This window comes from Artibeus jamaicensis, unplaced genomic scaffold (genome assembly GCF_021234435.1).
Source record: "Artibeus jamaicensis isolate MK-2021 breed Jamaican fruit bat unplaced genomic scaffold, CSHL_Jam_final contig_354, whole genome shotgun sequence".
NCBI lineage: Eukaryota > Metazoa > Chordata > Mammalia > Chiroptera > Phyllostomidae > Artibeus > Artibeus jamaicensis.
Genome location: NW_026521803.1, coordinates 15,797,440 through 15,858,387, shown reverse-complemented (window position 1 = coordinate 15,858,387; position 60,948 = coordinate 15,797,440). Strand labels below are relative to the sequence as shown.

Genomic DNA, 60,948 nt, shown 5'->3' with positions numbered 1-60,948 from the left:
TCTCCTCAGAAAAGTTAATGATAATAATTCTGCTATTTTTTCTGGTATGTTCCATGGTTTTATGTAAGTTATGGATCTTAATGTCAATAGTTATTAAAGGAGGTCACTCTGGCAATGGATTGACAACCTAAAAAGCATATCTGGAAGATATCAGGAGTCTCAAGAACTCTTTTGATGCAGTATCATACAAACATGATAAGTAAGATACTTGTGGTCAGATATTACTCCCTTTAACTAATTAAATAGTATTTAATTAATAATGATGTTATTTCGTTGAACTCCTGGACATAATAATACTAAAATATATCTCAATAAATACTCTGACTTTATTCCTGGAAAAAGTACCCATCACTAATGAAGGCCCCAAATGAAGAAAGAAGTAAAAGAAAGACTTCCTGTGAATGACTTTATTTACACCTCTGCATTTCAGCATGCTACAGAACATTATAATTTTATGAGTTAAAATAAGATGAGTTATTTAAAGATGTTATTTTAGAGTTAGAATAAGATATATATTATGGCTTTGAAAATATTGACATCTTCTGCTATAACAGAGCAAAATAGCTCTGGGTAAAATAATTTGTTCCCCAGTCCCCTTTGACAAGTGTTGGAAGTTGAATATTCTTTGATCTGGTAGGACTCTGGGAAATTTAAGTAATTGGGAGTAATATTTCTTAGAAGATTTGATCATATACAGTTTTACTTTAGTGAAACTCATAATAACATAGTTTAGAAAGAGAAAGATATTCCTCTACCATGCAACAGTAAATGTACCTCTGGCTAAGAATGCTTTGCTTCTATTTACAGACCTTTAATCAGGCAATACTATATAGCAAACCCACAGAAATGACATCTTATAAAAAGTACATTACTTAATTTGAAGCTAGAAAAATATACCATAGGATATAAATTTGGAATCTATAAATGGAGCAGGTATAAGACAACAGTGCATTGACAAATCAAATCAGGAATGTGGAATTTATGCAAGTGAGAAAATTCAGTTGGGAAGGGAGAGGATAAGGAAATAGGGTTGTCTAGTATAATTTCATAATACAATTTCATCAATTCTGTTAAAAGTTCTTAGTTAATCCCTTTGAAATAGCAGCAGAGGGTTGTTTTTAAAAAGTACTAAACTCAATTCAAACTAATGCTATATTACTTACTGAACAATTTTAAGTTTCCCCATTGAACATTTTACATGTGGTAAAAACTTGTATTTCAATCCATTTAAAATTTCCCTAAAGCCTAACCGTACAGTTCAGCTTAAGTAAATCATTTTAACTTAGGTGATGTGAAATAATGAAGCTGAATATAAATGAGTAATGCTAAAAACACAGTCTGAAAGTCCAATGCTGTTCCCATCTGCTTCCTTCGAAGGTCCTCTACCGCTGGTGAGGACGACCATGTCAGTTGTCACTTGCTTCACTGTGAGAAGTACACTTGGCAGGTTTTCCCTTTATCAAGTCAGAGCCACAGTGAAAGGGGAAGATGACTGTGATATCCTGCAACCTCACCAGTAGGCAATGCAATTACTATTGCATCTCCATTGAACACAAACTAGAAGCAGACAAGTCTTGACTTGAGAAAATTGTAGCTGCAGCCCTATCTCAAGTTTCAGACTCAGACATTGCCAGTGTACCCTGAATGGCTCTCACACTGCTGCCACTCTTACAGAATCTCCTCCCTGACACTAGAAAGCATTTCCCATTTTGAGGTTTATTTTATCTAGTGCAATTACCAAGGTAGGAGGGCTTGGTGGCTGGTGAACTTTGATATGTAACCAGATATTTTTTTCCTTAATGGTTAATCCTGGTCTGAATATGTGTGGTTGGACTTTTCTGTATGCTATTTTTAAGTTTGACAGGGCATTGAGCACATTTTTCAAATTTGTCCCACACACATGAATACCTATGGCATGTTTAGTTCTTTTTAAATGTTGCCTGAACTACATGGCATATGAAAAAGGAGCAAGAAAATTATTTATGTAAATTGCCATTATAAGGCCTGTGCTTTTATATGACTGGGTTTTGTTTCCTCCACATGCTAGAGATGCACTGCAGGCCACACAGAAGTGAAGAAAACCCTGAATCAAGTTTTAGTTCCCTGTCATGACTCCATTAGTATTAATGTAACAAAAACGTTTACAAATGCCATGGAGAGCTCTTGCCCAGCAGCACTGTTTTCACCTATTTTTCTCACCTTGCTCCACAACTACCGAAGCACCAAGTTGTGCATCATAAATGACATCGTTAGCTTTTCAGTGGTGGGAATTAAACCTAAATCACAACTGCTGAGAAAAACGGTGCTGGGATCCTGGCTACTTAGCATATTGTACTGTACTGTACTTCGTGATTCGACTTCGGGCTGTGCTAGGGGAGGCAGATCCAAGGGTCTGGCCAAAGTGAAGGTCAGACGAGCTCCTCATGTGGCCAATGGTGGCTGTCCTCCCCATGCTGCTACTCAGGCCCCCGCCTCCTTCCAGACTACTCAGCATGATGCCACCACCACTTATTCCAGCTTCACTGCCAATGAAGCCACTGCTGACTGTGCCACTGCCTCCCATTATCCCAGCTGGGCCACTAATTCCAGTTACACCAGAGCCAGAGACAACCCTCTCTGTCACAATTACGTTGTGGGCGTTTGATAAGTCTGGGTGCATAGCCAAAGGGCCCATCATGCCAGAAGTGGGTCGAATTACTCTTTCTGTCACTACCACATTTGAAGACTCTCTAGGATCAGAGATGGTCAAAGTGGTGGGTAGACTTGAACTTGGTGCTATTACCCTTTCTGTCACTATAACATTGGAGCCATCTCTCAAGTCAGGCATCTCTAACATTCCATGCAAATCAGCACCAGAGATAGGGCCTACCACCCTCTCTGTCACCAGCACATTTGAGGCATGTCGGTTATCATGAATGTGAACAGAGGGCTTCAGAGTGCCAGAGGTGGCATAAGACTCGGTCACAGTGACATTGCCATAGCCTAGAGGATCAGGAATAGGCATAGGATGCTGTACACCAGGTCCCGAGGGGTAGGTGCTCTCAGAAATGACTGTGGTAGTGCCATAGCGTGGGGAGAGGGGAGGGGGCCCACTAGCAAGGGGCTCTGTTTCCTGTGGAGAGAAAATTGGTCCTGTGCTCTCAGGTGGCCACAAGGGATCAAGGTCTGGATATGGTTCAACACTTTTTCCCAGGGTGATATCTGCCAACTTCTTAAATTTAGGCCCCAGATTATCCAAGAAATTATCATCCAAGTCTTCTCCAATGAAGCTACAGCAGCCCACAGAGCCAGCGGGGGAACCTACACCTTCAATATCATATATGAGCAAACAGTCATTGGATGGGCGTCCTTCTTCTTCATCTGCATAAGCGTACGCTTTCTAAGTTGGTAGAAGAAAGAGAAGAGGAAATCATGAATACATATTTAATGGTAATGGAAGCCCTTATCATTATTTTTTTACATGACATTACCAAAGAAAAATAAAAACCAAAATTCTAACATCTACTAGAGATGTTCTAAAACTCATGTAACTGTGTGAAATCATTGCTTAGAAATTATTTTAACTGTTATTCTAACAATATGTTTTGAATTAGAAAAAATTTTAGATAGACTTTATAATAGTGTACTTTGGACACAAAAGTGTACAAAAAATCACATGAAATATTTTGTAACCAAGTTAGGAGGAGGTGATTAAAAATGCTAAATTTGAAGTTCAGCAAATTATATATTTTTCTGGTTTATTTATAAAAAGTAGGTGATTTAATTTCATTCAGGATTGTGCTTTCCCTTCCTCAGTGAGTGACTATGGTGAATCTGTGAAATTTATTTCAATGTGACTCTTTCAGCCAAACAGCAGAAAAATTGAACTGCGGGTCTATGCAACTTTTGGATTCAGAACTGAAGGTGATCAATGACAACTTTTAAAACTAGAATTTCCTTCAATTCAAAGTGCAAGGCTATAGACATGTATATTTTTAGTTCATCTTTGGTGTTTGTGATAATGGGCTGCAAACTTTCAGGTTAAGTATCGGAAACACATTTATTAGAAAACCAACTAATTGAACCATTTCATTCACAAATAGTTTTTGAGTCCTTAATATTTGCAATACATTCTATTAGGAACTTAGCAATGAGGTAATGAAAAAACTAGATAAAGTCCTTTTCTGGCAGGGCTTGCATCTGAGTAGGATGAGACAGACAATACAGAACCACCTTTGTCAGGAGGTGGTGCGTGGGGGGTACAGGGACAGAAAGTGATGGGGGTTGCTCTTTCAGGTAGAATGGTCAGGGACGGCATCTCCAAAAGTGATGTTTGGTTGGAGATTTGAATCACGTGATGGTGAGTAAGGCATATAGAAAGATCTGGGCAGAAGGAGCTGTAAGTGCAGAAGTTGGGAGGCAGAATTGTACTTTTCATGAAAATATATTAATTTGTTGGGACCTGGATAGGTAGCATTCCTATGGATTTCAGCAACAGACCTCTGGTTAATCTCTACTGAGATTTTAAAAGCTTTTACTGTATATTATTTCAAAATATCAGCCAGCATCTAGGCATTTTAGGCCAGGATGTAGAAGGACATACGTGTATCAGAGGGTAAATTCCTTAAAGCTTAAGCATCCCATGGCATATAACCATGGAGTATTCTGTCTCTACCTGAGGATGGCAAAATTGATTCTTACTGGCTCTTAGAATATTCTAGAATTTTACTATAGCTCTTGAACCTACCTTTATTGTATGTCGTGTGCCTTGAACTGAACTAGGTTATGGCAACATAATATGGAGAACATGTATTTGAAGGTTCAAAAAGTGTGGAAATGTATAAACCAATAGATTTCTAGCAATGGTGTAATAGTTTTATAGGATGTATAAATAAAGAATAGAGGGTCCCTAATGTACAATTGGATCAACCTAACAATTATTTGATTTATGATGGTGTAAAAGTGATGTGCATTCAGTAGATATGGGTTAGGCTAAGCTAGGCTGTTGGGTAGGTTAGGTGTATTAAATGCATTTTTGACTCATATCTTTTCATCTTATGATGGGCTTAATGGGACATGACCCAATTTTAAGTTGAGGAGAATATGTACTAGAGAAATACAGATAAGAAAACACCAATCCTATTTTGGATGATATGGTTAATAATAAAACTTCACTGGCAATGATATTTGAAACAATGTCTTGAAAAACTGGCAGGAGTTTATGAGAGTGATGACCAGATAAACCCATTCCAGTATAGGCACAACACAAGCAAAGACAAGGAGGGCAATAGCATTGTGTGACTAAGGCAAGTAAAATTAATAGTAAGGGGTAATTGGGGTTAACAGGGCAGGGGTCAGTTTGTGAATAAGCTTATTTGCCATGTTGGACTTCATGCCATAGAGAAAACATAGCTAGGGGTCATTGACTGTTTTTAAGTGGGGGGTGGTAACAGGCCTCAGAGTTTAGCTGTATTATTTAGCAGCACTATGCAGCTCCAGGCATAAAGACCCAAGGCTGGAAGCCCAGCTAGGAGATGCCTGCCAAAGACCTGTATGGAAATAGTGGGAGCCTGGGGCACAGCAGTGGATCTGGGATGGACAGGAAGGCATGGGGGTGGAGCCCTTACCTGACAGAAGTAACTTTCCATGAAGTTCATATTCAGACCTCCTTCTCTACACTCCCTCATAGAATTTCTTCTTAATGTTCCAGAGTATTCTTGACATGTCTCAGGTGCTCCTGATGTTTTAATTCCATCAGCTAGTTCAAATCCTGTCGTTCTTTCTTCTCCTCCCATATCTTGCATTTCTTTGCCACAGTATTCATTTGTGTAAACCCCTGAAAGTATAAATCAAATTAAATTTACTACATGTAGGTTATTATAGACTGAAAATCAGTAACTTACTTTAACGGATGGTTCCTTCATTTAAGTATGCATTTGTTAGAAAGGAAAAAATGAAGGTGAAATTTAAATATAGGAATAATAAATATAATATTAAGTTCAAAATAATATTATTAACTAATCATTTAATTATCTTGTTAATTATTTTTGGTAGTTATAAGTTGTACTAGAAGAGAGGACTTACAAAAAACACAGAGGTAAAAAAACCTATGCTTTAGAGATTATTTTATTTATTTATTCATTTATTTATTTTATTTATTTTGAAGTAAACAGTATGAGAATATCCCAATGTACTAGAAACACAGAGCCTCCAGCAAAGGCCCTGAATGATGGCTTTCAGAGAAGCAGCCATGGCCATGGTCAGGGTAAAGGTTTGCATGGGATCTTGAATCTGCACTTGAATGGGAGGGGCAAGTAGAAGTCTGTTGCAGTATTATAGGTACATGAGATAAAACAATGGTGTGGACTGTGGGAGAGGCACGAAGAGGGAAGTGTTGACATGGGAAAGATGTCTCATGCTCTAATATTTTAAAGATCTTGATTTTAGGGTCAGCGTGTTTTCCATACTTCTATTACTTTAGTGCCTCTCACTGTGCTTTCTTCAAGTTTGGGTAAAAGTTTGAGATTTAACGAGAGAATAAAGGCATGAATACATGCTGGTGGATTTGACATCTTGAGAACTGACTGGATCTCAATAAATAGGGAGATATAAGTGGATGAATTTCTGCTTCTGAGGAGGGGAGATGTTGGTCTCATCAACAAAAATTGGTACATCAGGAGGAAAAACAGATGTAAAGACAGGCATGTCCAGCTTTTGAGTAATATCCAGTTCTACAAGTTACAAACATGCTGTGCCTCTTGCATTTTAGAGTTCAAAGAAGAAAAGCCATGATTACAAGCTGCTTGAAAACTGAGAGAAGAATAATATTTACCTTGAAACAAGGAAAGATGGTGCAACTCTTTTCAAAAGTATAGGAAGTTTTTAAAAGTTAATTGTTCTTTTTATGAGAGTGGTAGTTATTCACTTACAATTCACTAATTGTCCCCTGGCGTCGGCCTGTGAGTTGGTCTAGACCCCTGTTGTGAAGGGGGCTCCACTGGTAGTTTTACCCACGTGCAGGGAGACACTCGACCACATGCCCACAACCTCAGATGAGATTTTTGAAAGATTTTGATGGTGTTTCATCCACTTACTTTCATTTTGATAAGGGGGATGAAGCTCTTTAGGTTAACATTTATGGTGACGCTGAGAATGGATGCAGTATTTAATTCTGTCCTGATAGCAGCTGAAGTCAGAGTGATTTTGAACCATTCATGAATTGTGGAGGTAGATTCCGGTCTCAATAAATGAGAGCAGATCTATTAAATAGTGTTGTGCTTTAACTCTAATCAGTATTTTGGGGGAGTAGATTTAATATCAATAAATAAGCACAGATTTATGTTAAATGGGTTGTACTTCAATTCTAATTAATATTTTTTGGGTAAATAAGATTTGCTCTTTTGGATAAAAAGAAACAATACTCACCTGTGGTTATAATTTAGTTATTCTATCCTATTTATAGACATCTTAATCAGGTCATTAAGTACTCTTTAATGATTAAGGATGATTTACAAAATTCAGCATGTAAGAATAATACTTACTGCAGATTTTCCATTATCATTTAATTTGCGAGTCATTCATTTAAAAAGAAATAATAAAATAATTGAAAAATAGTGAGTATGCTGAGACAAATAAAATAATTGAAAGACAAATAAAATAACTGAAAAATAGTGAAATATGTTAAGAGAAAACATAATTACTTCTGAATCATTTGAGTTATTGGAATTAAAAAAATAAATTATTACCTGATGTGTCCATACATTCACCCATATTTGCATTATCCAGTGCTATTTGTGGTACAGGGATAGTGGTCAAATTCTAAAAGACAAGAATCAACATTTTCTCGTTGTAATGACTTTTCTATCTATAGTTATACCTTGGGTTAGTTGTCAAATTAACTAAGATTTCCTGAACGAATACTACTTAGGAACCTGTTGAATTCCATTTAAAACAGGAACCTCATTCAGAAAGCCTCCCCTGAAGACTTCCACCTAATTTTGATGCACCTCTGACCCCTCTCCATTTTCCCCATTGGCTTGCCCAGAACAGAGAATGGCATAGACTGGGGGTGACCACCCACATCTGTGCACATCTGGTTTCATGTGAGCAAGGCAGAGTTTAGGTGTGGACTATAGTCCATTTCTTACAGATCTGCACTCACCATCAGCTGGGGCTGTGGTCCTTCTACTGCCCACGAATGAATTGCTCCCTCTGAACATTCAGGAACAGGCTCAAAGCCGGCTCCCCCACCGGGGGCACCTCCACAATCACAGCAGATCAGCAAAAATGGGACCACTGTTGGTGAGAGGATGGGAATATTGAAATTAGCAGCAGGGCCATATTAAAACCAAACCACTTGCCTTTTGTGATTAAATTAAATCCCTAATTATAACCCCATTTGGTCCTAAAATTATTATGAAGGTGAGAAAATAAACTGAGTAATGGTGAGATATCAAAATCAATGTGAGATTCAGTATACTAGATTACAATCAATTTTCATTTGTTACATGGGATTCAGACTGCAATAGTGTGATACTTTTGAAACAGACGGGTCTTCCCCCATCATTACTCAGGAAAATAGTAAAGGAGAGAAAAAGAAAGGTGGGAAGGCCAGTCCAGAGGTTTGATTTGTTCTTGTCTTTATTTTTCTCCTTTCACACATGCCTGACCTTTTATTTCAACAGTAACCCCCTTCTTCATGCTTTAAGCCATTATCCTCTCTGAGGCTATTATCTGCCCCTAGACAGATACCTTTTCTTGAACTCACTCACGCACAGATAAAGAACATTACACTGCTTAACAATGTCTTTTTCTATTGACCAGCTGGATTTTTCTTAACTACATAAGTTTCTATCCCAGGGTGTTTTCCATAATATGATCTTAAATAATGATTTGGAATGAATAGGTATATGAAGGGAAGGATGTATAAATTTTTTAAAAAGGAAGGAAGGAAGGAAGGAAAGAAGAAAGCAAGGTAGGCAGGGAGGAACGCAGTGAGGAGAGTAATAAGACAGAGGGAAATGCTGGGCCAGCCTGGGTTCCTGAGAAGAAGAGAAAGTGTCTGCACCCTTCTTGTTACCTGCCTGTCACTACCTGCCCCCCCACCCCAACCCCGCCTGGAGGACAATGTGTTGTGCCCCAAACGTATTCATAGGCAAAGCCTTCAGTGAGATTCTAATGCAGAGAAAGAGGGCAACTCTGATCAATTTGATGGTGGAAAGGTGACCACAGTCAACTCTGGGCTGCCTGACCACTGACAGCTGAGCTCCTGGCTGCTGGGCCCCCTCCAGGCTCCCTGCTCACAGGGCCACTGATGGTGGGGGCAGAGGTTGTCCTGAGACTCCCAGCAGGGCCTGCAGATTCATCTGCTGGGATACAGACATTTGTGCTTTAAAATGGAAGAGCATCTCACAAATCATCATTCACTGCAGACAGTAAGATGAAAGCACCACTCACACCATCACATGATTGCCCTTCTGAAACAGAAGTGGCCTCAGCAGCTCTTTCTAGACAGGAACCTGGGCTGGGCCTGGTGAAGGGAGTGAAGAACCCACACAGCTCCCTGCCACTCTGAGTTTCCTGCCTCTGAATTCTGACTCCTCTAGGGGCTTCTAATTCTGGTTTAATGTTCAAACTGTTGACTCTCTCAAGCCAAAGGGAAAGCTGTTATTCTCTCCACTCACCTCTCCAAAATATTCTTATATACCAAACAGTTTTTAATGTTTTCGAACCTGAGGTTTGATGTTGTGTCTCTGGATAAAAAGACGGGGTACTTTGTCAGCATTGTTTTCACTTGTAACTGTTTTGTATATGTTTGCTGTTTTAAACGTTAAGGTTACTTCTGAGTCCTAAACACATAATATGTTTAAAATGTGCAAGTGAAATGGTATATCTATGGTGTTTAGAAAAATATATTTGTTGTATGTCAATTATTGTTAATGTATTTAACTCAGTGGAGTTAAGCCTCAAGGCATGACTATTAGTGGTCATTTTTTCAGTGTAATATAATATACACATTTTATTGACAGAGAGAGAAAGAGAAAGGGAAAAATGGGGGAGAAATAATTCCTAATGTTTTGCTTTCATGAAAATATGCCAGGCTTAGAGATAGCTTGAATCTAGAGGTATTTGACTCTAAAGCACATATATAATTTATAAGTCTTTTATTATCTACATTACCTAAATGTTGTCACCAGTATAAAAAGTAAACTCAAAGTTAACATTATATATTTTTGCAGTAGAAGGAATCAGCACCTGGTAAAAATTTAATTTGAAAATTATTGCCCTGGCTGGTGTAGCTCAGTGGATTGAGCACCAGCCTGTGAAGCAAAGGGTCGCCGGTTCCATTCCCAGTCAGGGCACATGCCTGGGTTGCAGGCCAGGTCCCCAGTAGGGGACACATGAGAGGCAAACACACATTGATGTTTCTCTCCCACTCTTTCTCCTTCCCACCCCCTCTCTCTAAAAATAAATAAATAAAATATATTTTAAAAAAGAAAATTATTTAATTTCCAAGTTTTAAAGTTTTTATTGATAATTTGTTCGCACATGGGAACAAGTTAGAGAATTATGTTTTTTTAATATATATGTATATATACATATACATTCTATGATTTTATTTATGTATTTTCAGAGAGAGGGGAAGGGAAGGAGAAAGAGAAGGAGAGAAATGTGTGAGAGAAACATGGGTTGGTTGCCTCTCGCACACCCCCAACTGGGAAACTGACAAGCAACCCAGGCATGTGCCCTGACCGGAAATTGAACCTGCAACCTTACAATTCACAGACTGGCACTCAATCCACTGAGCCACACCAGTGAGAGCTTTTCACATATACTTTATATTACATTCTGCAACTTGGCTAGCATTTTCTTGCTTCGTTTTATTTTGATAAGAATGTTTTCCTTTTTTAACCTTTTTCTCCTTTAGTAGAGCTTTCCATGGTCGTTTTGGTTTCTTGTGCAGGAATAAGAATGAAATCTCATTACCTCACACATATATATATCTTGTTTCTTAAAATTTATTTTCACTTGTGGAAAAATACTCTCAACTTTAACTTGTGCTATCAAGTCCATAGTATTTTTTGTTTAGATAAATTTAATTTCCATCAAAATTTAAAAAGATGAATGTTATTTAAAATAGGAGAAAATCCAGTTTACTATTATGTAAATTTAGTCTGATCTATTGTATAGCTGTTTATTTATTAACAGAAATGAATATAGAAAATATATGTCATCTATGGACTTGTTAGATATCATATTTTGTTTGTATGTTTTAAGTAAATAATGCCTGAGGTGTCCTCTGACACCAATGTTATATGATTCTATAGTAGAAAAATGGCAAAGTTTATATTACTTTAATAGTAGTGTGCAAATATCAACCTACTTACTTTAGAGCTTCCCTTCTCATTCCTCAGAGACTGTAAGGCCAGCTCATCTCCACTCTAATGTCTATCATCATCCGAGGCAATCTTGAAGACCATTTAGAGAATCCATTGGATATTACACTCATGGCTAGATATTTGCCTAGGTCTCTCTGGTGCCCGTAAATATTTCTATATGTGGTATTTCTATTTCATCATCAAAGTAATGTTGTGTGGTAACAGATGACAAAAGAGAGGTTCACCAAGCTAGGTAATCTGTGAAAGACTCAGACGATCACGTTTAGAAGCTGAAGTTAAACCCTACGTCTATCCGGCCTCCCTCCTTTCATTAAGTCTTAGTGTAGCATGAAATCTTTTCAGGGTTGGGCGCCTGTCTATCTTTCTAGTCTCAGCTGACACCATGCAGCCCTGCACTTCCCCTGGTTCTTCTTCACTGGAGTCCCTCATGTCAGTGACCAGCACTTCATTCTGTGGGGGATTTTCCCTTAGATTTTTTCTCCTTGTATTGCGTTTCCTTTTTCATGTTCATCAGGCTCATTCTGTTCAAACCCAACTGAGAATTTACTTTCTCTATGTAGGCTTTTCTGACTGTTTCAATTGTTTCGCATTGTCTTCTTCACTCAAATAGCAATTTGACCCACCTATTGTGGGTCTTCCCATTAACAATGAGATTGAATGCTAATAAGTTTTTATCTTCCACTGCCAAGCAGTTCAATATTTTAATCTTATTAATCCAGCACCCAATGTAGAAATATCTTGATAATTAACAAAATAAGAATTTGTAAACTACATTTTGTCAAAAAATCAAAAACTCATAATTATTTTGGGGGGATACATAAAAAATTGGGCTATTTCAGTACTTACAGCCTAGGACCAAGAATCCCATGATGAGTAGCCCAATGCCAGCCGGACCAAAATGCACATTATCTGGGAAAAGGGGCACAACATCGACAGGTTCTCTTGGATATGTTCTACCATTATCCAACGTGTCAGTCTGTCTTGAAATGGTACTTTCTTCTTTATACTTGGGGGTAACTGTTGTAGTAGATTCATTAACTTCCCAGCCATCACCTTCTAGGTTCATTATAATGGTACCAGTACAAGTTCTTTGAAGAGCATCTGAAACAAGGTTCGAAAATGGAAGATATATTTTATAGACTTAATGTAATAATTATTGGACAATACAAAACTATTTTCTTTTTGAATCAATACTTATTTCAATATCTTTGTTCCTACCTATCAGCAACTTCCCAAATTGTCCACTCTTCATGATTCTGTTTTAAATCAAACCATTATAACTATTAGTGCTCTTGAAAAAACTGTCTCATGTATTGAGAAGCATAAACAGCAAATGCCACAGAAAGTAAATACTGGCCAGTGGTGTGTTATAAGCCACAGTGAAAGCATTTCTAGGCTATATTTTTGCACATTTTTTATATTAGAGCTAGGTATTTTTTGTTGTTTTACTGTCTTTCTTCTTCAATTATGTTTGTTCTTTTCCTTTTGTAAGCTGACAAAATGAACAGATTTTGAGCAAGTTGGTAAATCAATTCTACCAAAATTTCTTAGCGATAAAGCAGCATATTCCCAAACTCACAACCAATAACTTATACAAGAGGAAAGTGACACTATTGGAAGTGGGGGCAAATTTTCATTTCAATTAGCAGGTGAAACACCTTTGTTTTACAAACAGATATTCCTAACTTGCTTCTTGTCCTTCAAAGTTTCAGTAAAACATAATAGTTGTACCAGTACAAGTTTATTGAAGAGCATCTGAAATAAGGTTTAAAAGTGGAAGAAATATTTTATACATTTAGTTCCTTGACTAAATGTAGGGGTAGGGACATTTGTTATTTGTTTCAACTTAATTGCTCCACACTTTCTGTTTAGTTAATCAAACCAACCAATGAACTAATCAACTAGGCAATCAGTTTTTCAAAACAGTGTACTGATTTTGAGTGCATGTGATACAAAGGGCAGCACATCAAAAGGCATCTACATTTGAATGAGCAAGTGCATGGGGCTGAAGCAGAGAGGTAGTAATGACTGCAAAAAAGTACAAGGAAACTCTTCATGGTGATGAATATGTTCTAGGTCATGTTTATGGAAATATACTATATATATACATGCATACATCTGCCGACACTCATCAAGCTCTACACTTAAAAAGAATGTATTCATTAAATGTAAATTATACCTCAATAAAGTTGAATAAGAAATACATTTGAATCCATATTTGTGTCCTTTTCTTGTAGCAAAATTGGATCATTAAATGTTATTGAACCATATAGCCATTCTACAGTGCTTAACCAAAAAGTAGTACATGTGAGAGATGATGAAAAGATCATTTTAAATGAGAAAAGTGCTCAGACTAAAATTAAAAACACATTACTGTAATCCTTGATTTACAAAGTCAGTCATATTTTACACCTATTTAAATGAATGGAAGCTACTTGTATTTGTATTTTTTGTGTAGTTGCTCTAACTATTTTTTCCTAAGTTACCTGAAAAGAGATTTATTCATCACATCTGCACTATTTATTTTCTGTGGGACCTGAAGCTAAAAATTTGTGATTAGTAGTTGCTCACTATAGAAAAACCACATTAATGAAAGTTCCAGGTATGACTGTTTTCTCCCTTAGAGGTAAGATTTCCAAAGGAAGCATCTACCATGTCAGAAAGTTTCCTCATCAACAGGTGCTAGCAGGCCAGACCTCTGTGGTCCTAGTAATTCTTGCTGCAGTGTAGGGATGATGTTGATGAAACATTAGCTTTTTCTCCAACCCACTTGCAATTTACATGTGGTTGTCGTGGAAGCATTTTTATAAATTCCATAATATCCTTTTTTTGCTAACTATTCCCCCTATATTATTGAGGTGTCATAACTGACATGTAACGCCATGTAAATTTAAGGTGTGCAATGTGAATTTGACACACTTATGTATTACAGTATGATTATTACCACAACAGTGTAAGCTAATATATCCATCATATCACAAGGTTATCATTTCTTTTTTTGTGGTGAGAAAATTTGAGATATCTCTTTCAAGTGTATGGTAGAGTTTTGCTATTTATAATCCCAATGTTGTGCATTAGATCTGCAAAACATATTTATTTAGTAACTGGAAGTTGTATTTTTTGACCAACATCTCCCCTTTTCCCACCTTTATGCTTTTGAACCACATAGATTGTTTTTAATATTTTGAACCCCTGAGTCTTTTAAATATTAGGCAATGCATGTTTATGAAGCTAAGCTTGCTGTAAAAATCATTGCAATATATCTTTTATGAAAGAAAATGTGATATGTTATTCAAATTATACACATATTGCACTACTCGTGTCTACATACATACAACTCAGGTCAGATAAAGCTAAGTATTGTTCATCCAAGTACAAGAAAAAAGAAGCAGTAATTTATGTGCTGACATGACAATTTACAGGTGCATAGTATATATTCTCAATGACTTTGAAATATTACCATCACCCTCATTACTGATCATTGTTAGTAACACTATTGGAATATTTCTTTACTTTATAAGTAGTTGAATATAGTTGGATATTGTCTATAAATTGAAAAGCATGAAATTATATAAAGAAGCAAACAGAAACAAAGACAAAAACAGACCCAAAGTAGCACTACCCAAGAAAAACCTGTGTTGATATTCTGCTGTATTATCTTTTAGCCTTAATTATAATGCCAAAATTCACAAATTATTTAAGTTTTATTAATAGATCATGTGGCTCATTCTATTTTATATTTTTCACTTTTCATTACAAGAATTCTTCTATGTTTAAAAAAGCATTTGAGCCCTGACTGGTGTGGCTAAGTGATTTGAGTGCCAGTCTGTGAACCAAAGGGTTGCTGGTTCAATTCCCAGTCAGGGCACCGGCCTGGGTTGCAGGCCAGGTCCCCAGCGGGGGAGTGCAAGAGGTGAACACACATTTTTGTTTCTCTCCCTATCTTTCTCCCTCCTTTCCTCCTTTTCTAAGAATAAATAAAATCTTTTAAACAATAAAAAAGCATTTCATTAACATAGTTTCTGATGTCTATATAATTTCCTATAAAATGGATGGTTTATCTACCTAGTTACCTATTACTGATATTGTTCTCAAGATTTAATTATTGAAGATAATGCTATAGTAATATTTATATGTATTTAGTCTTTTATATTTAGAGATTTTCATAAGATTATTGAAATTTGGTAAAATAAAGGATTGATTTTGTCTGACATAATCATTTTTATCTCTGTCATATTAATATACATGTGAGTTCAGTGGTCAGCCTTTGTCCATTGGTGTAACCCTAGCACCTGGCACAATGGCTGACGTTTGGCTGGGATTCAATATATAGTTTCAGAGTTATTGAATAAAGATATCCCTGGAAGCACATCACAGAGACAAGCATAAATCCAGTCCATAATAGCAAATCCCATGCCTTTCATCTCAGCTCTGCTGATTCTAATGTTATTGTTTGTTGTTATTTTTATCTCCAGAAGGTTATAATTTTTGATGAGAAACGGCATACCTTCTGCTTCTCATGAGCCTAAGTTCCAGTTTATCTCTCATGTTCCAATTAAGCTTGATGTTGGATGTAAGAAAAGGAGTATCGAGTAATTACTGAAGCCTATCTCATCACTGAATCAAAATAAGGTTTATTGATAGATGGAGTCACGTTCCCATTTGTAATGTGTAGTTTTAAAATTACATTATTTTGACTGATTATGGAAAAGTCATTACAATATGCTACAAACTTTGAACTTTTGAATGACTTAAAAGGAATGCTACTTTATGTTTGTTAATCCATATGGCAAGTGGAAATTGTCAACCCCTTTTTAGGAAGAGGGCAAGAGGAAAAAGAGAGGGAGGAAGAAGGGAGGAACAACTGAAGTAGCAAGTACTGCTTAGTATTCCTGAGAATTACCCTCAGGAAGTCCCCTCCTTCAGGGACCAGCCTCACTTCATTTTATTGATTTTGAAGAATAATATAAGCATGCTTCCTCCAAAATTTTTACACAAAGTTTTACATCAACTTTCTAAAGATAATATAAAGCTAAGTTAGTTTGACTTCTGGCCTACTTGAAAATAATTTTACAATACACACAATTTAAGAACTTCAACTATTCACATTAATGAGAACTAACATTTGTGAAAGTCTAAATGCTTTATATATATAGTAACTCTTTAAATCCATATTGAAGACTGAGGAATAAAAGAGTTAAATAAGTTCTCTAAAACCCCATATCTAGAAAGTGATGGTACGAGATACCAAACCAGTCTCACCCCAGAGCTCATGTTCTTATCCACTAAATTGTACTGCCTTTCATATCAATAAATATTTGATTTTATAATACCCAGTATAATAAGCTTTGTCAGAAAAAGCATTACTTCAAAATATAGTGATCAAAATGTTAATTTCTCAGTACATACATATATATAAAAACTTCTTAGAAAGAAAAAAATAAATTTATCTCTTACCATCTATAGACAGAATTGTTCCTTCGTATTTCTTGTTAAGCATCTCATATTGTTCCCGGGTAATTTTATTTCTCAAAGTAATGACTCCCGTCTTTGAATCAACAGCAAGCAGATTGGCTGGATTATTTCCCATTACATATCTGTATTTGAAATTTAACAGTATAAATTAATGTCAGCTCTCTAACAGGAGAGAGAGAAATTTTATTTATAAAACATATGTTTCTGGACAGTGGGTCAGCAGTTACGATCCCTGCACGTAGTTTTCACTTATTAAACTTGGATGTCGGAATTTCCCTTTGATACTTGCAGTCTCATTTCATTTGACTTTGGTACCATCAGTGCTATCCTGGAAGACCCTGATCCTAGGACTTCCTGAGCTCATTAATAATTCTAAAGTATTCTCTTACCACAGAAGTTACTTCATCATTAGCTCGGCCTCCCTATTTCCACTCCCCATCTCCATATACACAATGACTTCACAGAACTTCTTTTGAATTCCGAACTACGCATGTCCTTTCCTTGTGCTGCTGTCCTATTCTCTGTTTTCTTTTCTCCCCTCCTCATCTTCCGCTTCCATGTCTTTTCCCCTCATTTACATTTGTTAAGGAAATACTGGTTAGTAACTTTTTGTCTCGGGGGTTGGGCCAAACTCAGGGACAAGAACTTTAAGAGGACCCAGGGGTGGGGGTTGGGGGTGACCTGCCCTCAGTGAACTCAGGTCTGCAGGTGGTGAGGACTTTATCAGCAGTGGGGGGACAGTGTGATGAGAGCACTAACAGCAGTGCTCACGTGGTGTGAGAAGAGCACAGACAGAGACCTTTCAGAACTCAGTAGTGAGGCCTTTCCCCACTGTGATGCTGGATCACAAGCACTTGTGTAAAACAGACGTGCACGCAGTCACACAGATTTTTATGATCAAGGAGAAATGTTTGGATATGCAAAGTTAAGAAAGTTACATCACCTGACTTTCCTTTAATCAACCTCATTTTTCAGACCAAAGTTATCAAAGGCCAATACCAACTAAGTGTTGATTAAAGCAAAGAGAGTAACTCAATCTGGGCAAACAGGCAATGGGGAAATCAGTCCATGCAACCTTCCAGGGAAAATAACCTTGATATGTGGTGATCAGCTAATTGGTCAACGAAATGTATAAACGCAGGTGTGTCAAACTCTAAAGATATAATATTTCCACAATGAATAGCTTCACACTTTTACATCTTACATGTTGCACCATTTTTATATGTTCTTAAATACTCTAAATTAAGTAATAATTCAGTAGTTAGTACTTTTTATTATTAAATGATGGCTTTTAAATAATGAAAAATATTTTAATTTATACTTAACATTTCTAAAAAGAACATATGTACTTAATTCAATATGTGATGAAAATGAGTTGAAAATGTCAGTCTTACCTAACAGTTGTCGAAGGGCCACCAGTATCCAGATCAGTAGCTACAAATTCTCCCACTCTATGATTTTGTCCCATCTTACTAGTTACTTCGTATGTTTTTGAACCTGGACGGAACACTGGGCCTTCAATTACATTTGACACAGTCACTGAGATTGCAGTTGCTGTGAGCTTGTATTGGGACATAATGGACTGATGAAATTCAGCTTTATTTCTAACACCAATGCTAAGTTGTAGATTCTTCACAGCTTCATAATCTAGGGGCTAGAAAATACAGAGTGAAAGAGTTTTACTATCAGAAGAAAAAAAATTCTAGAAGGGAAAGAAATCCTTTCATAATAGGCAAAGAAAACTTTAGTCTTCTTTTTAAATTAAATATAGATACATATAAACATGCAATGTATTCTTTCTTTATCTCTAATTCAGTACAAACACATAAAATATACATAGCAAGAAAAAAAATCCAATTGTCTTAGATCCTTCATTGCAAAAATTGACAATGTATGACAGGAGTCCTAATTTTCCACCAAATTAAAAACTTAATAAAGACGGTCAATCTCTGCATTTTGTAATGCAAAGACAGTTTATGTCAGCTCATATCACTTCATGTTATTCAGAAAGTAGTTCTATATACACAAATTATAGGAGGATACATTATAGGTTCCACCATTTGACTGGTTTTATTGATAAAGAACAAGTTAGAAGAAATTTACTTTTAATATATATGTGACTTATGTCAGTAAGTCAAGTACTAGAATATAGTATATAAATAATAAAATAAATTTTTACTTTTCAACATATTCTGGAAAAATTATTTCATCTTATGAAATAATCAAGTAGTAATTTTCATTATAAAAGATGGTATCTGTGTGCACTACTCAAAATCCTCTAACTATGCATTATGCCAAATATGTTTTTCTAAATTTTCAGAAGAGAGTAACTTAGATGACCATTTATTCACAAACTGAACTCTTCACTTAGCAAAAAATGTTCAGTTTTTGCTCTAATGTTGGCTGTATTTGCAATTCCAAGAATGGCTATAAAATCACATATACATATATATTACATAGAAACCCAAATACATATTATACATAGTATATATTCACAAAAAAGGAAATAATATATGATGCCATATATGGGAGAAAAATCAAAGTCATTCCTGTTTCACAGGTAGAGACAGTGAGGAAAGATTAATTTTCTAAAGTAACATGGATGTTTTCTCTGGAACAGTTTAGGACTCAGTTTCCCCAGCATGGAATCCCAGGTAGTGTAGTGGAAAGAATATGGACTCAATAGCCAGAGGGATGTGGGTTTGAGTGTCAGCGCTACCACTCACTAGTGATGAGACCTCCAGCAGGTTAGTGCTCTCGCTGAACCCCAATGCGTTTATCTGTTATGTGGGCATATCACCTATGGCAGGGATGCTGTGAGGAGCAGCCCAAAGCCTCTGCTCATGGCCTCACTAAAGGGAAGCTGTAGACGTGCTGACGCTTTATGAAGACATGAAACAAGTGATCACACACTGCTAGGAGGACAGAATTCCTTAGGAGTCTGTTTCTGAGGACTATTCTGAAGGAAGGAAAGAGTGGGAAAGGAATTCCATTTTACTATAAAGGTCCACAGTGCGCACACCACGTACAGTCCATGTACAGCTTTCACGAATATCCACACAGACTGGGTAGGTCCTGCAGCACAGGGTGGAACTTTCCCTCCCAGCTCCCTAGGGGCCCGACCTTGCCCCTCATCTCTCAGAGGAAATGCTGCTGCAGGGGAATGTGGTGCATCACTAGTGTGAGGGGGCACAGGAGAGCTCTAGGGACTTGGACCGAATCTCTGGTGCATTTATGTCATAAGAAAGTTGGGTCAGCAGCCACAAGGAGATGGGAATGTGATTCTACAGTTACAGCTACTAAATTTTATAAAAAGACACTGGAGGGATAAAGAACTTTCATTTATGTGATGAATATTCTTAGTGCATAACAGTTGTCACATAATGTTGACACAGACACATTTTTTAAAGACTAATCTTAAATCTGATTAAAAATGTTTTTCTTAATATTCTAAAACAAAACCTTAATGATTGATTATACTTTGTTGTTAGCATTAAATACCTCTCATGTTTAAAAATTCTTAAAATTCATATGACCAGTGGTAGATCATATATAGATACAAGTGTTATGAGTTAGAATTCAGTGCCTGTTTTCAGAAAATTATATAAGCAAAAATACTCTGTATGTAAAAGCTCTATTTCATATGCCATTTTAAAACAGGATTTTTTTTCACACACTCAAGTTTGTAAAATCTTACCATTTTATTTTAAAATTAACATTTGCAAAAAGATAAGGAGAAAAATATATTTAGGTTAATGATACCATACCTTAACAACCTTTAAAGTTCCCACGTTTGTTCTTTCATTCATATCTATTGCAAACCAATTTCCCTCATTTCCAGAGATGAAGAAAATTACTGCCATCCAGTTAGCTGAGAATTCCTCATCCAAATCAATGACTGTAATTTGGAGCAAATCTGAATACAGAGCATTTTCATCGATTACTAAGGAACGCTGAAACAAGAAGAAAGAAAAAAAAATTAATACAAACTATGTGAATCAGAGAACCATGCTAGGCTTATATCGAAAGTTTATGGTTAATCATTATTCAGAAAAAAGATCTGCATTTATAGTCAGACTTTTCATTGTTCAAATATTTTCTCCCTTTGCCTTACATAAACATCCCGGACAAAGTATGAGTCTACATTTGGGTTGTATGTGACTAAGGATAACAGATACATCTATGAGTAGGAATATTCAAACAGATGTTAGAATGTGGTGAGTGAAAAATTATTAATTTCAAAGACAAATACTTACTGAAGGCAGTTCCATGTAGGGGATGTTGTCATTGACATCGAGGATTTTAATGCTGCACTCACACTCTGCTGACATGCCATCTGCCCCGCCATCTCGGTCTGAGCCTCTCACGGCAAGAGAATATTGGCCGTATTGCTGAAACACAGATCACAAAGCACAGCACAGTTGACTCAGACAGTCCTGATTCGGTCTCATGCAAAGTTCTTTTAAAATGTTGGCTCCACAATTACTTAAATCTATGGTAGTGATAAGGGTAATACAGATTGTTGACAATTCATAAACTTCTCATGAATCGACTTGAAAGTTGTCACTTCTAGTCCCTAAAATATTTATCCAGCCTCATTTTATAACAGCAAAATTTCTTAAATTCCTCATTTTTATTCTATGCTCATATTTGAAAATGTTTATGAAGAGTAAAGTGGGTCAAGATGATCAGTAGGAGAGAGATCATAGTTTATCAAGATTCTTGGAGTAAGAATTCCATACCTTTGACAACCAGGCCTTTATTGTAGAAAAAATAAAGAGATAAAAATGGTTTGCACTTTTGGGGTGGTGGTGGCAGGTTGTGGCAGTGGAATAATTGATGATGTGTCTTCTTGATTCTGCTAAATGATGCTTAAATTTTTAGAAGCTAGTAAAGCTAGTGAATTTTTAGGAGGGCTATGACTGTTCTTCAAGAAGCATGCTCAGCTGCATTCTCATTTGAAACTGTGATGTAATCTTAGAGGATTCATACTTAGAGACATCTAGAGGTCTCTGCTGGGACCCCGGGGTAAGAATATGCGCTCTGGTGGCATTCCAGCAAATGCAGAGTTCCTTTTCTCTTCTAGCTCTTCACCAATAAAACTCTTTTGATATTAAAGAATTTTCACTGGGTTTTTTAATTAAGAAAGTTTAAGGAACAGCTAATTAGTCAATTTCCTCTAATTGTAGTGTTTAAATAAGTACAAAAGGAAATATAGGTAACCTAGAAACTGATGTCATTTGGATCATTAAGAACTGTAAATATAATCTGATTTATCCTAAACTTTTAGATCATTAACAGGAGACTGTCATTTTTAAATAACTGTATTGAGTCCTGGCTGCTGTGGCTCAGTGGATTGAGTGAAAGCTTGTGAGCTGAAGACTCGCATGTTCGATTCCCAGTCGAGGCACAAGCCTGAACTGCGGGCCGGGTCCTGGGTAGGGGGCACGTGAGAGACAAGTGATCAGTGTATCTCTGACACATTGCTGTTTCTCTCTCTCTCTTTCTTCCTCCCTTCCCTCTCTCTAAGAGTAAATAAATAAAATCCTAAAAAAAACAAATAACTGTATTGATTAAAATTAATTTAATAAGAGTATTAATTAGAAAATAAAACTTCCTCATTCATACCCCTACAAAACATACAGGTCAGCTATATTCTATTAATATTAATAATAATGGAAAGTTGATATTTTTACATTAAGTTATGAGACCAGCATTCTATGATAGAAAACATGGAATGCTGATTATAATCTGACAACAAACACTAATTGTTTTCTTATTTGTCAATGAAAACACTGATCTGGATGTTACTTAATTTTTAACCATCATTCTGTTTTTGTGATTCATTTCCCAAAGGAGTCAGTGGGCCATCAGTGGGTGCAACACAAGAAGTAAAAGATTTTCTCATTATCAAAGAAAGTTATGAAAATAATGGGGGAATAATAGGGAAAAAAAAAAGAGAAATAAATTAAAAAAGGATGAGGACCATTGGAGAAAGGGAAGGAACTTAAAATACACTGTGTTAGAGAAAGACGAAGTTGCTTAGCCTATAAAAATTCTTGGAGCATCAGCCATGTTCATGCATTGTGACTCTCCAAGGTGGGAGATAAAATAGCAAAACACTGAAAACATATTTTGTGTACTCTCAGAATATAGTTTTCTTAATTTGAGGCAAATCCTAAGTAAAATTAAAATAAAAATGATGTTATAAAATGTATGTGAGGAATCCCCGTATCTTCATTTGAAAGAGATTTTTATGTCAATGCCATTATGTGAAAAGATTATGCATATAAAAATTAAAAGTATAGTTTCCTTTTTTCTTTCTTACATACTCTTTAGAATCAATTCACATGAACTAACAACTCATTTTAAAAAAGTAATTACCTCTCTGTCTAGAAAATTATTCATTGTTCGAATTTCTCCAGTGTATCTGTTGATAATAAACATGGGTGAATCAGAAGGTTCCTGGCTTATGATCTTGAAGGCTATTTTCGAGTTCAGATTATTGGGTTCATCCGCATCAGTAGCATTGAGTCTCATCACCAGCGTATCTAGAATATGAGGAAAATTGATTGCGGTTGGACAGTTTGCATTTTTGTTATAATACAGTATATGACTTTTTCAACAAGGTGTTAGGGTTAGTTGGTTCATATGATGTGCACTCTACCATTTTTCTTTCTCCTTCTCTAACATAGTCATATATCAGCTCCTCTCCATACCTTTGCATTGACAAAACATCACCTTTTACCAAGAACCTAGATATTGCTGATAGTTAGAAAACAGAGAAATGTTTTATTTTGCCTTTCCATTTCTTATTCTAATATAATGCTTTTCTTTTTAGGTAGCTATGGTGAAACAAAATAATAGTAAGGCCAGACCAACAGTGTCTCAATTTTATAGCCCTTTCTTGATATATGACCTTGGCCTCAGTCCACATCTGTAAAGGGGGATGACAGTAGTACTATCCTCTTTGAGTTCATGAGAGAATTAAACAGCTTAACAAAATAAAATCATATACACTTTCTACTGAATAATGTGTACTCAGTAAATATATATTATTGTTCTGTTTTGTATAGTCCCTAGTTTAGTGCCAGGTAACTGGAAGGTTTAAAGAGAAGCATGTTTAACTACATACTCTGTCCTATTTTCATCTTTACCATTAATTCTATAGGCTGTTTTGATGAAGACATAGCTAGAAGCCAATATGTGCTTATTCACTTAATAAAGTTGGTTACTTACTTGCATTAGAGTTTTCTTCTATTTGTCCTAGAAATGTAGACATAGAAAACACGGGAGGATTGTCATTTATATCCAAGACCCTAACTCTGAGCTCAAGAATTCTTTCTAAATCTTGGCCTTGAGCATTTACAGCCCGGCAGTAGATCTGGAAAATAAAAGAAGAATAATTACATAATTCAAAAATATTACATCTTTAATTTGTTTAGGAACTATACGGAGAATATTCACATTCTACTAAATGAAAGAGAATGGGCTATACAACTAAATAAAATATAGGACTTTACTTCCTACTGGAGTGTAAGCACAAACAGTACTTAAAATCAGTAAGTGGAGGTAAAAGTGAAAAAAATTCCATTTGAGAAAAGGTAGCATGATCAGTTACAAAAGGAAAACAAAAACATCATGATATCACAGGAGGATGTAATCATTGAGGTAGATCTTGAAAGAGAATTTTGATAGGTGGAGCTGATAATTGGCTTGGTGTTCCAGGCAAAGGGATTCATGTGAGCAAGAAACAAAGTAATGAAAACTCAGTGTTTGAAATTAGGAATAGGGACTATTCGGGTCAGGCTGTGGTGAAGGAGTGTCACATGGAGGCTTCAAAGAAACAGCAAGCACTCTTCAGTAGGTTGTGGCTACATGGGTGTTTGTATTATCATTATTATTAGGTGTGCACAGGAGTATAATATAATGTATATTATTATATCTACTTGGTATATTTCATACAAAATGCACTGTGCTTTAACAAGATCTAGTGGGCTGCATGCTGATGAAGAGAGTTTGTAGGACAACATCATGGAAAATGAGGCAGGAATATTAATTTGGAATAGAAGACTAAAGAATGAAAATTGTCTTAAGAATAAAGACAAGCTGTATGAGTGAAAGCAGCAAGGCTATTTTTGGAGGTAATTTTGGGGATGGATTGAAGATGTTTTAATAGAAGAAATTATACAGTGAAAAAAAGGTTTTCTTTATTTCTTTATTTTTAATTTTAAGTATTAACAAGTGTAGACCATGTTAGAAGTAACCTACAGAGCAGGCAGAAGAAACATGAAAAGGCGAAGATGATAGAATAAGGTTCTTGAATACCAGGTAATTATGGACGATAGAAACTCTCAAGATACATTAAAAACACAGAAAGTTCATCTTGCTTTTGGATTTAACATAGAACATTTCTGGGCAGATGGAGCGAATTAATTGTTGGAGTTTGGAGCAGAGAAACTTAGATTTTTTCATGAATTTGGCATGAGGTCAGCTGCTTAAAACAGGAATGAAGTTAAGGGTTGGAAGAGTGAGCACTTAAGCTGGGTCACAGCTACTGTAAGGAATAGAGTAAGATTCTGTTAAAGAGGAACTAAGTCTTTCCAAGGCACATCCTGGGCTCAGCTGACCTTGAGCAACGTGCATTTTATCCTAAAGTGCCTTCACTCAGAGAAGGCTCCTGCAGTAGCTATAGAATCATCACTTGGCATTGGAGTTACCAGAGACCAACATTCTCAACTGGATTAAAGAAAAAGAAGGAAAGGTTGAGTACTTGCCCTTCCATGCAAATGCTCTAGCCTGCCACTGAGGCCAGACCAAGGTTAGCATTTTTGCTAAGGCACTTAAGCAAAACACTCATCTGCCTCTCAGCCTTCTCTGTGTGTCTCTGGGTCACAGCTGCTCAAGAATTAAGAGACAATCAAAAACACCTATACTGACACTCTTGAAACGAAGTGCAGCATGAGCTGAGCTTGAGGTAATGCCAAAGTAATTTAGGCCTGAACATATGCTTGTATATTGACACTGCACCCACTTACAATGAAAAATGGAGTGACTTCTCGATCAACTATAGATGTTATGTTGATTTCACCGGTTTTCTGATTGACAACGAAGATTCCATAAGGTGGTTGATCAATTCCTACTCCAGAGATGTGGTATGTGACTTGCTGGTTGGCCGCACAATCTGAATGAATCTGCAGAAAGAGCACATTTGAAAATATTACAGGATGCAAAATAAGTCTGTTATATTTGATACGTAATTGCTGTCTTTTTTTAGAAGTGTTAAATGTTCTGTGCCCGTTATTTTGGGGGAAATTCTGAGGGTAGAGAATTATTTTACTAGACAAATGATGTAGTTACAGCTCTAGCGTTTTCAGTGGTAACTGTTAATGTAATAGAAGAAATCCAATGTATTTCTACCAGAAAATAAAAGAGTAAAATATCACCCTAACTCATCTAATTGCTTAAATTATTTATGTATTCATTCATTCCCTCGTCATTTACGATATGATCATATTATTTTCAGGCTCTATGCTAGCACTAGGTGTCAGCTATGGAACTCCTTGTCATTTTAAGGAGTCAAGCAGTTGTTAATAAATTAACTTTGATCTTGCAATTCAAAAACATTTTTTAAGTGCTTTAGAAGATTGAGGTGGATTTATGTAGGTAGAAAACGATGTTTGACTGTGTGTAGAAGCTCTTAATTTTGAAAATGGAGAGAATATTTTAGCAGGAAAGTAAGCAGACCACATTATATAAATGGTTATAGAAACCTGGATGGTTTTTTGAAACAAATTATTGTATGAGGGTGTCTCTTGGTTATCTCTATGTGAAAGTGTTATGTTTGAATGTGTATCAATGTACATACATACATATATATATTCGTATAGAAGTGAATCGGTGTGTGGGCATGTGTTTCTGAGTGTGCATGCATGTGTACAAAGATATACAAAGAAAAATGGTTACAAAAGAGGGTATATTTTGAATGTTCTTAAACAAACCAAAAGCAGGAATTTAATTCTAATAGATTATGAGGTAGAAAGAGCATGCATTGAAATAGTTCCTCTAAATGTGCTGAGTGGTAGATTCATTACTTAAATCATTATAATTTAAAAATCTAGAGTTTAGGGTAACACAGGATCATGTGTATTAATTTCACCAGTAAGGTGAGTCAGTGTTTAACTGTCTATGTGAGTGCCTAAAAATCTTAATTTATCCTTCTAATGGCTTCAGTTTTCCAAACCTGAATGAGTATTGTTCTGTTTTATATCATAACTTCTCAGTGAGATATGTTCATAAAATATTTAAAAGACAGGTTGTTTTGAAACTTTAACTTCATCCATTTAATTTTTGACTTCACGTTTTGGAGTTGAGACTGACCTTGGCTATTGGGTTCCTCTTTGAGTTGTCTTCTCCTTCACGACAGGCTGCAGCGAACTTGATCCATTCACGCTTTTGCCTTTTGATTGAATGCCACTTGATGGTGCCATTTTTAGTGTTATAATCCCTTACCTTGAATGGGCAGGGTAAATAATGGTACCTATTAGCTTCTATTCATAATTCATGTTCCACTAAAAATTGGTAGGAGGGGTAATTGCAATGGCAGAAAGGATGCTTACTTGGTAAGATTGGTAATTTCAAAATTCTACTAATTTCAGCAAAACATTAACTTTACTTATAAGAATGAATTTTTTTGGAGGGGGCTGGGATATGTTGTTACTTTTGAATGATTTTTCTTATTTTTAAATTGAAAAAATAAAATTTCTATACATTACCTGAATTTGAAATTCACTGTTAACTTCCACCACCACCTATAAAAACACAATAAACACAATATTTAATTTTTAAATGAACACTTTATAATTTACATGAACAAATCATTAAAAAATCAAGCAATCTGAGTCATTAAAATTATTTTCTCAGTCTAGATAGCAGGTGGATCTGGTTTATCTCTCAGGTCTGATAACGATGCTAACAATTCTTTTTCTTTTAATTTTTACTTTTCGATTTTGCTCTTCTTTTTTTCTCACAATACTTTTTAAACTTTTTTTCATCCTTAGCATATGCAGCTACTCATAATTGTGTGAGGGAGGGTAATATAAGTTAGAACCCAGTGGGAATGCGGGTTGTTGGAAAATCGGGTTCTCTTAGTAAATCCTGTACCTGAAGAGCTGAAGATATTTAGCGATATTCAGCAATAAGTTATGATGCTCAAACTTTTGACTGCAGTTTTAGCTCCTGAGTAGACTCAGATGAAAGTAGAAAATATATTTTGGGATGAAGAAAAAATATGAAGCAGAGAGTATCCAAAAAGCTTCAAAATATTTGCTTCTTCACTTTCCAATGCTAAGTGAATTATGTTCTAACATTCTTGAAAATCTTAAGATGATTTTTTACTTGCCTTGAAATATGAGAATATAAAGTTCTAAAATAAAAACAAATAATTTTCTTTGTGTATAAATGAGCTCACATTCGATATTTCAGTGTTGACACTAAAGAAAGTCGATTATGTAAATGCTTCCTTCCAAAGCAAGGAGAAGACACTTCAGAGAGCAGGGACTAATTGCAGCGTAAGTAACTCCGTTAGTTGTGTCTCTTGCATTAAATAAGTGAGCTGGTCAAGTACAGTTCTCACTGCTTTCAGCTCAGCTCTGGTCTTGACTTTTATATATCATTTATAGTGTTAATCAGAATAATTTAACTTATTTTTTTCTAAAAACCAAAGTCATTTTTCAAAAACACAAAGACTTGTGTATTAATTTTAATATGTCAACACACTTAAGACATTGTGAAACATCTATCCAAAAATTAAGTGTGGATTTGAAGGCTAGTTTGCATTTATTAAGTTTAAAATACACTTAGAATTAATACAGTATGAGTCTTTAGTTTTTATTTCTCCCTGAACAAGACATTTTTAATACCTACCTGAATTATTTTTAGAATTGTGAAATATAAAAACTATTATTGTAAATAGGCTTTACCTGTTTTACTAAAAAAATTAAATTATGGACTGCACTCTGGCCAGTGTGGCTCAGATGGTTTGGCATCATCTCCCAAACCAAAGGTCATGGGTTCAATTCTCAGGGCACATGCCTAGGTTTCAGGTTGGGTCCCTGCTCAGGGTGCACACAAAAGGCAACCAATTGATTATTCTTTCTTGTACTGATGTTTCTCTTCCTCTCTTTTTCCCTCCTGTCCCCTTTCTCTAAAATCTATGACGGTGTTCACAGGTGAGGATTCAGAAAAATTAGAATTTGCACTTTAAAAAGGCTACAAATTGCCCTGGCTTGTGTGGCTCAGTGGATTGAGTGCTGACTTGTGAGCCAAAGGGTTGCTGGTTTGAGTCCCAGTTGGGGCTCATGCCTGGGTTGTGCCCTAGGTTCCCAGTAGGGGGTGTTCAAAAGGCAACCACACACTGATGTTTCTCACCCACTCTTTCTCCCTCCTTTCCCCTCTCTCTAAAAGTAAATAAATAAAATCTTTTTAAAATACTAGTAGTGATTTCAAAATATACTAAATAACTTTTATAGTGAGTTTTAATTACATCATTAAATTAAAATAAACTTTAATGTCTAAGTACATAGTTTTAAAAAAATTGTCTTAATTGATAATTTAATAAAATGTGTATTATGGTCAATATGAGTAATTTAAACAGATAATATTTTATTATAAGAGTTATATACTCATGGTATGTATTTAATGTTAATCATTATCATTATCACCACTACAATTCAGCAAATGATGACCAAGTACTAGACAATATGTTTACAGAAATCCATTCATTTAATTTTCACAAGTACACATGGTCAATACTATAGTTATCTTAATTTTACAGATGAGGAAATTGAGGTTTCAATATTAATGATTAAATACGATCCAATATAATTCAGCCTAAACTTGTTCTTGAGGTGCATGTTTTACAATGAAGGACAAACAAGATAGCCTATTTATGTAAATTGCTAAATAAAATATACTACAAAGAAGTGACAGTACAATTTTGAGAATTCAAAAATAAATTCCAGCTTTAATCTAATCTCATATTATCTTTGTGAATAGGAATGTTCACATACAATAACAACAACAGCAACAGTCATACTGGGGGAGGGAGAGGAAGAAAAACAAATGGACAAAATGATTTGGACAAGTAAATGAAATATTATTGTAGAGTATCACTTGGGTGCAGAGTTGAAAGATGTTAATTCACCTGTGTGCTTTTTTTCTACCATGAACTCATGAGCACTTACTGCTCTCATTTGTGGGTGTTGGAGGTGGGGTTTGTCTGTGTGGAAGCCTATTCTTCATGGCTACAGGACTGCATATTCATCTCTCCTCTCTCTTGCACTTCCCTCACCACACTGAACTGTCAGCACCACTGTTTGTTTGGAGAACCCTGCCAGAGGCCACTAACCTCTTCACTTTATGAAACTGGGTCATTCTTTTTGCCATGAGAGGCAACTCAGGCAGAAGACCAAGTAGGTTTCACTGTACAGTAGGGTACTCAATTGGATTAGCAATTAAAAAACTGCCAGATATTCTTAAAAATATGTTATGCTGACATATCCATATTGCCTTTTGCTTAGAGTGTAAAAATAAATCTAAAACAAAGTCATTCTTTGACATTTAAGGCAAAATAATGAGATTCAAGGAGCATTATGCAGACTCAGAAAATGTCCAATGTGCTACCTACATTCTCTTAGCTTTAGTTTTCTCATTCATAAAATGATAGGCATTAACTGGATTTCATACAGTTACTTTTTGAATTCTAACATCAAATCTCTGTGCAGTAGGAAAATACTGAAGTTTCTTGATGATGAGAAAGACATGATAAAGTTGTAGATTTTAATGAAGCCTCTGATGACAATCGTTGGAAGTGGTAGAAGAGGCCATGATTATAGGCAACAAGCAGTTGGATTTCTGCATCACATCAGTTCAGAGAAGAGACTGGGAAAGATGCATAGAGAGATAGAGCTGGGTTGAAACTGACAGGTTTGAGGACAAGCGGTGTGTGGGTGTGACGAGAGGGTGAATCTGAAACCACTGCAGTTATAAACTAGGAGATCAGGAGCAAGGCAGAAGCACAATTAAGTAGGTTAGAACACATCCAGTTTGGGGTACCAGAACAATGCCTGGTGAAGATGTTTACGAATTGGAAATATGTGTCAGCACCATGACCAAATGTTTAGGCCTGATACACAGATTTGAGAGACACCCACTTGGGTAGAAAGGTTGGAATCATGGGAGAATTTGAGATCCCTGAAGTGGAGAACACAGGAAAGAAATGGCCCATGGCTGAGAATGAAACCAGGGGAATTCCTGCATTTATATAACTAGGAACCATGACAATAAACAAGAAACAGCAAAAGAGAGAAAAGAAATGGCCAAAGAAATGGGAGGAAAACATAATGCAATGTCATGGGTGTCAAAGGAAGGAGAATTGAAAGACAGACCAGACTGTGAACAATGTCAGATGATATACACAAGTTGAACAGGGTGAATCCTGAGGACCACTGAACTTAACTGTAACTTTCAAAAGTATGCTTTCAGTTGGATGGAACAGGCTCTTCCTGACTGACAAGGAGTGGGGAACAAGATGGAGGAAAAGAGGACATAAAGATACCACTTTTTTGAGAAATTTGTTGATATAAGGAAACAGAAGTGATAGTAGAATCAGATAGAGTATACAAGGAGATATTTGGGGAGAAGGAGGTGTGGATTTTGAAGGCAGAGAAGGAGGAGAAAGGAGATTTTGATTGGATACAGGAGAGGTTGAGAAAGTACTTGCTGGAGGTATGTGATGAGTAGGAGTGAAGCAGCAGAGAGAAAGGGCTTTGAAGACAGAGGGTAAGGAAGAGTGAAAGGATGGAGATTAAAATCAATCAATTAGGACAGGGAAATCGAAGGTCATTGCACTGCATGATCCAGAACTTGAGTAAGGGTAAAATTGTTTTCTGGTATTTAGGGGAGCAATGTTGATTCCAAAATAATTTGGGAATACACTCTGTGGATGCCATCAATGAGATTTATTAGAGATAAATAGGAGAGTAGTTAAGCACAGTAAGTACTTCTCAATCTCTTGCTCCCTGGCTATGGGCATTGGGTTAAGTACTCTGTCCTCTTTTGTACATGAGACTAAAACCACTTTTAGTGCTAAAATTTGGATAGCACTGAATAATCACTTGAAGTGAACAAACAAAGACAATTGCCATCATCTATATTTTAGAAGCTAATCCACATATATACATTTCTAAAAGCAAAACCCAACAACCACAGGATACAGGATCAAATGCTAATTTCAATGAATCAATAATTATATTATTTTTAGTTCTTTTCTTTTAATATTGAGTTTTACATTTCTTTACTGTAACAATAATGGTCTTGACTTTTTTTGTGAAGTATCCCTTTCTAATGTATTTAAGTGTTATAGACATCACAAGAATGAACTTGAGACAAGGCTAAATATAAAACATTGCTTCTCTTAAAGAACCTCTTTTGTATTTCCTCTTTATTACTTGCATAAAAGCTAGCAGTCTGCAGTTTACTTCTTGATAGGTTGACTTCTCTTGTTTGTTCATTGGTTTATTTATTTGACAATTATATATTGATGTATATATGTAGATCCAAGGCTGTAATAAAACCTTTAAATGACTAAGCCTTAGGTGACATGTAAAGTTAGTGTAATACTATATCATAAAAATAAGTGTTAGGGAAACTCAACATGATTATTTTCCTGTTTAACACCTTGACAATTTTTAGAGTGTGTAGGGGAGGGAAAATATAAACTTTACAAAAATTCCCTTCTGATGCCTCCATGTTGTGTGATTAGGTACCTACTGAGTAATCTTGCATTGGTGCAATGTGCTATGAAAAATACAAATGCAAATAAGACAGAACCTGCCCTCCAATAACTTATAGTCAAGTAGTTTTATGAGCAACAGGCAGCCATTAATTTGTGGGGATGTGGTTTTTCATTGGACAAGTGTAAAGGACTGAGCTCTATTCTCACAGACCAGTGGAGGGCACGATCAGCAGCCAACAGTATTTAAATGATTTTGACCCACCCAAGTCTGTTAAAGGAAACTGCATGCCAAACATTGTCAGCAAGAGTGGATGACCCAGCATGCTGTATGGGTGCTCCCTCACTGGTGGGAACAAAGTGAATCTCATTGCATTGCCAAGCACACCTCCTGCTTGCACATTAGGTGATAACTGTTAGGACATGGGAGCATTCAGCAACAATTTCCTTGAAGAATGCATGGTGAAGAATCATCAGAGGTTCAGTGCTCTGGGTATAGACAAGAGTGTTGTTTTTCTGGATACATGAGCCTTGTTATATAGGTGTGTCTTGTCCCTTTGGGGCCAAGTCTTCAGATCTATCAAGGCAGTGATTTTTGGTGCTTGGGGCTGTTTTAAAGCCTAGTTCAGGCATAACAAAGTGTTTTACTCAGTGGCAATGGAAACCAATTAAATGATGATAAATGTGTATTGTCCATTTTCATGAAATTTGTAGAAGATGCTGGTCTTAACTGTGCCGTGAAATCTACAGTTAAAAGCCCCATGTAAATGGAAATGATTTTGCTTAACTACAATTTATAAATTTTACTGAACAGGTGAAGAAATACTGTTTCCATTTTTATAAAATATTTACTGAAATACTAATATTTATTTATATATCATTATAGTATGTGCCCCAGAAATCATTAGTTGTTTGTTAATTCTTTCTTCCATCATCAGTGAACACAAATATGAAAATTTAAGATGTCCATTTCAAATAAGTTGATGAAGTATGTAATAAAGTGTATACGGGGGTGATAACAAGTATTTTTACCATTTTAATACAAATAAATAATACAAGAATTAATAATTAATAATACAAGAATAAACTCTGTGCTTAACTTATTCATGACTGTAAACCTACTTTTGCCTGCACCTGTATTATTTTTGTGTATTTTTATCCAAGTGCTGAGAATACTCTAATAAACTTCTGCTTAAATAATAAATAATTTCAGCTAAGTTCAAAGTGTGGACTTAGTTTATCAGGTGGTCACAGGCCTTTTTGAGAAAGAAAATATTAACCATGAAAATAGAAGAAGCTAGGCTGATATGATGCACTAAAGAAATTGGATCACCTTTGGTACTAGATAAAGATAAATCTATTTGAGTTCTTTGCTGCAGAAGTTTGCTCTCTAGAAAAAGTACCTTGAAAGTATGTTGATTTTACTCATTGGAACTGACAAAGTTACAAATAAGTTTTAGAAATCATTAGAACTATAAAAAGTCTACTGGTTCCACTTTCACTTACGCGCAGTGACAATGACATGCCTCACACCATTGTCACAAACATTCACAGAGACTTCTTGTACTTGGTGCATAAGTAGCATTGTTCCCTAGCTTATAATAGTCCCCCATACACTAATTTTATGGAAACAAAAAAGTGCAAAAATTAATGCAGATCAAATAACATTTATTTGTCTTGCTATGTTATAACAGGTATAAGCTATTTTTTCCAAAGACTTGTCTAAATGGGATAATTCTGTGACAATATGGGCCACTGTAAAAGCTGCTTCTTCATTTTTATTCTCCAAGCTCTAACCCACTAATTTGAACAAGGTTTATACCTTTAGGATATTGAGCAGACTACACAACATATTTGCAATAGATGACTGCCAGCTCTCAAATAAATGGATTGGCATTAAAGGTATTACCAGTTTAAATGTCTTAAAGGTATTCAAAATTGTCCAACTATGCTCCCTACTGTAGTTTTTTATTTATCAACTTCGAGAAGAGAAGAATATAAAGGTTTTACATGAATTTTTCTCTCTCTCTCTCTCTCTTTTTTTTTATAAAAGCAAACATTCACAGTGAGAGTAGCAGAAAGGTAAGTGAGAGTCTTCTATAGTGGTGGTTATCTTTCAGGGGAATAAAAGTATTTTGAAGCAAAAATAGAATACACCACTCCAAAAAACATTTATCCCAAATGGTTAAATCATTAGTGAAAATAAATTATGGTTTTCCAAACCTTAGAGAGTGAAATGTTTTACAAAAGTGTTATAATAATATAAAAATGAAATATTTGAATTGATAATAGAAAAGTTCTTTGAGAAATAATTTTCATAAGGCATATGAGAAACTTGTGATTCATTCTAAAGTAAAATATGGCAAAGAGAAATAAACAAACAATTCACACAAAAGAAACCTATCCAGACTCAGAAAATATAGTACAAATGCCCAGACACCTGTGTATGAAGAGAGAAAGTTCACTAAGGATACAGGATTTTGATAAAATGATACATCTTACTAAAGAATGACTAATTGGAAAATGGCTGTTTAAAGAAGTTGTATAGGATGCAAATAAAAATGATCATAAATATAATCAAATAGGGTATCTTATAGGCTTATGAATGTACATAAGCATCTGAATAAATAAATTTATTTATTTATTCAACTGTAACTATTATAGGCCTAAATAGATCAAATTTAATGAAGGGGGAAATAGAACTTTAATGGCATAATCAATAAAATATATTTTAAAAAAATTTTTAAAAATAAATAAAAGTATGTTTTCATTTCACAATATACACATGCTCCTCTATTCAAAAGACAAGCTGCATGATGCTCATTAATCCCTGCCACATCCCAAGTTATGATATCAACTGATCCTAAAGCTCCATTAGAAAGTCACAGACTAGAGCTCATGTTTAAAGGGCAACATAGAACTAAAGTTGCCAGCTTATCAATGCTCATTTATAACTAAATCCACTGGTTATGATGTGTCTTAATTAATAAGCTGAATTAAAACTAATCTTGAGTCAAAGATCTAACTTGTTATTGTAGAAACCCAACAATCCAGTTAAAACTTAAGCAAGTAGAAACAAATGTGAACCACAGCACTACATGCATCCTGTCAGATTGGATCACAATTTAACTGGCACTTGCTTCTTTGGATCACACTAACTTTACTGTTCGGGAGACTGCGGTTCAGAAACTTGTGGTATGAGTGAAACTGATGCAACACACAGGTGCTGCACTCAGTATTAACTTTCAAAAGAGAAAACTGATCATGTGAAAGGGGGAAAATGATATGACTTTTTATTACATATGTCTGATAATTACTGTGCAACTTGTATATCATAGTCATAACTGATTTTCTATTAATAAGAACCAGTATTGTAATAATTACACTTCTTAATTATGGCTATTCTTTCACTTACTATGTCATTTATAAACCTACCATACCACCACTTTTTTGAAATAAAAAGACCGTTTTGAATAAATTCAGAGTTTAGCAATGTGGGACTGTCCATATTAGTGATGGGGATCTCAGGCACATATAGAACCAATGAGGCTTTCTTGATAGTGAGGCCAGTCACAAATTGCTGATTTTAGTTTATATGGATCCTATTCTTATGTTTTAAAAACTGTAGTAGATCTACCAGCAAAGATACCAAAAGAGTATAAAAATGTCTAAGTTAAAAATCAGGACACACCTATTTTATTACATTAAAGGCCCAACTGCAAAAGAGAATTTGAACAACAAAGTGCTATTAAAGAGTGAAATGCTCCCCCAAATTTTATATTTTCTCAGAATGACATAGCAAAGACTTTGATGTCACAGGCGTCACCTGATGAACTGACACTGATGCATTAGTATGATCTCAAGTCTTTAATTAAAGAGAAACACTAAAAATCTAGTTCATAAAATCACATTGTCATCAACATAAATTGTAATGGGTTTATATTAGAAATAACGCTAAATAACATTTTCCAAGAAGTTCTCAGTTGTTGACAACGAGAGTGATCATGCAGGGTTTTTAACAGAATCCACTCACCAGAACAATGAACAGCACTGCAGCTGTCCCAAAGCGCCAGTCCATCGCTGCTGGGTGCTCTTACATCCAAGACCAGGGGAGTGCTGTCCGTTCTCTGTTCTTTTTCTTTCCCCCAATCAGCTGATATCTGATTAAAGCAACTTCTCAGTAGATGTTCTACATGCAGGCTTCGAGGTGTTTCTGCCTTTGCAGGGAGAAAGACTGAAGGTAAGTATAACTAGTCTAGATCCCCACCCTAAAAACTTGGGCTAGTCTCATGAAGATGCTTGACGAGATCATCCTCGCTTCCAGCTAAAAGATAGGGACACACCCTTCTTCAGGCTGAAGGCAGCTCTCTGTAGCTACTGGCATATTCATTCTTTTACTGAAGGTTTTCAGTGGCAGGCATTTAAATGGTCAGGAGTATAGAGAATGCTGGAATTGATAGGGGCTTCTCACAGTAAGCTCTATTCACAGGTTGTTTAGGTTCTTCCCATATTAAAAGGCAAGTGGAGTCTGGATGTGAGTTTACAATATTCCAAGAGGATTATCTGGCCCATGCTCATAAGCAAACAGGACACAGTAGAAAACTATAAACTTTCCATTTCAATTGATGTTAGGAAATATCCAGTCATTTTCAAAGTTGTTCTTTATGAGACAGAAAATCTGCTACTGTTAACAGTGAAAAAAATTTTTAAAAAACATCTGTTCATGTAAGCGAAACACTGATACTTACAATCATAAGGTCCTCTGCTTTTAAGAGACCAGCCTAAGTCCAGGGAAGTCTCTGTTTTTAGCTCTAAATGATTATCTTCTGTCCCCAACAATTTTTCTTTCTTTCAAGTTTTGCCTTTTTCAAGTAAGGTAAAACATACTAAAATATCACTAAATCACATTAAAAGTAAGCAATCAAAACCTCCAATTAAAATCCTGTTGATAATTTTTAAGATGAGAATCTGTGCCTGAAATACTAATAGACACACAGAAGCTGCTCTTCAGGTGAGGTGGGTTAAAAGTCAGTGACGATTCCCAAGCACAGAGCCAAGGATCAGGATAGTGTGCCAATTAGAAGATGGGGAAGCACTGAAGAGACGGCTGCCCACACATGCAAATGGGGAACTGAGCAGCCCTGAGTTTGTGAAATAAATAGTGACTCCCACAAGGCAGGCAGCATTTGACAGTGTTCTTGGGATATGTTCTCTTCACCTCCTAATGTCAGGTATAAATATTGTGTGTGGTAGGAAGTCTATGGGATTTGAAATAAGGGTCTGGAACAAAAGACCTATTGGATTATATAAGAAGTTGATTTTGAGCAAAAAAAAATACTAAAAAATGTTCTAAAAAGGAAGGATAATCTAAGGGCTAGAGCTTGTACAGAATGCTGTCAATTCACTGCAGATGTGTGACAAAGGTTACTCCACAGAGGTTTGAGTAGTCATGCTAGTCCTCATGGAGCTTAGAGGGAAGAGATAGGCTGCCTACATTTACTTGCAGTGAATATGAATGCTTAGAATTGGTTGATATGAATAAGTAAAATAAAAGGTGGTGGTCAGAACAAATTTCTATGAATTTCTTCATAGTGGAATAAGATAAAAGTGAGTGCCACCCTCTGCCTTAGGCTGAGCAATATATGAGCAGGAGGACTGCATGCCCATGAGTGACTGAAGACTCACTGGACACCAGAGGTGAAGGAACCTACTCTTGCAGGTTTTGAGAGCCAAGTGAGTGCTTTACCGACCTTGAATTCTGGGCATGGCACCAGGGGCTGCACAGGCCCTCTTCATCCACCACCAGCCTTGGCTCCACCCCTGACTCAATGCCCTGCTCCAAAGATCCCAACACCCTGAGTGTGGGTAAAGCAGCAACCTCTGAGCACCTTTGTGAGAGGGGGTGTGGCTGACCCTGCTGTTGCAGAGCAGCTGCTGTCTTGACTGGTCACATGAGGAATTAAGCATGAATGGGACAGGGGGATTCTGAAGCACCACCCCTCCTCCTTCACCTCTTCTTCTGCTGTGTTCTCCTTCCCACTCATTTTAGTGTCCTTAGTACTGTGCTAACGCATAGTAGTCTCTGAGGTGTGGAAATGTTCTCTCCCGGTGCTCTCCAATATGAGGTTAGCCACTAACCCTACTGAGCATTCAACAGTGGCTGCCATGACTGAGGGAATGAATTTTTAACTTTATTTCATTTTAGTTCATTTAAATCTGAATAACTACATGTGGCCTGCAGTTACTATATTGCAGAATGATTTAATTTTCTAACATTTTTGTCCCAACTCTTTCTGTTCTTCATACACTCAACTCCTTTTCTCTACAAAGGGCACCTAGCTTCGCTCCAGTTTTCCCTCAGCACCTCCTGGTTCCCTTTTCTTTGTGTGGTCCTATTATCTCGGTTGGTCCAGTCCTCCTTCCTGACTCTTTATTGATCCTATTCTCTAATGCTAAGGGAATAAGATACTTTAAAACACAGATCTTTATCTTTTCCTTGTTCACATTTTCCAGCCACATTATCTGTGAGTTCACACTACACTGTCACATACTTGGTCTACTCAAGTTTGCTTCTTTGATCTGGACTCATGGCACCCTGTTTTTATTTGAATTTTGTTTTTTAAGTGTGCCTCTATGTACATACCAACAGTGCTCATTTCATGGACATTTTATGAAATTTGGAGTGATTTTCGCTTTGGAATTTCCCTGGAAAACTAACAGATTTTCTCACGAGCATCAAAAGGCAGTGCAAACTCTTGAATGTCATCTCAAGTGTCTCCATTTCTGCATTTGCTAACAGCTTGAGATGCTGTCACGGCATCTTTAAATACAAAATAATCAGCGTCTTTCACTGAAGGTGAAGGATTCTACTGATCTTGAATTTTTTGAGCCAAATAAAAGTAACTGGCAATTCCATCCCTCTTTATTTACACAGCACCCATTGCATGGATCACGTATTTCCATGGGTATGCACTTATGCTATATGTAAACCTCTGTTCATGTATTTGTCTAATCTAACCTAGTTCTACAATTTGTTTAAACATAAGTGAAACATAAACATAAATCTTAAAAATAGAAAAGATTCGAGGGACATATGTTAAGAAAAATATAAACAGAAATAGAAGAACCTACAAGATTGAGTTAAAGAATGTGAATAGAAATCATGATGACTGAAAGTAACCACTAAAATTAAAGCAATTAATCACTGAGGAAAAGATAGATTTTCATAATCAAATTTACCATAGTTTTAGTTTCCTATTTTCAGAGAGACTTTGTATATACAATTGAGTAGAATAACCTGCAGTTTAACTCTTCTTTTTAAACCAGATTTAAGAAAAATATTAATTTTATTTTTCTCTAATCATCTCTAGAATAAGAGTTTAAATGCATCACATCTTGAGGTCATTTTCTCTACATAAAAAGAATATTCACATATGAGGAATATCTCACTTATGAATAAAGAACATTGGAGTCTCTTTTAATACTTAACTATTTAATGATAAAATAAGAGTAAGGAAAAAGACTAACATTATTATGCATTCTCTTAAAAATAAAAAATATTCTAATTGAGCATCCCCTGATTTACTGTGATAGATACAGTGGAACATTCAGAAGAATTTTGAACTCTGCCCTTAAAGAGGTAACACTGTAGCACAAGTGTACTGGGATAGAAGTAGTACAACTCCCTCTGGAAGACTTTCCTGCGCACGCATCTACATGTATATGCTAACCCCCAAGTGTACTCTTTAAGTTGCAAGTGCAAGTTAAGTTCTTCTTATTACTTAAAATAAATTAGCATCATTTCAGTTCTACAATATTGTTTCCTTTGGCCTACTTTGTGCCTTGCACTATGCTAGGGACAGAGTTATAAATGTGGATATGTCCTGGTCCTCACCCTCAAGTGGCTTCAGTTCAGCTAAATAAGAAAGACAACAGATTTTTTCCCAACTTGCTAACTGGAAGCATGCATAGTGTGCTTTGGGAACCCTTAGTCCAGTGTTGTTGGAGGAGACATTCAATAAATCTTATACAGCAGGTCCTCAAATAAGGTCAACACAATAAGCTCATTTCAGTGTCATTTCGTTAGTGGTGATGAAATGCTATAGAAACTTAACTACTGTCTTATAAGTTGCCTATGGTGAAGTTGATTTTGTTATACATCATCTCCCTCAAGGTTGCAGAACCTATCAATGATGTTAAGTGAGGACTTACTCTACTGCTGAAGGTTACACCTTTATGACATGATAAAATTAACTTCTAAAATGCATAATTTCTTCTTTTCTTTGTTGCTTACCTAAATCAACCCACATTATACTGTCAAATTTTGTATCATTTTGTCTCAGCTTTGCCTTTCTGTCTCCGTTTCTGCTGCTATAAATCAGCTCGTGTTCTCTCCTCCTGGTGCCGCACTACTAACTGCACCGGTCACTCTTCCCTCCAAATCCGTTTTGTGTTCATTGTCCAGAGTAGTGTTTCTGAAACATTGCTTTCCTTACTGTGCCTCTTCTCAAGAAACCTTAATAACTCCATATTTTTTCACAGGTCAAAATATCTTTATATTTCAGCTTCTATATCCTCAGATTATTTACTATATCTGGTAGAAACAAAATGCAATCTCCTCTACAGTCTAAAGATTTTTTGCCTTTGACTTTTATTTTCTAAGGGTCTGCTTTTGATGATGTTATTATCAATAAGTTTTAGATATTGATAAATATCTGTCTAGAGTATTTTTCCTTGAAGGATATATATATATATATATATATATATATATATATATATATATAGTTTATAAAGAAATAAAAAAGTTTAGCCCTGGTTGGTGTGGCTCAATGGATTGAGCATGGGCCTACTAACCAAAAAGTCACTGGTTTAACTCCCACTGAGGGCACTTGCCTGGGTTGTGGGCCAGGTCCCCAGTAGGGGCCATGAGAGAGGCATTGATATTTCTCTCCCTCTGTTTCTCTTTCTCTTCCCATCTCTCTGAAAACAAAATCTTTAAGAGAAATAAAAAGTTTACTTTATCATTTTCAGGAACTGCTGTTGACTGTGTTTTTAAAAATTAAATTCCACCAACATTTTTTGAGCCCTACTAGGGATTGTGCTAGTGGACAAGAGAGTTGAAAATATGTAATAGAAGATTCTCTTTTTACAAATATTGTATTCTTGATTGCATCTCAAAGGAGGAATGAGTTCTCTACTACAAGGCACACTGATGTATGTGCTATAGGAAAGGCCTATTGTGCTTTATGAGCCCTGCAAAAGGGAAATAATTTCCACATTAAAACATTGGACAACAATTCATGGAATAAGTAGATTTTGAAATTTTCAGGATGACTACATTCACAACAAATGAAGATATAGATAAAAAGAAGGCAGAGAAATGTGGTTTTTTTCAGACCAAAAAAGAGTCAGATTGGACCTAAGTGTATGGTTTGTGAGAAGTATCAGCGCTGATGAGTTAACACAATGTGGAGGACTTTGAATGCCCTCCTGAGGAATTTGGATGGTATTCTATGGCAGACAGATAACCATGGTGAGGTTCAGAGCAAGCTATTGACCTAGTCACAGTTGTGTTTAAAGAATTTGTGATGGATACTTTGTCATGAAGAGACACTAGGGAGAGAAAGATGAACTTGGAGACCAATTGAAACTGTCTCTAGGCATGTAAGGTGGTTCAATGTTAGAAAGTTTAATTACAATATTTAACTCTTATAACAACTCAAATTTTCAAATAGCTGCTCTAGGTTTTTTTATAAAGGTTTGAAATAGTTTATTATCTATTTTTAATTGAAAATAAAATATAAGCAGCAGAATGGTTATTAACTAGATAAAAATTATGTATCATATAAAAATCTATCATTATGCTTACTGTGAAATGGTAAACACATTTTATTAAAATAAAAAATATAATTTCACCATTATATTGCTTAATGTTTTTCTGTAAATATAACCAAATATAAATGTTGGAGATATTTCAAATTATGACTATTCAGAGGTCATGTATCTTTCACCATAAGAATTCTAAGAGAATTAAGTAAATCAATGACACAAAATTTTATTAAGGCAGCTGAATACCTAATTTATAAACATAATTCAATAATCTATAGCCTTATTAGTTAGGGAATATAATAAAAGATTTATAATAAAACAGTTTACAGTAGCATGTAAGCTATTTCATAATGAAGCAGAGAAGAAATGTGGAGAACCTACATTCTACAACATTTAAGCTTTGCTGAGGGACATAAAGAAGACATAAATAAATAGGAAGTTATAGTCTGTTTTTATACAGAAAGACCCAATATGATACAGAAACTCTTCACATTCCTTTCTACAGAACTTGATAAAATAATTTTATATTCACATGGAATAACAAGTAATCAAAAATAGAAACTAAAATTCTAATATGTGAAAAATATAGTAATAAGTGAAGTCTAACCTGACAAGGTTTAAACTTAATGCCACAGTAATGAACACACTTTGTTAATGGAAAAGGAATCAAAAGATCAATGACATAGGTTAAAGAATACAGAACAGATTTAATATACAGTTAAGAAAAGAATGCTAGTCTGAAATACAGGTGGATTTTCAGGTCAGTGAGAAAACTGTACATAATTCAAAAGACGGTGTTGAGCATGTTGCTAGATATTTAGAACAAAATTAACATACTGCTAATGTCAGAAAACAAATTTAGATGGAGAAAAGATTTAAATGTAAAGGAAGCTCATCACAGAAGAAAAGAACTGAGTAAAAATGTAAGTACTTGGAAGTTGAGAATGTCTACCTAAATCCAGAACAAATAAAGAATTAATGAATTTTAGAAGAATAAGAATCAAAATGTGTACATAGCAAACAAGTATAACCAAAGGGCGGGGAAAGATGGTAAGTTAGAAAAAAGATTTTCTTACATGTGTAACAAAGTTCCATTCCCATAATATGTAATGAGCTCTTGCATCTGTAAAAAAAAGTCAGAAAGATATAAATAGCCAAATGACTTAAAGAGATCTTTTACTTGAAAAGACGTAGAATAGTTAATAAACGGAAGAAAAGATGCCCAACCTTAGTCAGAATTAGATATATACCTAAATACAACAAATACAGGTTAAAATATTTCACACATTAGATTAGCGTTTGATAATAAAAACACCCATAGATAACACCCATTGCTGTGGAGGAAGTAGGAAAATAGGAAATCATCATTTTGCCTAAATGTGGATGTGAAAGTTGGTGCAATGTTTTGGGAAGGCAATTTCACAATAGCTACCAAAAACGTTAAGTATGCACACACTTTGATATAACAATTTCTATTCTCTCAATTTAGCCCCAGATATATCAGATACAACTAATTAAATATGAACATGAAAGGAAAAGTTTTTACTATTGTTATACTAGTGAAAAATGCTAATCTAAATGTCTGTCAGAGAAGAATCTATTAAATCAGTTAGGGCACGTTTGTATAGTGGAATCAAAAAGTGAGACAGATCCTAATATACTTGTCTGGAAAGCAGTACAAATTACAGTAAATTTAATACCACAATGTAAAACAGTGTGCATATACTTTGTGTAAAAATATATTTTGTCTACATAGATTTTTATATATGCATAGAACTTTTCTGGAATAATTTACAAAAATCTGTATATTGGAAAAGAAATTGTATGTCTGATTTTGCATTCTTCTCATCCATCTCTGTATTTATCATTAGCAGGCCTTTACTATACAACAACATGTGAAGATATTTTAGGCTTCATATTGGCCTTTGAGAAATGAGTTAATACTAAATGTCCACTTGAAGACAAATATAGAGATGGGATTGGAGTTATGTATGTGAAAGTTGTCAGTTTGAAGGTGACATTGAAATTGCAAAGTGGAGGAAATCACTTAGGGGAGCATGAAGAGAAAGACATGAAAATATCTGAAGAGGCAATTTGCATACTTACATTTGTTTGGGAGAGGGAGAGAAAAGTCAGCAAGAAAAAAAAAGACAGCCAGAAAAAAGTCCTTCCAAGAAGTGGTAGAACCAGTTTGGACCAATGTAATCTAAATCAAATGAAGAATGTTGACATGAAAAGCTTCCAAAACTATACTGAAGACATGAGGAAAATAAGAAGAGTAAAACATTCTCCTGATTTCTTTCCTAATAACCTGGCTCTTACTATTCTGTTTCTCTGCAGCCATATTCTTCTCTAGCACTCATTAGATGCGCTGTTCCCTTGTAGGCATGCCCGGCATCTATACCCTCTTCTCTTGTCTGCAGTCTCTCCTTGGTCTCGTGCAAGAACGACCTGTAAGTAGATCTATCCAGTGCAAGCCCTTTTTATTCTGAACTCCAGACCTCCACATCCAAATGTCTACTTGAAATCTCTTCTTCAAAATTTCAAATACGCTTCAAACTCAACATGCTGAAAATTCATGTTCTCCTTTTCAGAAAGACTTCTTTCACTTTGACCAAGTAATAAGACTACCCATCTATCTAGTTGTGCAAGACACAACCCCAAGAGAAATTATTTTTACATTTTTTCTTCCCTTTCGGTTTCCAACCCATCACAAGCTCTATAAATTTCACATTTGGAAAATCTCTCTCAATTTCATTTCCTTTTCTCCAACAGATGACCACTATCTTAGCCAAGTGTTTATTGTGCCTCACCTGGATTGCTGCTGTAACTTCCTAAAAAACCTATATCTCTCTGGACAGTCTCTAATCTGTTTACTACATTACTGCTGGAAAAAGTGTTTCCAAGAGCACACCTAAACATATTATCTCCCTTAAGAAATTTTCAATTGCTTTTAGGAAAATGGAGTAAAAAGTCAGGGTTCTTGTACATCTTTTTTTTTGCGATTATTATAGTTGCGAGTTCATGTGATACTGTGTTGTTATTCTTCTCTGTCCTCACCATTAGACTGTTTTGTTCTTGAAAATAGGAACCATATTTTTAAAATCAAAAAATTATGTTCCCAAATCCTAGCACAGGGTAGTGTTGTATAAATATTTTAATTAATAAAAAAATGAAAGCCATATGGCATTTCGAGAAGGGAAGGTGTTTGTTTCAAACTTTACTGAAAGTTCTAAGAGGATAAAGCCCCAAATTTTGAAAATAGATGATGGTTAGTGAATTCCAGACATACCTAGAATAACATGAAAATGGGTATTAACAAGAGTATTCAAAGACATAGACTGTGGAATATGTTCTAGACATGAGAAAAGTGAGCAACATATACTGTAAACAATTAATTCTGAAGAAATGTAGGATATAAGGGTCCAGAGGTCTGAATGAGGTCAAGGACATGTGTGTTTGAAGCAAAAGAATGAGATTTATGCAAGGAGCCAAGGTTGTGGTCTTCAACTTTTGTATTAGACTTGAATTGTTAGAAGTGGAACAATTTCTCAAGGCTTAGGGTGTGGCCATAGGAACTACCATTTATGATAGTATGATTTGTACTGTAGATATTATGAACAGGCTTCTCGAAAAGTTAAAAGCTTTTTAAAGTTGGAAAATATGTCTTCTTCCCTGAGCTTCCTTGGCATTTCTTGGGACCCCATACATGCCCAATAAATATTTTAAGTTAAATTAAATGAAAGGGCCAGTTTCCAGAAATTCTGCCACCTTAGCTCTCATAGCATGTTTCTAGTCTCCATGTCCATGGAAGCTCTCTTTCATCCCAACTTTTGAAAAATAATTAGTATTAGTTGCATTCAGTTCCTCATCACTTGATCTCAAACAGTGATTTATTTTTATTTTTTTATTATTGAGGATTTCAAGAATAACTTTGTGGTTGTCATCAGTGAGTAGTATATATCTTTTGGCAGTTATGACACAGTTACAACGAGAAGCCTGGCAACAGGTTCTTGAAACATGTTTCTGTTTGTTGGGAGGTTTTACAGCACAAACAACTGCAAACATCATCAAAATTCCTTGATATAATCAACATGGTACTATGAGAAGCTGATGACTAACTTCTGCAACTGCACATGCAAGCAGTCACGTTTATGTATTATGTGTCATGAAATTTTGGACTTAGAATTAGTGAGAAGAACACCCAGTAAACAGTCTGCATATATTCAGGGATATTGATTAGAAGTAAATATAAGAGAAATGCCCAATTCTATGAGAAATCCTGTCAATATAATATCATCACCTTTTATTTCAGTCTAATCATATAAAGTACTAACAACACGAACTTAATAAAAGATTTTACTATCAAAAATACTTATATTCAGAAAGGTTAACTTTGGTGGTATTCGATGTTTTGCACAATAAAAAATAATGGAAAACTATTTTTCACAGTTCTTAAAATGTTGATTTTTAGGCCTTATTTACATTTACTAAAGTCATACTTTTAAAGTGTGTGTCCCGGAAAACTACATTATTGGTAAGTGCCTCAAGTGCATTGGATGTAATAAAGATTGTGATCTTTGACATAAAAGCTTAATTAACAAGATTTTATTCCTAAATTGTCTTGGTGACTATATAACAATTATTACAAAATGAGTAGAGACACAGTAATCCTGGGAGTATTGTATTACTTATAAGCTGTTCCTGCCAGTTTCTAACATTTTCAGCCATGTGAATAACCTGAATATTTCTATTATTTTGGAGAAATGTCTTAGTATAGAGGGAAGGGAGCATGGCCCTACATGTACACCCTTCTTCCTGTCTGCAGTCTCTCCTTGATCTCAGGCAAGAACAATCTGCAAGTAGATCTATCCAGTGCAAGCCCTTTTTATTCTGAACTCCAGACCTCAACATCCAAATGTCTACTTGAAACCTCTTCTTCAAAATTTCAAAGAAACAGAGAAACAGATCAAATTCTGGGTCTTCTACTATGTTGCCTTGGCTCAACCAATCAGTGTCCATGAGTTTCAGTTTTCTCATGTGAGAGATGGAGATATCTGTTTAGTAGCAAGGTTTATGGGAACTCAATGTGTGCATGAGAAATCATGGTGAATTTGTGGATCTTCAGGTAGTTCAGCAGAGATTAAATGAAGCCTGTGAAAAGAAGTGTGAGTGAGAAAACCAGAGGCATCAGCAGGAGCCAGGTTGTAAATGACCTCATAGCCATAAGGAGTCATTTGAGCCTGATAATAACAGTTTTCCAAATCCAAAACACTGTTGTCTCATGGTTTTTATGTTATTAGCAAAGCAGTTCCTCTCTTCTCCCCTTCAACAAACTCAGCTCCATTGAACTCAAGCCTCACTCTCTAAGAATCCCGAAGAAGATGATGGGGACATTGCTCTGAGAAGTCTTGAGAACATGCAAGGGACCCAGATTGTGCTAATCTGCTGGCCAGCAGGAAGGGTCATCAGTAACGACTTGTGTCCTCTCAGTGGAGGCTGCCAGGGAGTCAGGGAGAGCAGTGCACTCAGTGGCACTGGGAAGCAACCACAAGTATTAGAGAGCACACACTGTGCTAGGATCTGCGACGTGAATATAAATGAGGTATGCATGCTAATAACTAACACTGTTTTTTAATATGCAGGTAAAATGAATTACAATATTAAATGTCACAGAAGTTACAAACTTCTGTAAGAGAAATTCATAGGAAAAAAATTCTATAGAAAAAAAAAACACTAATCTGCTCTAAAGTGTAAGAAGCGTCTTCACCAGAAAGTTACCATTCGAGATGGATCATAATCAGATGTGGAGGATGTCCATAGATGGAGAAGGATGTGGGGAAGGGAAGTGTATTGTCCTAGAGGGGGCAGGTTATGGCACAATCATTGAGCCACAGCCTGGAGAGTTGAAAGAGATGGGGCTTGGCAAGTGACCGTTCTTAGGGTTAGCTCCGATGCAACTGGCCCTACCTTATTTTACTACAAGAAGAGATACAGGTGAACTTTCTACTCTTGCTCCAGAGTGGAGTTGCAAAGGGCCGCACAGAGTGGCACAGGGATGGCAGGCCATGTGGTTATCATTGTCCCTTCCTGCCCCCATTTCTTCATCAGGATGTACCTGCAGGTGTCCTTGTAGTCATCACTTGTTTGCTCACATCAGCCCTTATCAGAATTATTTTTTTGCAAGGCCCAGTGCTGCTTTCCTGGTGTTTGTTCAACAGCTGGTCTATGTTACTCATCTGTGAAACATCTGAGGATGATTGTGATAAAGCTGCTTCTCCTCAGTGCAAGTTGAGAATGAAACTCCTGACGGGAAAGTTTCATGTCCTTTTCATGTATACAACCAGAAGCCAAATCAACTCTCTTAAATGCTAGGTATTCCTTTCCAAACATTTGTTTAACCATTTGTTATTGTCACTTATCTGGCATCTTCTTTCCAGAGGATGAGCTCAGCCGGAGTGTGTGTGTGCATGTATTGCTGCACATGTGTGTATTTGGTGTGTATGTCTTTGCTGTAAATTCCTCACAATATATTCACTGGTCCTTCTAGCATTGTCTTTTGTCTGTCCTCACACATTTTGGATTTGAGAAAAGTTCCATGGGGCTAGATATTTCATGGTGAAATCTCCACCATCTCTCTCTCCTTATTCTAAAAATATGGGTTTGGGGGCATTGAATAAAATTTGACTCATAAACCTGCTTGCCACAATGTTCCTCCGTGTCAGGGTCCTTTATAAGAAGCAGTTTGGCCTTCAGCTCTACTTGCTCTTTAAAGAGAGTATTTCCCAGAGACCTTCTTTGCTGTGAGTCAGGTGGTACAAATAGCTCCACACTTATGGCATAACCTGATCAATCTGATCCAGGTACCAGCAGGAACTTCTCCTGGTTCTCAAATACCCCCTTCTCCACCCACACTCAAATCCCAACAAACACTCACTTGGCATAAAAATACCCAATTATTAAAACAACAGAAAAGTTTCCATCAGTGGAATAATTTGAGGAAGTAATGGATGGTAACTGTATATAAACATGACAATTACTAAAATTCAATAGTTATTTCATTCATAAAATAAATGTGGATTGTTTTTCTTATGCGTCAGGTGTTATGTTAGGTGTTAGAGATCTAATACATTCATAAGGAGGTTGCACTTCAGAAAGCACAATACTTTTGTAGAGAAAATGGCAGTATTATCTTATATTTATATTTGTATTAATCTTTTCTTTAGGTCAGTGCAGCTGCACCTGTAAGCCAGGGACTTGGCAGGTAAAATGTGTTGGAAGGAGCCTGTCATATCTACATTTACCCATTCTATCTGCAGACTAAATAATTGAGAGACCCAAATTTACCTATTTTTCATTCATTATTTAAACAATTAGTAGTACTTACACAAATTTATTCAAATTTTCAAATGTTTATTAAATAGTTCAAGTATTCATAAAATTATCATATTTATAAAATATAATAAAATCAATAAATGTCTAATTAATTAATTAATTAATTTTAGCTTTAGTTATTGAGCATTTTCTTGGCAGAAGTATTACCACCCAGTAAAGAGCTTCTATATAAACACAAAGTATATAAATATTTAAAAGGGAAACCTGATATTTTAAGAATAGATAGCACCTAAGAACCATTTAAATTGTTTAAATGAATGAGCCTAAAATATTTATCTTAAAACAAACAATGAGTAATTAATTAATATTGTTTTTTTCATGCACAGGAAATGTTTAAAGAGTTTTTGAGAATTTAATATTATTCTTTCATTTATTCCACTAGTATTTATTTAGGGATTAAAACTAAATGCTGTGCCTAGCTTAGAAAACCTGACAAATATTGGTACAATGAACTATTTAACAAGATAAATGGATAAGTTAATTTCTCTGCAGTAACCTTACATTTCTCATTAATTTTTACATAAAGTTGAATATATTAAATACAATGTTATTGACCCTGATAAATAATAGGATCTTCAAGTATGAATGCAGGAAAAAATGGGATTAAGCAAAAACTTATAATTACAAAACTTGGAAAGAAACTTGGATTTCCTATAATTTGCTCTTTGACCTAATGCATGAATTACCTTCTTATATACCATATGTGTGATGCAAAACTGTTAAAAACTTTTAAACTTTGCAGGCTTCAAAAATTAATAAATGTATCAAAGTAATCTCTGTATATTGTTTTATATTTACAATTAGCAACAGAATATAAGTACTAAAAGTAAAAATCAAAAATAAAATCAGAAATTCTGGTAGCGTGATTATCTGTCATAAGCATTTTACTATGACACAAGTAGGAGACCAAGAGATTTTTTTCCTGTTTTTTCTATTTTTTAAGATTTTATTTATTTATTTTCAGAGAGATGGGAAGGGAGGGAGAAAGATAGAGAGAAACATCATTGTGCAGTTGTTTACTCAGGTCCTGGCCTGCAACCTAGGCATGTGTTCTGACTGGGAATTGAACCAGTGACCCTTTGGTTCTCAGGCCATCACTGTATCTACTGAGCCACACCACCAGGGCCAAAGTTCTTTTTTAAAAGATTTTATTGCTTATGCTAGTACAGTTGCCTAAATTTTCCCCCCTTGCCCTCCACTCACCCACCTCCCCACTCACAATCTCCACACCATTGTCTGTGTTCATGGGTTATGCATATATGTTCTTAAGGGTTTTTTTTAAAGATTTTATGTATTTATTTTTAGAGAGAAAGGAAGGGAGGAAGAAAGAGAGGGAGAGAAACATTGACATATGAGTGAAACATAAGTAGGTTGCCTCTCTCACAACCCCAACTGGAAACAGGGCTACAACCCAGGCATATGCGCTGACTGAGATCTAACGAGCAACCTTTTGCTTTGCAGGATGATGCTCAACCAACTAAGCTATGCTTGTCAGGGCCCTATACAAGGTCTGTATAGGAAAAGTCCAACCACTGTTGACATACTGAGAATGGTTTGCAAGACATCGATGTAGCCAGGCAGCCAAGGAGAGTGGACCAGAATGTACATGTGTGAACACCAACCACTTCACTGTCCTGGTCAGTGGGGGTTGTAAATGCTGTTGAGTGATCATGTGTACTGTGTGGCTGTTGCATTCAAAATGACTGAGTGAATAGAGCAACGAATCTGCATCAAATTTTTCGCTAAGCTTGAACATTCCTCTACGAAAACTATTTGGATGATTCAGAAGTCTGCAGCTATGGGCAACTGGTGATTGGCAGCTTCCTCTCAACAATGTGTCTGCTCTGCATGGGGTCTTATGCAGAGTTTTTATGTTAAACATCAAATCACCCAGGTGACTCAGCCCCCCTATAGGCCAGATTTGGTGCCCTTTGACTTCTGGCTTTTCCCAAAACTAAAATCACCTTTTCTTGAAAGGCATAAAATTTCAGACTGTTGATGAGATTTAGGAAAATACAATGGGGCAGCTGATGGCAATTGGGAAAACTGTGTGAGGTCCCAAAGTGTCTACTTTGAAGGGGACTGAGGCATCATTGTCCTGTGTATAATGTTTCTTGTGTCTTCTAAAATAAATGCCTCTATTTTTCATATTATATGGTTGGATACCTTCTGGACAGACCTCATATTCTTTGACTATTCCCTTCACTTTCCTTCAACCAGTTCCCACTTCCCTCTTCCCATCTTACAGCTGTCAGTCTGTTCCCTGTTTCTATGTTTTTGACTCTGTTTTGTTCATTAGTTTATTTTGTTCATTAGACTCCACTTATAAGTGACATCATGTGGTATTTGTCTTTCTGACTGGTTTATTTCACTTAGCATAATAGTTTCCAATTCCATTTATGCTGTTACAAAAGGTAAGAATTCCTTCTTTTTGACTGCTACATAGCATTCCATTGTGTCAATGTATCATTGCTTTTTAAAATCACAGTTCTTGAAGACTGTCCTAATTTCTAAATTTAAAGTATATTTTAAATGAAACATTCCAGTTTTCTTGCACACATTGTAAAATTAATTATTTGGTTTTTTTAAACATCTTTATTTTAAGGATATGTATATCCTTAAAAATATATAATAATATATATAATTTAATTGCATAATAATATATTATATAATTATATCAAAATATATTGCTATGTTAATTTATATTGTATAATATATAATGTTAACATATAATGTTGGTATATTATTAATATAGTATATCAGCAATACACTATAATATAATTATGCTATATATAATATTAGGATGTCACGTGATTGTTATAATATAATAATTATTAATAATATTGACTTGCATAATATATATGATTTAATTTTATGCCTATAATAAAAATATACATAATTTAATTGTCTCTGAATTTCAGAAAGTTGTGGCACTTAAAACTAAAGATTATCAAAACTGGCTGAACAATAAGTGGGTGCCGCAGTGGTGTGGGCTGTGCCTAAGACCCACTATACTTGATAGCCGTGAACCAGTGAGTGGTTGTGACAGTCTCGGCCGTCTTCTCAACTTCATTGCGTGGACACTTAGCTGAGGGCCTGTTATGTACTGGGGGCTAGTAACATGTCATGATGGCATTTGCAGAAATTAGCCATGTAATACCCTTCCTGAACTTTAAAGGTTGATAAATTGTGAAGTTGATGTTAAGCTTCCCACTCACCTGAAAGCAGTATGGGGGCAAAGTGGTGATAAATGGCCTCCAAATTTGCTCATTTGGGATCAATATTTGATTTAAATGGTAAGCCCTTGATTTTCAAAATGATTTTGAAATTAGAGGCAGTACCAGAAGCTGAATGGACTTTCTTCCACTGCCTAACTACACATTTATTCCTTTCGAAATCCCTCCCAGATTTAACCATAGCCATAAACATTACCTCTCACTCAGCCAGCTGTGTGTGTGCATGTGGAACTGGAATCAAACTTAGGAAACTTAGAAGGGGCTTCTTCACTGTTCCAAGTCCTCTGCTATTTTATTATTATCATCTTACTATCTGCTTCAGTTGCTTTATATCAATATTATTATTATTATTTTGGTAAATTAATAGGTCTAGTAAATGTAAGTTCCTAGCAAGAACTTGTTAAACTTGTTTTTTTCCCCCTGAGTATGTGTGACTCATTAATGTAACTTCACAACATACTTGTTATTTCTCTGTACCAACTTAAGTTACTCAATAGAACTCAGTTTTGAAGACAAAGCATTTCATATGCTTCAAAGATATGGAAACATTAAGAAGATAAGCTTTTCTGAAAGTGTTGTGTAGAAACTTGTGACACTAAAAATGAGTTTTAGCAATATTCAAGGAAAGTTATGGCTAATTTTCACCATTCTTTTTTCTTTTTAAAAATATTTTATTTTCTATGCTATTATAATTGTTATAATATTTCCCTTTTTGTCCCCCTCCACCTAACCTACCCCCCCACTCCCACAGTCAATTCTCACACCGTTGTCCATGTCCATGGGTTATTCATATGTTTGACTAATCCTTTCATTTTCTTTCCATCAGTTCCCATCTATTCCCTCCTCTCTCAAGCTGCCTGTTCCATGTTTCTATGCCTGTGGTCCTATTTTACTCATTATTTTGATCATTAGATTCCATTAAATTAGATCATATGGTATTTGTCTTTCACTTACTAGCTTATTTGACTTAGCATAATAGTCTCCAGTTTTATCCATGCCATTACAACAGGTAAGAATCCTTTCCTTTTTTTACTGCTGTGTAGTATTCCATTGTATAAACATACCACACTTTTTCAGAAAAGATCTTATTTACTTATTTTAAGAGAGTGGAAAGGAGAGTAAAAGAGAGGGAGAGAAACATGATATGGGATAGAAACAATGGTTGGCTGCCTTTCCCACACCCCCGACTGGGGATCCGGCCTCCAACCCAGGCATGTGCCCTGCCTGAGTGAGAATGGAACCAGCGAATTTTGGTTTGCAGGCTGGCACTCAATGCACTGAGGCACACAGCCAGCCAGAGCCACACTTCTGATCCACTCATCTACTGATGAGCACTTAGGCTGTTTCCAAATCTTGGCTTTTATAAATAGCGCTACTACATCAAACTTAAAAGCTTCTGCACAACTAAAGAAACCATCATCAAAATAAAAAAGTAACTGACTGTATGGAAGAATATATTTTCCAATATTATAAGAGTTTAATCTCTGAAATATATAAAGAATATGTATGACTCAGCAACAGGAAGACAAACAATCCAGTTTAAAAATGGACGAAGAACCTGAACAGACACCGCTAAGAAGCACATGCAGAGGGTCCAAAAACTTAGGAAAAAATGTTTAATATCACCAGTCATCAGAGAGATACAAATTAAAACCACACTGAGATACCACCTCATGTTTGCCAAAATGACTATTATTAATAAATCAACTGAAAACAAGTGCTGGCAAGGATGTGGAAAAATGGAAACCCTAGTGCACCATCAGTGGGAATGTAGCCTGGTGCAGCCACTGTGGAAAACAATATTCAGCTTTCTCAAAAAATTAAAAATGGAACTGCCTTATGACCCAGCAATTCCACTGCTGGGAATATACCCTAAGAATCCCAGAACACCTATCCAAATGAATTTATACATTCCTATATTCATAGTCATTGTGAATTTTTTGAAAGCCTTCCTACCATTCATTTGAATGGAAACCCTACCTTGAGCAAGGTTGCCATGTATCTGGGTATGGGAGTTCTTTTCCACAAAGTGGGACTGTTCTGGTTGATGATATGAGGCCCCTTTTACTTCTAAAAATTGTTGATTCTAAGAAATAAGTATTTTTGTAATAAGTACATTTTGTTACATATTTGAGAAAGGGAACTTTGGAATTGTGTTAAGCTGTGCCATTACTTCTGATAATGTCTAGTTCCCTGAGGGTTTTTTTGTGTGATGACTTCTATGCTGTATAATTGCAAATCACAATAATATGCATATATTTTCTGTTCCTCTTTAGAAGGTACCTTTACCACTGAATTCTTTTTGGACAGATCTTCTTCTCCCAAAGAGCCACAGTGGCACTTTTTTGCCACATTAAGTGTGTGTTTAGGAAGCATCTTATTTTTATTTCTTGTGCTTAAGGCCTACAACTATAAAATACTACCTACAAATGTATTAAGTTCCCTAAGACATTAGTATGGCATCCTGTAACTTACTGAAACTCGTTAATGATGTCTGTGCAAATTTCAAGGTCTTTTTTTCATAGTCTTTTTTAAAAATTTTTTTATTTGATTTTATTGATTATGCCATTACAGTTGTTCTATTCCCCCCTTCATTCCCCTACACCCTGCACACCCCTCCCCCACCATTCCCCCCTTTAGTTTATGACCACGTGTCTCAAGTTCTTTAGATTCTATATTTCCCCTACTATTCTTGCCCTCCCCCTATTTTCTACCTACCATCTATGCTACTTATTTTCTGTACCTGCTCCGCACTTCTCCTCCTCCCACTCCCCTGTTGCTAACCCTCTATGTGATCTTCATTTCTATGGTTCACTCCTGATCTAGCTGTCCTCTTAGTTTGCTTTTGTTTTAGGTGTGGTTGTTAATAACTGTGAGTTTGCTGTCCTTTCATTGTTCATATTTTTTATCTTCTTTTTTCTTAGGTAAGTCCCTTTAACATTTCATATAATAAGGGCTTGGTGATGATGAACTCCTTGAATTTGATCTTATCTGAGAAGCACTTTATCTGCCCTTCCATTCTAAATGAAAGCTTAGCTGGATAGAGCAATCTTGGTTGTAGGTCTTTGGATTTCATGACTTGGAATACCTTTTTCCAGCCCCTTCTTGCCTGTAATGTCTCTTTTGAGAAATCTGCTGACAGTCTGATGGGAACATATTCTTAACAGGCCTCATTTTCAAAGAGGAACCGTATCCCCTCTAGCAAATTCTATAGTGCTTACCCCAGTGCTCACCATACAGTATGTAGTCAATAGATCTTCAGAATAATGAAATGTCAGGTTTAGGAACAATCACGGTGATTGCCCAGTGTTACCACTACGAAAAAAACACGGGACCCAAGGTGTCCCAAAGGACTTATCCAAGGTCAGCTCAGGTCTTCAGACTCTTCCAGTGATTTCTTCCACATTGGCTTAGTATCTCAATCAGAGAATTCATAAATTTAGCCATTTTTATTAAGGCAGAAAAACATACCATTCAGATATGACTGAAAATTTTACAACCTAATACAGTGATTTTCAACTTTTCCATTTCATGAAAATGGAAAAACTAATTACTAAAATTCTTCAGCACACCAAAAATATATATTTTTGCTGATTTGACAAAAATTAGGTGTAATTTTTATTCATTCACAACAAATAGCTATTGTGTTGGCTGTGGTCATTTTTTTAAAATTTAACAATCTAAGGGCAAAGACATCAGTGCCCCGACTAAATAGTCAGGCACTGCATGTCTAACAACTTCTTGCAGTGCACCGGTTGGAAGTCTCTGGCCTAACAAGATAACCAGGGTGGCAGATAAACATACTGCCCACGGGGTCCTTGAAAGGAACCAGAAAGGGATATGTTATCTTTACTATTACAAAAAGAGTGCAAACTTCGTCCAATAATTGAAATATGGGACCCAAATATTGTTACTGTTTTTTTCTAAATGAAAGAAGTTGGTCTTCATTTAGATTTCTAATGCTTAGGATTTTAAGATTCCTTGCGTAGTAGCATGTAGCTATTGGTTTTGTAGAGGTGGGGTAGTTGTTATTCAATTGATAGTGATGTCATTAACATACACATTTTCCCCCTTTTTAAAAAGAATAATAGAATGATACACTATTAAATTACTTTGTATTCTATTCTCATCAATCTGTCCTGAGATCTAGATACTTGCATGCATTTTTAAATGTTTACACTTAACTAGAAATATTATACAAGTTGAATTTATATGACCATTTCAAAATTGGGAAAAACGTGTCCGTCAAGTTTATTTACTATAAATTATACATTGCAGGAATAAGATTATAAAGTAGGTGGATGAAACAAGAATCACATTGATGATAATAACCTATGAAAACCCTTAAATTGCACATAAATAAAAATCTACTTTGTTTTGTGAACATAGTCCTATGAAGTATCTCATAGGTTACACGTATCCAATGGGAGGGGGCAGGGCAGTGGTTCCAGAGTGTCAGCCTGGGTTCACATCCTGCTTCCGTCATTTCCTGTCCATGTGATCCTGGGAAATTTGTTTACTTCTCTGTGCCTCAGTTTCCTTGTTGGTAAAATGGGACTAATACCAGCACCTACCTGATAGTGTTAAGAGAATTACCTGATTTAATATTTGTGCCCGCACAGAGCAAGTGCTGAATATGGTTTAGCTATTACTATTATTATTATTATTACAACACAGAAATGTACATAGAATAAGAAAGAGTACACATATGTAAATATATGTTTCCAGTTTTTCTTAAATTTATGTTTGAATTCACATGAGTTTATTCTGTGCAGAATGTAATTGGTGTGGTTTTTTCTTCCTTCTGGTGTATTAGATCAGTTTGTATCCTCTGCAGTATATACGTGTATGCACTGGGTCAGAAAGTAAAAGGTATTTATTGTGACGGGTTACGGGGCGGGAGGGTGTGGGGATCCAAAGCGACTCAGAGCCCCTGAATTCCTCCTGGCTGCCTGCTGAAAGGGACTTGGGCGCTGCTCTGGATTTGTTTCCCCCTCTAGTAAGCAGTAAAACTGGCTCTACAGATGGGGAGTGAAGATAATGGTTTAAGTAGCTTGGGAGTACAGGTAATGCCTCTGGGTGTAGACTGGGAGAAGAGCAGAGGCGGTGGGTGGGGAGGTCCGACTGGGTGGAGGAGGAGAAGCCCGAGAGCTTGCAGCGACTTGTACTCAGCCTCTGGGCTGGGCTGTGTGAGGGGTGGAGAGGCGCAGCTCAGATTAGGTGTGTCGGTCCTTGAAGGGATGCAGGCTGAGAGAAGGCCCAGAATGTGTTTAAGTGCTCCTAACCCTTGCAAGGCATGAGATGCAGTTCTGAAGAAGCCAACACTGTTGAAAACTTAGTGGGGAAAAGAGGGATAGAGGGGGCGGGGATAAGGTGGTGAAGGAAGTTGAGGGGAAGAGATAAGAAAAGCTTGGAGTCAGGTGAATACAAATCGTGACACGCCAGACTCCTTATGACTCACGATGATGAGTTAGCCAGTACTCAAAGCAATTATGAGCTAAATCACACAGTGGCAAATCAAAGTGATACTGCTTTTTACAGTTTACACCAGGCACAGTGTATGAGAATAAAACACTGTTCCTACATTACTAAAGTCCAAAATTGGGTTTCTGCAGCTGATGAGGAGCTTCTGTCTAACTGTAGAGTTCAGAGTGAGCTGAAAAAGCACAAGGGTAATGGTGTGGTTTTCAGTGTGCTCTGCTTAGGGACTTTTGTAAAGAGACAGTGAATCACCCAATAAACAAGCCAAAAGTTATAATTACACAATAACCCTGATAAACAAACTGTAGAGAGGCAATGAAGGGCAGTCATGGGAAAAGGGGGTGGATAAGTACTTCTGGTGTTTTTTTAAAAATTGTAATTGATTCTTCACTAGACAGAGCTCTCTACTGCTCATCACACCCCTAGATGCAAAAAAGACCACCCTCTTAATCCCCAAGCATTTCTGAGATTTCTGGGAAGATTTCATCGCAGTGCTCATGAGCAGACCTGGTGACGTCATGTGCACCTACGCAGGCCCAGACAATGCCCCATTCCCCACTGGGGGGAGCTGAACCCCCTGGTGCAGTGGCCTGCAGGGAAAGAAAGAGAATGCTGCCCTCTTTTGTCTCAGAGGACTGTCAAATGAATGATGCGTTATAATATATTTCAAAGGTGAAGATTTTTGCATCACTGTCCCCCTAAATCTTAGGCATGGGTGGGCCAGGAAACACTCTTGAGTGACACATACCGTACTGTTCTCAAGCGGGCTTCCCTCTCCTAGAACCAAGGCTTTGTCCCTGGACCCAACCATGCTCCTTTCTCCCTGGTACATGAAGTCTCTGCCTCCCCGCCACATCATCCCAGATTCATGATAGTGTAACATTTAGTAAATAGAAACTGTTTCAGAAACGGCTCACGGGACACAAGGGAAATATAATATATAGGGTTTTTTAAACTTTAGAGTTTCTAAGCTTTTTTTTCTAAAAGAAATCTTTTAATAATTGCAGTGGGTAAATAAGCAACTATATAAAATGTGTCCTCTGTTTCTGTGGCTTTTCCTAAAGGGCAAGGGCTGCCAGGCACAGAAAGCAGGAATCGAAATACGTGGAAGGCTTGCTTTCTCCTGCTCGACTGGGTTCATTGTGTGTGTGTGTGTGTGTGTGTGTGTGTGTGTGTGTGTGTGTGTGTGTGTGTATGTAGGTATGGGCTCACCAAACATTGAGGTAGCCCTGAGGTATTGGTGAGCTACCTAGGAGAGAATGTCACCTGAGAAGAGAGTCAGGAAAACGAGTTTGGTCCAGGAAGTAAAACACTGGGTGTCGGGGGGGAACGATCATGAATACAGCGTGCTGTTAATCATATCAGTTTGTCTCTTAACCTCAATGTCTGCCTGATTCCACTGAAAAAGGAGGAGCTCATGATAAACTGTCATTTAGTGAAATGACAGTTCAATGACATTTTCACTAAAACCTAGCAACACTGATTAGTGGCAACACTCCAGCCGGGGGGAAAAAGATCTAATAACCTTTCTTTCCAGAACCCATTGTAGTGTCCGCAGTTTGAGGATTCTAGGAGACGATAGTGGAGTAATGCAGAAGATGATGATGACCACGTAAAAGTAACTCGTCTCGAACACTGTAGCCCTCTGGAGAAACAGCGCCAGATGGGATTAGAGAGGAGGGCAAGAAAAGAGTAGAGGTCATGGGATGTTCAAGTTGGCGTGTTCTTGAGTATGCATGAGACATCCTGAGGGTGCAGGTTATTCGAGACAAGCTCAGATGTGGGGTAGAGTGTGTAGGGATGGGCTGTCTTCTCACTACAGCTGGGAAACAAGAACCAACAAAGTAAGTGTGCCAAAGGTTCACAAGCAGGGATGCTCAGGCCATGTATCCTATTAGATCACTCATTTAAAGGAGTGAATTAGTTAAATGGGATTCAAATTAGTTCTGTAGGTCAATAAATGTTGCGCACATGTCTGCTGTCATAAAGAGTATGTGGGACGGCTGAGAAAGACAGTTCTCTTTATGCAGACAAGCACAGGGTCCTTAGGTAACAGTGAGAGATGGAAGCTGCACGAAAGCCCTTTCCAAGTTGTCCTGCTGTCTTATCCTGAGCAAAATGAACTGAGAGTGACAATGATGGGTTTTAATCATTAGTTTAGTAACCAGTCAGCTGCCTGCACAGGCCCCATATGCATGCTTTCATGAGGCTCCATCTCTGAAAACTAGTGAAAAAGGGAAAATTATTTACAGTCTAGAGGAGTATAGTTCTTTTGGTCATATAGTCATATGGTCAAAATTTGGTCATCATAGGCATCTACATGATTTTTAAGACCATGAGACAAGAAGTGGCATAGCAAGAA

The 60,948-nt window shown here is 36.2% G+C and overlaps 1 protein-coding gene across 1 annotated transcript; it reads right to left on the bottom strand.

The window, feature by feature from the left end:
- Nucleotides 1–381: 381 nt before the first annotated feature.
- LOC119057865 (desmoglein-1-like) lies at nt 382–43,787 on the bottom strand. Its single transcript, XM_037156800.2, has 17 exons — nt 43,702–43,787; nt 43,551–43,597; nt 36,680–36,863; nt 27,629–27,664; nt 27,234–27,365; nt 25,892–26,047; nt 24,093–24,237; nt 23,238–23,404; nt 21,110–21,244; nt 20,621–20,806; nt 18,248–18,507; nt 16,836–16,975; nt 12,225–12,479; nt 8,141–8,274; nt 7,725–7,797; nt 5,607–5,815; nt 382–3,379 (listed from the first exon to the last, which is right to left on the bottom strand). The coding sequence occupies exons 3-17, from the start codon at nt 36,722–36,724 to the stop codon at nt 2,318–2,320; spliced, it is 3,135 nt and encodes a 1,044-aa protein (XP_037012695.2). The 5' UTR covers nt 36,725–36,863; nt 43,551–43,597; nt 43,702–43,787; the 3' UTR covers nt 382–2,317.
- Nucleotides 43,788–60,948: the final 17,161 nt, after the last annotated feature.

Coding starts and splice junctions, on each gene's coding strand:
- LOC119057865 (XM_037156800.2), bottom strand. CDS start 36,724: ATGGACTGGCGCTTTGGGACAGCTGCAGTGCTGTTCATTGTTCTG. Junction 21,245..23,237: donor ATAATTTTCTAGACAGAGAG/GTAATTACTTTT, acceptor TCTGTGTTTCAG/CAATACGGCCAATATTCTCT. Junction 8,275..12,224: donor GGGATTCTTGGTCCTAGGCT/GTAAGTACTGAA, acceptor TCTCACCAACAG/TGGTCCCATTTTTGCTGATC.